General features: G+C 48.8%; 1 protein-coding gene across 1 annotated transcript; it reads left to right on the top strand.

The window, feature by feature from the left end:
- Positions 1 to 12,993: 12,993 nt before the first annotated feature.
- CDRT4 (CMT1A duplicated region transcript 4) lies at positions 12,994 to 45,901 on the top strand. The gene is given in 5 exon segments (XM_070389537.1): positions 12,994 to 13,232; positions 26,984 to 27,065; positions 33,492 to 33,566; positions 35,541 to 35,846; positions 35,849 to 45,901. Coding segments are annotated over 4 exon segments (594 nt in total). The 5' UTR covers positions 12,994 to 13,232; positions 26,984 to 26,995; the 3' UTR covers positions 35,992 to 45,901.
- Positions 45,902 to 71,661: the final 25,760 nt, after the last annotated feature.

Here is a 71,661-nt window from a genome sequence, read left to right as displayed (position 1 = left end):
TCACTGCTATTGCTGTTGTCATCCCGCCAGAGCTCGCTGCACTGACACTTGCCCGATGCGGCGTGCCGTGTCTTGCTTACCCCACAATCCTGCTGTCACTCTCACTGGACAGCTGAGCAGACTGCCACCTGGCAGGTTGAGTGTTGGCCCAGAGTCCTGAGCTGCTGAGCTGAGCTGCTGGGTACTATTCCTGGCTTTGGGAACTTTCCTAAGACTGACGTCATGGTCTCCTACTTGGAAAATTCAGGGTGGGTTAGTTGACCTTCAGTGACTTTTTTTTTTTTGCTCTCACACACATTCCCTTATGTCCTAATTTCTGAAAGTCCCTTTCCTTGGGCTATACTCTAAGAAATGCATGAAGCAGACTCTTCTTTCTGAGCTTCCTTCCTTCCCCAGTGTTCCCCAGGGCTTCCTCCATCCACGGAGGGGCAAGGAACCAGTGCCTTTGTGGAATTTAGTTACTCCTGCTTCCATCAGAGATCATGAAGGAGGGACTTCCCTGGTGGTCCAGTGGGAAAGATTCCGTTTGCCTTGCAATGCAGGGGACTTGGGTTCAATCCCTGGTCGGAGAGCTAAGATCCCACATGCCTTGGGGCAACTCAGTATCTGCACGCCACAGATACTGAGCCCGTTAGCTCTGCAACTAAGGCCCCAGCCAAGTAAATAAAATAAAAAGAACCCATGAAGGAAAACAGCTTCAAGTATTTCTTTTCCATTCAGTGATGGAACGACAGCTACCAGCCAGCAGGTAGCGAGTTTGCCAGAGGCGTAAGGGTCTTAGTATCAGCCCACTGCTAAAAGTCCCCAGATTGTCCCATCCTGCCCCGCACCCCCAGTTAGGTAAATGAGGAAAGTAGGTTTTGCAGAGGTGGGGCGTGGGGGTGGGGGGCTTGACTGTGAGCATCAGGACTTTGCAGACCTGGACCAAAATTCAGTTCTCTGCTTCCTCATCGGGAAATCCCATACACAGATGAATACCCTGAAGCCGCTCCCCACTTTTGGAATGTTCAGATTCCTGTCAAGGAGCACTCCAGGGGCCTAGAACATTCGAGAGGAAACAAACGCAAGATGAACAGAGGGACAAAGACCTCCGAGCACCAGGTTCACAGTGCCAGGGTGAGGGTGGCTGGAAACTTCCCAGGGGTGGTGGCTGCCCAGATCAAGGGATACCAACAGGAAATGCTGCCTCCCGGGGCCCCTAGGCTGGGAGGAAGCCCAGGCTACACAAGCTTGGCGGTCCCCCTGCTTCCAGAGACACTCTGCCCAAGGTGACTCAGGCTTCCTGAGAAGCCACTTATCACTGCCAGCAAGGACATCTGTGCCTTCCTCGCCCACGATATCACCAAGTGGCATCAACTCTTCCTCAGCCAGGTCAACATCAAGGAAAGGAGGCAAAGCCGGGGTTTGCCAGGAGTGCCCCCAGGACGAGGCATGGTGACTGTCTCCCCAGGATTTCTCTTTCTGCTTCCCTGTCCTCTTCCTTCTGCTCGGAGGCTGCTGGAAGTCCGGGAAGAGCTGACTCACTTGCCCATGAGCTCCTGGCCGCAGGAGGGACAGAGCCATCGCTATAGCAACCATTAGCCTCCAGACTGAATCAGGACAGGAGGCCTGGATGGACAAAGGGTGCTGAAGGGATGATATGACCACACATGTTGAAAATTAGTCTCCTGGATGGGTTCTCTGGACGTGGTTTGCCCAGAGGGAGGCAGTGTAGGGTGGGTGCAAGTCATAGCCCAGCTCTCCAACCCGACCACCTGTGTCCCACCAGGTAAAGGATGACTGCACCCCTCTTCAAAGTCCATCCTGGAAGGGGCTAGAGAGAAGGGGGTGAAAATCCCATCTGAGTTTTCTTATTGATGGTGGTGGAGACCACGGAGCATGAGACAGTTGTGTACCGTCATCAGGGTTCCCACAGCATCCTCCTGAGAGACCATGAGATGCTTCTGGATGGCAGAAGCCCTGCTTGCCTCACCTAGGGTGGTGCCTCTAAGGCTTGTTCCTTGGAACTCATCCTTGGAGGCCAGCCACCACATCCCCTCCCCCCACCAAAGAGGCACATGGTCACAAGTTCCACCACACACAGAAGTGAATGGAAGCCTCTTGGCAAAACAAACGAAAGGCGACACAACCTGTTTAACTGTTTATAAGCAAAGGAGCCTCCCTTTATTGTTTCAGAAAACATTTACTTTATTTTATTATTATTCTTATTATCTTTTTACTTGATAATATTGTATTGGTTTTGCATTTACTTTAAAAAAATAATTCTTGGCTGTTTTGTTTTATTCAAACTTTGTATAACTGTGGTCTTTGTTCAGTCACTAGGTCCTGTTTGACTCTTTGCGACCCCATGGATTGCAGCGCTCCAGGCTTTCCTGTCCTTCACTATGTCCTAGAGTTTGCTCAAACTCATGTCCATTGAGTCGCTGATGCCATCCAACCATCTCATCCTCCGTCACTCCTCCTGCCTTCAGTCGTTTCCAGCATCAGGGTCTTTTCCAATGAGTCGGTTCTTCACATCAGGTGGCCAAAGTATTGGAGCTTCAGCAACAGGTTGATTTCCTTTAGGACTGACTGGTTTGATCTCTTTGCAGTCCAAGGGACTCTCAAGAGTCTTCTCCAGCACCATCGTTCAAAGGCATCAATTCTTCCATGTTCAGACTTCTTAGTTTCTTTAAAAAAAAAAAATTTAGCTGGATTGAATCTTATTTGCAACACTTGGGATCTTTGTTATGTCATGCAGGATCTTGCGTTGAGGCTTACGGACTCTCTGGTTGTGGTGGACAGGCTTAGTTGCTCCGAGGCATGTGGGTGGGATCTTAGTTCCCTGACTAGGGATTAAACCCACGTCCACTGTATTGCAAGGTGGATTCTTAACCACTGGACCACCAGGAAAGTCCCAGAAAACATCTACTTTTATCTTGGGAAAACCAGAGCCATGCAGACACATCCCAGCCTCAAGTGGCCTTTTAGAAAAACCAGGATCTCCTGAGGAGCTGGAGATTTCATCCTATGAACCGTGGAAGGCAGTGGCAGGATTCTTTTCCCCCTTATATAACATTTCCCCTGACTGCATAAGTAATGCATATTCATTGTAGAAAACTTCGAGAGCCTCTTCAAGTTCTGCCTGCTTCCATCTTGACTCTCTGCAGTCTTTCCCTTTTTGCATCCATCACTGCTTCAAAACACAGATCTGAGCGTATGCGTCCCTCTTTGACGCCCTCCTGTCGCTCTTAGGAGGGAGACAAAGCTTCTTCATGTGGCTTCTCTCCAACGTCTGCTCTTCCCTGCTTTTCCAGTTCATTTACCCCCACACCCTCGTGTGTGTTTCAGGCAGACTGAGGGCCCCTCGTTTTCACTACTAACTTTGGACATTTTGTTCCTTATCCTGGAATGACTGCTTCTCCTTTCTTGTCATCATGGATCTTCCACTCCGTCCTTTGCATTTCAGTAGAGTTATCACTTCTTCAGAGCCATCTTCTCTGACACCTTTGATTGGTTCACATCTCCACATTTATGCCCCATGCAACTTGAGATTGTATGTTTTCTTGTGATGGGTTGGTGTGAATCTATAGGCTGTACAAACTGTAAGTCAGGGTAGGTCGTAAGCTCCGTGGGGGTAGACTGGGTCTGTTTTTGCTCATCATGCTGGAACACAGTGCTCAGAAAAAGCTGTTGATGAGCAAATACATAAATGAGTAAAATGCCACGGACAGTTTGAAAGGTGGTGGATTCTACTAAAGCTGTCGCCAGTGGCACCATTTGCCCTTGGCTTAAAGCAAACAAAGAGACTGTGTCCTTCTCTCAGGGAGCAGGACCTGGTTCAGTGGTTCAGAATTTCAGCAGGAGCTGCGTGTGGGGGGGCCGTTATTTTAGAGTTCTGCTTTTTCTGAAAGCTCACCGACCCAGCTGCCAGTTCTCACTCCCTCCGTGATCTCATTAGGGAGGGAGTGTTTTGGATTTAAACACATTTGGCTGTTGAAGAACCCTGATTGCAAAACAGGGTGACTTCACGCTCTTCTTTTTTCCCCTCAGAAGCACAGTTCTCTTCACATGGGGGAGGCCTGGCAAGGGTTCCCCGAAAGAACAGAAAAATAGTGTTTCAGAAGCATCCTGTTTTAATGCTGTAAAAGGACCATTGTAACACGGCTTTTCATTGTGTGTGTGTGTTTGTGTTCACTTTGATCATGTTTCCATGTGTCTGTCACAGAACGCCATAGCACCAGGCATTGGGTTCTCCAGTTTGGGTGAAGTTAAGCATTTTCATCTCTGACCTGCCTGTTTGTGGACAGAAGTCCCCTCCCACTTAGCTTGTGGGAACCTTATAACCCCGTCTCTGTGGGCCTTCAGACATAGCCAGCATTCACTTGGCAGAGTCACTTGTCCTCATTTCCCTTCGTTTATTCATTCAGCAAACACTCAGAGCCCACAGGATGGATGACTGGCTCCGAATTTGCCACAGTGATTTCCTTGGCCTTTGATGACTTACTCTCCCTCTTACGAGAGTGTAAGCTCCAGGAGGGCCAGGATCTTTGTCCACTTTGCTCACTGACACACCTTAAGGACATAGAATAACACCTTGCACTCAAGAAAGACTGTTGAGTGAATGGATGCATGTTACTATGTGCTCCAGGGACCTCTCTGGTGTCCAGTGGTGAAGAATCCACCTTTGCGATGCAGGGGCCCTGGGTTCGATCCCAGGTTGCAGAACTAAGATCCCACATGCTGCAGGGCAACTAAACCCACATGCCAGAGCTAGAGAGAAGCCAGCACACTGCAATGAAGAGTCCAAGTGCTGCAACTAAGACCTGGTGTGGCCAAAAATAAACTAAAAAATATGCTCTAGACACCTTCCTGTGTTTTACCTGTCTAGCACTCAGCATCTATGCGCCCCCACCCCCACCCCGCCACTGCCACTTGGGATGAGAACCCTAGTTTTCCATGAGGAAAAATCCTCTCACTTTCAGACTCTAGGGTGTGGAAAGAGACTAATCTTTTTGTTGTTGTTGTTGGCTGAACCACATGTCATGTGGGGTCTTAGTTCCCTAACCAGGGATTGAACCTGTGCCTCTTGTGGGTTCTTAAGCTCAGGTATTTAATAACTGGGCCACAAGAAAAGTCCCAAGGGAGAAGGCTAATCTTACCCCTAAGACTCAAGCTGCTAAGATTGGATCCCAGGTCTACTGTTGGATTTCCTAGGAGGAGAAGCTTTCCCCGCAGAGGATGTGAAATGGGAAGGCTGTCGCTGTTGGGGCCACCATGTAGCCACCGCTTGCCTGGGAGTGGAGCCCAGACTGAGGCTGGCAGAGCTTAGAGAAACTGAGAATCACTGAGTTCTGATGACATTGCTTTTTCTGCTTCCGCTAGTGTCCATCTGTATTAGTTTTCTAGAGTTGTCATAACAAAGTGCCTCAAACTGGTTGGCTTAAAGATCCAGGCACTTTGCATTTGGGCCCACCCTAATGACCTAATTCTAGCTTGACTACCTCTGTAAAGACCGTATTTGCAAATGATGTCACATACACTGGTACTAGGGCTTAGAACTTCAACATTTTCAAGGGGGGTGGGGAGGGACACGATTCAGCCCTTAGCTCATCTCTTGCAGCTGAGAGCTTTACACACTTAATGTTTCATGAAGCAAATCAAGTTCCATAAGGCAAATCAATAATATCAAGTTTGTCTTCCTGTGAAAAGCTACCACCCTCTGGTGTTGGTCCAGCTCACGCAAGTTTGCAATAAAGTAGCCCATGATCAGCATTTATTTCCTGAACATCTCCTGCATGGACTTTGATGTGGGTACAAGGTCCATTGGAGGTCAGGAGAGCCACAGGCCACTTCCAGGTTCCTGGACTTATAAAAAGCAGAAATGAGAAAGCAAGTTTCTAGATTCATTCTGAGAATTTTCATGTTTATGTGGAAAAAGTAAAGATTTTATGCTTTGCATGGTATGTCATCCAGGGGAATTGTGAATTAAAACACACATTAGAATGGCCAAAATCCAGAACACAGACCACAGGGGCTGGGGAAGATGTGGAGCCAAGGGAACTCTCGTTGGTTGCTGGTGGGGATGCAAAGTGGTCCAGCCTCTTTGGAAGATATTTGGTAGTTTCTTACAGAATGGAACGCTTTTGCTGTGACATCGTTGTTCAGTTGCTAAGTTGTGTCTGAGTCTTTGCAACCCCATGGACTACAGCACACCAGGCTTCCCTGTCCATCACCAACTCCCAGAGTTTGCTCAGGCTCATGTCCATTGAGTCAGTGATGCCATCAACCATCTCATCCTCCAGCCATTGTGCTCCTTGGTATTTATCCCAATGAACTTAGATCTTCATTCACATAAAAAGCTGCACACGGTCATTTACAGCACCTTTATTCATAATTGCCAAAACCTGGAAGCAACCAAGATGTCCTTCAGTAGATGGATGGGAAAACTGTGGTCCATCCAGACAATGGAATACTATTCAGTGCTAACAAGAAATAATCCATCAAGTCGTGAAAGGATACAGAGGAATGTTAAGTGCCTATTACTAAGTGAAAGAAGCCAACATGAAAAGGCTTCATACTGTATGATTCCAACTATAGGACACTCTGGAAAAGGCAAAATTATGGATACAAGGAAAAGATCAGAGGTTTCCAAGGGCTTGGGAAGTGAGGTGAATATATAGAGTATTTTTAGGGCAGTGAAAACATTCTGTATGATACTGTAATGATGGACACGGGTCCTCTATACATTTGTCCAAACCCATGGAATGTGCAGTGTCAAGAACGAACCTTAAGGTAAACTATGGACTTTGGGGATTCTGATGTTTCAGTGTAGATTCATCCTGGGTGAAGCATGTCTCACCCATGGTGTCAGTGATCACCATGGGTGATGCTGATTATACGGAAGCTGTGCATATGTGGGGGCTGGGGGTGTATGGGAACTCTGTACCGCCAGTGTGTTTAAACAGGAAATCATGCTAGAAAATACAGTCCTTATACAGAGGGCCTCCCAGGTGGCGCTAGTGGTAAAGAACCTGCCCGTGCAAGAGACTTAAGAGATGTGGGTTTGATCCCGGGGTGGGGAAGATCCCCTGGGGGAGGGGGCATGGCAACTCAACTCCAGCATTCTTGCCTGGAGAATTCCATGGACAGAAGAGCCTGGTGGGCTACAGGCCACAGGGTCGCAAAGGGGTGAATATGACTGAAGGGACAACACAAACACACGCATACATACAGGGTGAAGTGGGTCAGAAAGAGAAAAAAAGCACTGTACATTAATGCATGTATGTGGAATCTAGAAAAATGGTATAGATGATCGTATTTGCAAAACAGAAATAAAGACACAGATGTGGGGAACCAACATATGAATATCAAGGGGGAAAGTAGGGGTGGGATAAATTGGGAGATTGGGATTGATGCATATACACTACTGTGTATAAAATAGTGAGAACCTACTATAAAGCACAGGGAGCTCTACTCAGTGCTCTCTGGTGACCTAAACTGAATGGTATCCAAAACAGAGGGGATATACGTACACGTATAGCTGATTCACTTTGCTTTATAGCTTTAAGCAATAAAAAGCATTGCTTTTTAGTTTTAGCAACTCCAATGAAATAAAAATGAAAAAATGTATTTAAAAAGGACCCACCTCCCAGAGTAATGGAAATAAAAGCAAAAATAAACAAATAGGACCTAATTAAACTTAAAGGCTTTTGCACAATGAAGGAAACTATAAGCAAGGTGAAAAGACAGCCTTCAGAATGGGAGAAAATAATAGAAAACAAAGCAACTGACAAAGAATTAATCTCAAAAATATAGAAGCAGCTCATGCAGCTCATGGAACAGGAAATGGCAACCCACTCCAGTGTTCTTGCCTGGAGAATCCCAGGGACAGAGGAGACTGGTGGGCTGCCATCTATGGGGTCACACAGAGTCGAATATGACTGAAGTGACTTAGCAGCAGCTGCAACATGCAGCTCAATACCAGAAAAATAAACAACCCAAGCAAAAAATGGGCCAAAGAATTGAACAGACATTTCTCCAAAGAAGACATACAGATGGCTAACAAACACAAGAAAAGATGCTCAACATCACTCATTATCAGAGAAATGCAAATCAAAACTACAATAAGGTACCATCTCATGCTGGTCAGAATGGCTGTCATCAAAAACTCTGCAAACAATAAATACTGAAGAGGGTGTGGATAAAAGGAAACCCTCTTACACTGTTGGTGGGAATGCAAACTAGTACAGCCACTGTGGAGAACAGTGTATTTCCTTAAAAAACTGGAAATAGAACTGCCATACAACCCAGCAATCCCACTGCTGGGCATACACACCAAGGAAACCAGAATTGAAAGAGACACGTGTACCCCAATGTTCATCACAGCACTGTTTACAATATCTAGGATATGGAAGCAACCTAGATATCCATCGACAGACAAATGAATAAGAAAACTGTGGTACATATACACAATGGAATATTACTCAGCTGTTAAAAGGAATGCATTTGAGTTCTAATGAGGTGGATGAAACTGGAGCCTATTATACAGAGTGAAGTAAGTCAGAAAGAAAAACACCAGTACAGTATATTAATGCATATATATGGAATTTAGAAAGATGGTAACAACGACCCTATATGCAAGATAGCAAAAGAGACAAGGTTGTATAAAGAACAGACTTTGGGACTCTGTAAGAGAAGGTGAGGGTGGGATGATTTAAGAGAATAGCATTGGAACATGTATATTACCATATGTGAAATAGATTGCCAGTCCAAGTTTGATGCATGAAACAGGGCACTCAAAGCTGGTGCACTGAGACTACCCAGAGGGATGGGATGGGGAGGGAGGTGGGAGGGAGGGTCAGGATGGGGAACACATGTACACCCATGGCTGATTCATGTAAATACATGGCAAAAACCACCACAATATTGTAAAGTAATTCAGTTCAGTTCAGTTCAGTCACTCAGTCGTGTCCGACTCTTTGCGACCCCATGAACCGCAGCACGCCAGGCCTCCCTGTCCATCACCAACTCCGGGAGTTCACCCAAACCCATGTCCATTGAGTCAGTGATGCCATCTACCATCTCATCCTCTGTTGTCCCCTTCTCCTCCTGCCCTCAATCTTTCCCAGCATCAGGGTCTTTTCCAATGAGTCATCTCTTCGCATCAGGTGGCCAAAGTATTGGAGTTTCAGCTTCAACATCAGTCCTTCCAATGAACACCCAGGACTGATCTCCTTTAGGATGGACTGGTTGGATCTCCTTGCAGTCCAAGGGACTCTCAAGAGTCTTCTCCAACACCACAGTTCAAAAGCATCAATTCTTCTGCACAAAGCTTTCTTTATAGTCCAACTCTCAAATCCATACATGACCACTGGAAAAGTAATTAGCCTCCAATTAAAATACATACATTAATCTTAAAAAGGTAATGCTTTTCAATATACTTAAATCCCAGTACAACACAATTGCAGTATGCTAAATTAATTATAGGATTTCCAAAAAATGAGCTCAGTCATTTAGTCATGTCCGACTCTTTGTGACCCTGTGAATATAGCCCGCTAGGTTTCTCTGTCCGTGGGATTTTCCAGGCAAGAATACTGTAGTGGGTTGTCATTTCCTTCTCCAGGGTTCTAAGAAATAGTAGTTCAGTAATGTACAGCAGGAGGTGTGCCAGGTACATCGCCAGCCTTTTATGGCTCAGATGCAGCCGCCAACTAAAACACAGCTGCTACCCTCAAGAAGCCAGACCATTTCTACCTTATAGCAAAGTGAGTCAGCCATATGTACACATATGCCTCTTCTTTTTTGGATTTCTTTCCCATTTAGGTCACCACAGAGCATTGAGAAGAGTTTCCTATGCAACATTATAAAGCAACTATACTCCAATTAAAGTTAATTAGAAAGATAAAGGCAAAATTAATATCTCTGATAAATATTATTGTGTAGTAAACACTGATGATATTTACAATATTGTTTTCATGTCTTTATATTTTTTTGTTTATGTGCAATTTATTTTTATTTACACACTTCTGTAACTATTAGGAGGGAATTGCTCAAATCTAATATACCAATGAATATGTGTGTGTGTTAGTCGCTCAGTTGTATCTGACTCTTTGCGACCCCATGGACTGTAGCTCTCCAGGGTCCTCTGTCCATGGAATTCTCCAGGCAAGAATACTGGAATGGGTTGCTATTTCCTTCTGCAAGACCAATGAATACATAATGGCCAAAAAAAAAAAAAAAAAAGAGGAAGAAGCCATTGACCCACTGGGGTTAACATGCATGTGAAGAAGTGATGCTGTTACCATGAGACACGTATGCATGGCACATCGGGAACCTCCAAGGGGGAATTAGGGACTCTGCCTGGTGGGATGAGAGGCCTCGTGGAGGTGAAGTGAGCCTTGAAGAATGAGCGGTTTTGCACGTACAGAAGAGGGCTTTTTGGGTGCAGGGCCCAGCAGGAACACACCTGATGGAGCTGGGAATAGGGAGCATTCTGGAGCCTCACTGGCTCAGCTCAAAAGGAAGCAAGCCCCCCGCAAATTTCCACTTGGTTTTTCCAGGGTAAGATTTTGCTTTCATGCCCCCAACCCATCATGAGGTTTTTGAGTCTCTCCTGCTCGACTGTGGGGGGCTGTTGGATGGTGGGTGTCTGTAGTTGATGGGTCACTCAGGGTCCACAGCTGACGTCAGGTTGGCCAGAGTCCCTTGCTGTCAGGGCTGCAGGACTCCCGCTGTGGACTCGGCTCCCTCCCCATCTCTCCTCTGTCCCCTCCACCTGCACCCGCTGTAGCTCCAGAGTTTCACCTGGGAGCAGCGGGAGCTCCTATTAATAGACACCCAAAGACTGCCCACAAAGTGGGACACCTGGGTTTGATCCCTGGGTTGGGAAGATCTCCTGGTGAAGGGAATGGCCACCCACTCCAATATTCTTGCCTGGAGAATTTCATGAACAGAAGCTACAGTCCATGGGGTCGCAAAGAGTCGGATACGACTGAGTGACTACATACAGTAAGAGGTGGAATTAGGTATGTGGATCTCTTGTGAAATAAATTATGTAGTGTTTCAAAGAGAAAAGAAATTCCTGCAGGCTTGCCTGGTCTGGAGCACTGTACACAGCACTTTCTGTCTTTATGGATTTATCTATTCTGGATGTTTCAGATAAATGGAATCAGCATATACTGTCTTTTAGGACCATCACATAGCCTTTATCCATGTATGTTCTGGAGTTGATTCTTATAGACTGTGTGTCAATGGACAACTCACTTACCATCTCTGTGCCTCATTGTGTTCACTTGTAAAATGGGGATTGAAGTAGTGAAACCTGCCTGTTAGCACGTGGAGAAGATTTTGAACGGTGGATCGGGGAGGGCCTGGTGAGTTGAGGACAGTCCCTGGCACGGGGGGCATGTACCCGGAGCCGGCGCTTGACCCCTGGGTGTCCTAACTCATTGTGCTCCTGGTGGAGGGAGGGTGGGGCTGAGCACGTGCTGCAGGGCAATCACGGGGGAGCCCGGGATGAGGCTGGCCCTCCCCCATGGGGGGACGCTGGAAGCCTTGGGGCACTGGGAGGCCCATGGCTCGCCCTGCACGTTCCTTTAGGGGTCCCTCTTGAGGTGATGGCAGTGGGTGGGTGACTGCAGAGGCACAGCATGCTGACTCTCGGGGAATTTTCTGCCCACAGAGGAGGGAAAAATGCACCTCTCTAAGAGGGGACAATCAGAGGCCAGGCAGGCCCAGTGGGAGGAAGAGAACTCAGGCTGTAGGTTTTCTCTGTGGGGCTTGCAGCCTCGCCACAAACAACACAGACACAGCGTGACTAGCATCATGGCCCCCTGTGTGCTGGCAGGCGGTGGGGCTGAGGTCACTCCCAGAAGGCTCCTTAGCTGCTTGGTCCAAGGGCCTGGTCCCTGTTACCCGCAGCGCTAGGCCTGTGAGGGGCTCCAAGAGCCACCTTAAGCTGCAGAAGGCTTTACGGGCTGATTCTTTGGAGGTTCTTGTGAATCTGTGCTCACCTGCCCACCCTCCATGCTGCAAACCAGCCGCCACCCCAGGCCTTTGCACACAAGTGTCCACAGTCTCCCTAGACTCCCAAGGAGAAGATGGAATGTTCTCAGAGCCCCCAAATATCACACAAGTGTCCACAGTCTTGTCTTTCTACACCCGCCAGGAGAGAGGGCAGATTCTCAGAGCCCTCAAATGTCCAGAAATACGGACAGGTGAGTTCCAGATCTACTGAATCAGAAACTCTGGGGTGGGGTCTGGCAATCTGGGTCTCAATAGACCTTCCAGGTGACCACTGAATAGGGGTTTATTTGCCTCTCTGGGGCAGAGAACCCCCCTGCTACCTGGGCTAAGGCCCAGGACCCAGTGGGTGTTTATGACCGGGCCAGGGGTCGGGGGATCCCATACCAGGGTTTGAGGACAGCACCCTGCAGCAGGCTGAGCTCCAGGGAGATGAAGAGAAGAGGGCAGGAGCCTCTTCTGCTCCTCTTCTGTTCAGGGTGGTGACCATAACACCTGCTGACATCACAATGCCCATTTACTCTGGCCGCAGGCTCCTGGACCACCTGGGGCAGTGGAGAGAGGATGGCTGGCGGCCATGAGTAGAGGACCAACGGGGAAGTAGAGTCAAGGACACGGGGACATTTGGGGGCGAAAATAAGCCCCGGGAGGGAGAGTCACCAGGCTCCTGAAGGTAGCATGGAGAAGCACAGAAACCTCTCAGGTAACTTGGGGGTAGGTCCTGTCTTGCCTTGGAGCACCAGGTGTTCCAGAGAGCAGTCAGGGATGAATGTGGAGAAAGGCCAGCCTGTCACAGTAGCAGGAGCCCTTTTGCTGGACGTCGGAGCCTCGGTCTTCCTCCTTCCATGCCGTCCACCCCTGGACTCTAACTCTACTGAGGTCTGGATTAACTTTGCAGGAACTTAGGCCTGTCTTTTAAAATGGTCAGGTGACTCCACAAGGCAGCCAGGGCAACAAGTCTAAGAAACCAAAACAAACACACGAAATACACCCGTTTCCTCCCTAGGGGTGGGGGACGGGGCTCCTATCACGTTCCCTCCCCACCCACCAGGAGCTCAGCACCCAGGACATGCTACACCGGGATTGGGGGAGGCCTTGACGGTTAAGGACCTATAGGAACCCGGAGGGGAGAAGGTCGTGACAGCCACACAGACAGCAGGTTTTAGAAAAAGTGATGATGAATATTCCAGTTGCTTATTGAAGAATAATAAAGAACAGGAGGAAAAAGGGTGAGTACGTAAACACAGCAGTCCATAAGCTTTCTGATCAGCGTGGACACAGTGTGGATGGGGGAGGGGAAGAGGGAGGTGGGGCTGGGCTCAAACCCAGGCCCCCAGAGGCTACCGTCTGTGCCAGCAGCTTCGGTTTTGCGTGTGCTCGAGGTGTGAGGAGCTGCTGTGGGAGAAGCAGGAAGGGAGGGGCAAGGATGAGGGGGCCAGAGTCCCAGGTTCAGTTCAGACTGCCCCGTGTCCGGGAGAGGGTCACTGGCCAGCCTAGGGTCAGGGAGCTGGTCCTGTCCACTTCACCTGCTGCGTTCCAAGGTCACAGTCTTCCTTCAGGCCTCCAACCAGCACTTCCCTCCTTCCTTTTCAGCTGAGTTAGTTCGGGGTGTTTTCTGAGTGCTCCCAGCTGGGACCTGTGCAGGGTACAGGGACGCTTCCTCCCTAGTAATGAATGGTCAGGCCCACATGGCCTGGGTTGGAATGCAGGACAGCCATTCCGGTGTCTTCTCTTTGCCCTCCTGGTGCTGCCATGAGGGGTCTGGAGCCCTGGGATCCCTCCTCCTCCCCTAGTCAGAGCAGGGGGCCCTTGGTTGTTGTATTGGAATGGGTTAGTGTGTGTGTGTCTTTGTGTCTGTGTGGGCATGTGTGTATATGTGCTTCTGTGTGTGTTGGGGGCTTCCCAGGTGGCTCAGTGGTAAAAAATCCACCTGCCAATACAGGAGACTCAGGAGATGTGAGTTTGATCTCTGGGTTGGGGAAATTCCCTGGAAGAGGAAATGGCAACCCGCTCCAGTATTCTTGCCTGGAGAATTCCATGGACAGAGGAGCCTGGTGGACTATAGTCCATGGGGTCACAAGAATCAGACATGACTGAGCGTGCACATGTATTTATGTCTGTGTGTGCATTTCTGTTGTCTCTATGTACTTGTGTGTGTCTGGTGGACTCCAGTCGCCCATGGACACGGTTGAGCATGCACACGTGCATGGGTGTATGTATTCGTGTCTGTGTGTGCATCTGTTGCCTCTACGTATTTGTGTGTGTCGGTGTATGTCTGGGTGTGCATGTCTGTATTTCTGTGTGTGTGCCTGTGTGTACATGTTCGTGTGCATTTGTGTATATCTGTGTTCCTATGTGCATATGTGTTTCTGTGTGCATCGGTGTATATGTGTGTGTGTGCACACATGGGCCCAACCCCTGCACTTTCAAGCCCCTCCATGGCCGTGCCCCCTGTCCTTCCCCGTCAGCCTGTCAGTGGGGCCGTGGGGCTTGGTGGATGGGCGCCAGGCAGCTGGGCCTGGGGGAGTGAGGAAGGAATAGCAGCTGGTACAGGCCACTCCCTGGGGAGTTTTGGCAGAAGAAGGAGGAAAATAGAAGTCAGAGAAGCTTGGGGTCAAGGGAAGAATTTTCTAGAGGAGGGGAGACTTGGGAACGTTTGAAGCAGAGAGGGAGGGACATTTGGAAAATGCTGGTGATGGGGGCGAGGAGTGAGGCCAATGGGCGGGGTGGGCGGAAGGGGCCGAGCGTGGACAGTGGACGTCAGCACTGCTGCGGTCTGTCTCGGGCCAGTTGCCATGCGCCCAGATTGCTCACACCCCCAGCATCCATGCTGTCGATGTCCCCAGTGGGCGCTGACCAGCAAAGGGCGCAGAGAGAGGATGCCAAACACCATGCCCAGGCCGGGAGCTGGTCTCTGCCTTTAACAGGCTCAGCATCTCCTGGGACAAAGACGTATCAGTCTCCCGCGCCTGAGGGCTTGCCTGGCCCATGGGTCTTCACTTCTCTGCCACCCTTACCCTCACCCCTGCCCCACCCCCACCCCACCCTCTCTTCACTAGAGAAAAATGAGGCCAAGTGAGGTTGGTAATTTGCCCAAAGTCACACAGCTGGCAAAAAACAGAACTAGGACAGGAACCCAGTGCCCTCTGACCCGTGTTCGCACTCTGGGCGAGTGTAGAGCACTGGGTTCCCAGCCCCTCTGGCAACCCTGACTCTGTTGCTTGCTTGACCTCCTGTCATTTTGCCCACTCCTGGCGTGGCCCTTCACTGTCCAGACCTCAGCCAGTCCATGTGCCAGTTCTGACTTTCCCACCAACTACTGGCCCCTGTTTTTTCTCCAGGACCTCAGGACCTTCTTCTCCCAGTTCCCGTTTTCCTCAGGCCACCAGGTCTCTGGTGATGGGACAGACAGGTGTGCGGGAAGTCAGGCTCTGAGGAGGGGGCTGATAACAGGGCATTTCCAGCCGGATGGGTCAGTGTCAGGTCTGATGGCACCTGGTAAACTGCGTGGTGGGCAGTCTGCTGCAGAGAGAAGATGGGAAGTTGCTTCCTCAGCTCATGGAGGCTGGTGCTGCAGGGAAAATGCCCAGAAATCAACAGAAAGGAAGGAAAAGTTTGCCAAGTTGCTGTGAGGAATGCTCACGAGAAGACTCTTGAGAGTCCCTGGGACTGCAAGGAGATCAAACAAGTTCATCCTAAAGGAAATCAACTCTGAATAGTCTTTGGAAGGACTGATGCTGAAGCTGAAGCTCCAATATTTTGGCCACCTGATGTGAAAATCCAACTCATTGGAAAAGACCCTGATGCTGGGAAAGACTGAGGGCAAGAGGAGAAGGGGGCAATAGAGGATGAGATGGTTGGATGGCATCACTGACTCAATGATGAATTTGAGCAAGCTCTGGGAGGTTCTGAAGGACAGGGAGGCCTGATGCACTGCAGTCCACAGGGTCACAGTCAGACTTGACTGAGCGACTGAACAACAACAAGCGAGTGTCTGGTCTAGGTTAGGCATCAGGAATGTGCAGCAGGTCAGGCCAGCAGCCTGGGAAATACTTGGCCCGTTTTGGTTTTCATTTTTCATTGTTTATTTCTAACAAATGTTTATTTCACCGTTGTAATTCTTCAAGTTTTTAGGAACATGCCAGAGAATGACTTTGTTCTGGTTTTTAGACTCTTGACTTTTGGTCGCAGAGAGACAGAAGCCAATTAGCTAATCACAGTCATGGGCTGTCAGCCAGGGCTTCTTGGAGGGGCCACCTGCAGGATGTCTCCAGCCTGTATTGTTCTCCAGCCACCCTGGAACCATCATTTCACTCTTGCTCATCGAGACCCTGACCCTCCCTGACTCTGTAGCCCACTGGTTTTTCCACCACATCTGATCCTTTTTTTCTTCTTCCCAACTTCTTCAAACCAAGTCTCCTCTCTGACGCTAAAGAGAATCCCCTCTCCATATCTAGATGCACCCCCAGCTGGTGGCCCTACAGTGGTGCTGACAGTGGGGGATGTAAGGGTCCCCCTGACTCGGCTCCACAGTCTCTCATCTCTCTTTTCACTTCCCACACTCTTGCCTCCCTTTTCTGGCCCCTGCCATCCTTACATCCTTAAAACATTTTACATTAGTATGTGGTCTGCTGAGTTGCTTCAGTCATGGACCCTTTGTGACCCCATAGACTGTAACCTGCCAGGCTCCTCTGTCCATGGGATTCTCCAGACAAAAATACTGGAGTGGGTTGCCATGCCTTTCTCCACGGGATCTTCCCAGCCGAGAGATTGAACCTACATCTCTTGAGGCTCCTGCATTTACAGGTGGGTTCTTTACCGCTAGTGCCACCTGGGAAGCCCCTTTACATTAATACACTTTACAATCAGCTTGTGAGTTTCTATAGACACTTTCAACTTGGTTGAGGTGACGTTGAATCTACAGCCCAAAGTAGGAGAACTGATATTTTTACAGTGAACATGGCATTTCTTTCCATTTATTCAGACTTCTAAACTAACACCCCAAAAAGATGTCCTTTTCATTATAGGGGCCTGGAAAGCAAAAGTAGGAAGTTAAGAAACACCTGGAGTAACAGGCAAATTTGGCCTTGGAGTGCAGAATGAAGCAGGGCAAAGGCTAATAGAGTTTTGCCAAGAGAACGCACTGGTTATAGCAAACACCCTCTTCCAACAACACAAGAGAAGACTCTACACATGGACATCACCAGATGGTCAATACAGAAATCAGATTGATTATATTCTTTGCAGCCAAAAATGGAGAAGCTCTATACAGTCAGCAAAAATAAAACCGAAGCTGTCTATGGCTCAGATCATGAACTCCTTATTGCCAAATTCAGACTTAAATTTAAGAAAGTATGGAAAACCACTAGACCATTCAGGTATAACCTAAATCAAATCCCTTATGATTACACAGTGAAGTGAGAAATAGATTTAAGGGATTAGATCTGATAGAGTGCTCGAAGAACTATGGACAGAGGTTTGTGACATTGTACAGGAGACAGGAATCAAGACCATCCCCAAGAAAAAGAAACGCAAAAAAGCAAAATGCCTCTCTGAGGAGGCCTTACAAGTAGCTGTGAAAAGAAGAGAAGCGAAAAGCAAAAGAGAAAAGGAAAGATACACCCATTTGAAGCAGAGTTCCAAAGAATAGGAAGGAGAGATAAGAAAGCCTTCTTCAATGATCAGTGCAAAGAAATAGAGAAAAACAATAGAATGGGAAAGACTAGAGATCTCTTCAGGAAAATTAGAGATACCAAGGGAACATTTCATGCAAAGATGGGCTCAATAAAGGACAGAAATGGTATGGAGCTCATGGAAGCAGGAGATATTAAGAAGAGGTGGCAAGAATACACAGAAGAACTATACAAAAAAGATCTTCATGACCCACATAATCACGATGGTGTGATCACCCACCTAGAGCCAGACATCCTGGAATCTGAAGTCAAGTGGGCCTTAGGAAGCATCGCTACAAACAAAGCTAGTGGAAGTGATGGAATTCCAGTTGAGCTATTTCAAATCCTAAAAGATGATGCTGTGAAAGTGCTGTACTAAATATGTCAGCAAATTTGGAAAACTCAGCAGTGGCTATAGGACTGGAATAGGTCAGTTTTCATTCCTATCCCAAAGAAAGGCAATGCCAAAGAATGCTCAAACTACTTCACAGTTGCACTCATCTCACATGCTAGCAAAGTAATGCTCAAAATTCTCCAAGCCAGGCTTTAATAGTACTTGAACCGTGAACTTCCAGATATTCAAGCTGGTTTTAAAAAAGGCAGAGGAACCAGACTTCAAATTGCCAACATCTGCTGGATCATTGAAAAAGCAAGAGAATTCCAGAAAAACATCTATTTCTGCTGTATTGACTATGCCAAAGCCTTTGACTGTGTGGATCACAATAAACCGTGGAAAATTCTGAAAGAGATAGGAATACCAGACCACCTGACCTGGCTCTTCAGAAATCTGTTTGCAGGTCAGGAAGCAACAGTTAGAATTGGACATGGAACAACAGACTGGTTCCAAATAGGAAAAGGAGAACATCAAGGCTGTATATTGTCACCCTGGTTATTTAACTTATATGCAGAGTACATCATGCGAAATGCTGGGCTGGATGAAGCAAAAGCTAGAATCAAAATTGCCAGGAGAAATATCAATAACCTCATATATGCAGATGACACCACCCTTATGGCAGAAAGTAAAGAAGAACTAAAGAGCCTCTTGATAAAAGTGAAAAGGAGAATGAAAAAGTTGGCTTAAAGCTCAACATTCAGAAAACTAAGATCATGGCATCTTGTCCCATCACTTCTGGCAAATAGATGGGGAAACAGTGGAAACAGTGGCTAACTTTATGTTTTGGGGCTCCAAAATCACTGCAGATGGTGATTGCAGCCATGAAATTAACAGACGCTTACTCCTTGGAAGGAAAGTTATAACCAGCCTAGATAGCATATTGAAAAGCAGAGACATTACTTTGCCAACAAAGGTCCATCTAGTCAAGGCTATGGTTTTTCCATTGGTCATGTATGGATGTGAGAGTTGGACTATGAAGAAAGCTGAGCGCTGAAGAATTGATGCTTTTGAACTGCGGTGTTGGAGAAGACTCTTGAGAGCCCCTTGGACTGCAAGGAGATCCAACCAGTCCATTCTAAAGGAGATCAGTCCTGGGTGTTCATTGGAAGGACCGATGCTAATGCTGAAACTCCAGTACTTTGGCCACCTGATGTGAAGAACTGACTTCATTTGAAAAGACCCTGATGGTGGGAAAGATTGAAGTCAGGAGGAGAAGGGGACCACAGAAGATGAGATTGTTGGATGACATCACTGACTCGGTGGACATGAGTTTGGGTAAACTTTGGGAGCTGGTGATGGACGGGGAGGCCTGGCGTGCTGTGGTCCATGGGGTCGCAAAGAGTCAGATGCGATTGAACTGAACTGAAACATGTTTTTTTAATAATGTATAATTTTCTGCAGAGAGGACTTGCACATATTTTGTTGGATTTATTTACTGACTTTGGCATTTTTGAAGTAATTGTAAACAGTAACTTTTTCAGACGTTTGTTTCTGGCTGGTATTTAGTAGTATGTTGTCTTTGCCTCCAACAAGTTTGCTAAACTCGGTAATTCTAATAGTTTATTTGTAGATTCACTTGGGTATCTACAGATATAGTCAGAGTCTTCCCTCTGTGTCCTTGGGGGATTGTTCCAGGACCCTTTGAGGGTATCAAAGTCCACGGATGCTCAAATCCCTTACAGTTGGTCCCATATATGCGGGTTCAGCACCTATAGCTCCGAGGGGCAACTGTCCGCTAGTTACAAGCAGGTTTTAGAATCAAATTGACTTGCTTTTGAATTCTAACCTCAGCATTTGCCAACTGCAGGGCTTTGAGACAGTTGCTTGGTGTTTCTGAGGCTCATTACTCCCTTTACAGAATGGGGACACCATGTCATAGGTGGACAGTGGTAAGGAATGAATGGCATGAAGTGGGTCCCTCTGGTGGCACTGCTGGCCCTCCCGGGTCTCCATTTACATTATTCCCATCCCTGTCCCCACAGCCGCCTCCCCCATGAACTCTGTAGCTCTCCCAGTTCTGGCTTTCACCCCATCATTTTATGGAATCAGCCTCATACACGCTCCTAGTGTCAATGTCAACGGATTCATTTGGTCCTTGAGTTTCTTGACGCCTCTGTGGCCTTCACATGTCCATGTCCATGACATCTTTTTTCTGACACCAAATGTATAGCTTCTGACACCAGCTGATTCTCCCCTCCTCCACCACCAGCTGGGTGCTTACACGTGAATTCAATTCAGCTTCTGTCTCCCTGGAGAGCGTCAGATAGAGGGCTCAGTCTCACAAGACTGCCCCCATTTCAATTCAAGTCCCAAGGGCCTCCTCTACTTCTCACTGGCTATAAATTTGGGGGATCCCATCACCCCTTCCTCAGATTTGCTCATTTGCTAGAATAACTCACAGAACTCAGGAAATGCTTTACTGTTACTTTACAGGAAATGTTCACCAGGTTATTGTAGAGGATACAGTTCAGGACAGCCAAATGGAACAGATGGAGTTTGGTGACGTGCAGTTGGTCAGTTGCTCAGTTGTGTCTGACTCTTTGTGACCCCATGGACTGCAGCACGCCAGGCTTCCCTGTCCTTTACCATCTCCCACAGTTTGCTCAAACTCATGTCCATTGAGTTGGTGATGCCATCCAATCATCTCATTCTCTGTCATACCTTTCCTCATCCTGCCTTCAATCTTTCCCAGCATCAGGGTCTTTTCCAACGAGTGTGCTCTTTGCATCAGGTGGTCAAAGTATTAGAGCTTCAGCTTCAGCATCAGTCCTTGCAATGAATATTCAGCATCATTTGCCAAAGGGACAAATGAGATTTTACTTCCTCGGCCAGTACTTTTCTTTACAAATCAGCTCAGTCAGAGAGTCTGGCTGTATCCTCTCCTCATCGCCCCTTGAAGCACTAGGTGAGGAGGGAGCCCTGGCAATAGCAGGGCCTCCAAGCAGAGCTGTGATGCGCCCAGGGCTGGCAGCTGCTGCAAGAGCCAAGAAATCTCGCCGTTTTCTTGCCCGCCCCTTGGCTTCAAAGTAAAGTTTTAGAAACCACCCGTCAAGGGTGACCACACTGAGGTGGAAAAAGTGTTTCTGAAGCTGGAGTCAAAAATTTCCACTGACACCAGACTTTGGCACAGCAGTTCTTAGTCCAGGCGACATTCACACACCATTTCTGTGACTTCTTGGAAGCCAACATGAACCTCTCAGGCTTTCTCTGCTATCCGGTGGGGAGATGGCAGAGGACAGCTCTCCTGTGAACCAGCATCGCCTGGCAGGCTTGTTGAACTCAGGTTCCAGCCCCATGCCAGAGTTTCCAATGCAGCAGGCCTGGGTGGACCAGAGGAAAAGCATTGCCAACAAGCAGCCAGGTGATGCTGAGGCTGGTCCCCGGACCACCTTGGTGACCTCTGGTCTGGGTCATATGCTCACTGAGCAGGGAAGTCCCAGTGGGAGTCATCAATGTGTGCGTGCTCAGTCATGTCCAGCCCTTGGAGACCCTGTGGACTGTATGCCATGCTCCTCTGTCCGTGGGATTTCCCAGGAAAGAATACTGGTTGCCATGCCCTCCTCCAAGGGATCTTCCTGACCCAGGGATCGAACCTGAGTCTCTTACGTCTCCTGAATTGGCAGGCAGTTTCTTTACCACTAGTGCCACATGGGAAGCCCAGTGGAAGGCATCAATAAGTCCACTTAAATACGCCCTCTGTGCATCCTTTGGGGCTGAGGACAGGGTGAGAGCCATGGTGAGGGTCAGGGCCCACAGGGTGGCCGTGCACCTCTGTTGCTGCCCCTAAACTGCTTGGCAGCCCTGCTGGAGGTCCTGGGGCAAAGCAGCCATCCTCGGGCTCTGTCTGCACCGTCTCCTTGAAGCCTTCTTGACTTGCAGAGTTCCTCCTGAACTGTGACTGTCAGAAACTGTCAACAGTTCCGGTCAGGCCTACCTGTTGGCAGGGGCACTTCAGGCAGAGGGACGCCGTGACCCAAAGACACCTTCCTGGGACCCCCACATAGCCCCAGGAAAAGCCAGCCCCTCGTCTCCCCACCCCAGGGCTGGAGAACATGGGGTGGGGCCGGGCCCATGGCTCCTTCAAAGCCAGGTAGATGCTGGCGGTCACAGCGAGCCCGGCCCTCGCGGCTCCTGGTTGCAGGCGCTGCGTCCCCGCTGCATATACAGAGCCTCCTTTCTTCCTCCAGGAGAAGCCACTATTTCATAGGCGGTGCAGTCGAAGGAAGTGGAAAGTCCCAGACAGAGCCTATGAGCCCCTCTGGGTCCCTTTGCCTCTTCTGGCCCCTCCCAAGGACAGGGAGGCGTGGCCTCTGCAGGTGGGCAGGGTCCTGCCCAGAATCAGGGTTTCTGGAGCCAAGGCCAGGATCGAGGGAGGGAAGGGGGAAGCCCCAGGCCTGGGCTCTGGGCTGGACCGCAGCCTCAGCCGGCCCTCCCGCCGTGGCCCAGGAGGGCCGTGCTGAGAAGCTGCTGATCTCCACCCCGCTGGCTCCACATTCCTGGATGCTGAGGGAGGGATCCCAGTGTTTATTCCGAACAATGTTTTCCTCTGTCTGTACTGACTGGGCGGTAAATTCTTCCAGATTTCTGGCTCCACGTCGTAACTCCAACGGGAGAGAAACAGGTTTACGGCAGTTGGCAAGGGTGGGAACGCAGGGTCGGTTCCTGTACCTCGTGCGTCTAGAATTTCCATGGGTGGATGGAAAGACTGCTGGCTGTTTGGTGGCGGTGGTGGTGGGGCTCACCCCAGCTCTGCACCCTGCCTTTCACATTTCCCACCCTAGAGGGCAAAGTGAGCTTTCTCTTCTGGAACACGGCAGAAAGGGGGCCGAGTGCTGAAGGTCAGGGCTTGCTGTGCTTTCTTGGTTGCGATAAACTCAGAAGTTGGGCTCACATGGAACTCATTTGGTGGGGTGCTGGGAAGCTGGCGTGCATCCTGGGTCCTGGGCTGCTGTGTGGGGAGGAGGTCAGAGCTGGAGAGAGAGAGAGGAAAAAAAACAACAACCCTATTTTCACAGAGAAATCTAGTGACAGGAGGGCTAGACTGTTGGGCCAGAAAAACCCCAACATAGCTGGTTGGGTCTCAGAACCATGCTGGTCGGTGCCTGTGATGATCTGTGATTGTTGCTGTCCTTTAATAGGATGTCCTTTAGCAGGATGATCACACAACGGGGCCACGGAGACCCTCTTCTCTTTATTAACGATATAGAGACCTTTCGGAAACCAGTGGGATCAATTCAAAGATAAAGGCACCCTTCCCTTGAACACAATAACCTGGTTCCTGGATTTTTCTCAGTGATGATTTGCTCTCTGTGGGGTCCTGGGTGAAGCCTCAGCCCTGGGGGCAGGTGCCCTTCAGCCTTTTGGATAGGAACAGCCTAGATCCACTTCAGGCAGGGGGCAGATGGGGGCCTTGAAACCCCCAGTTTTCTTATCCTGTGCTCTCAGACCCTGAAAACCTACTTTTGAATCCCTTGCATGGTTTGTGTATGTGTGTGTGTGTGCGAGTGCACACATGCACTCATGTATACACAGCAGGAGAGAAAGGTGGCTGGCCGGCCACCCAGATCCAGAGCCCACACAGCCCTTATGTTGTAGAGGGGGTGTATGCGTAAAATAATTGCGTGATAGAACTTGACTTTATAATCTGGCCGCTTTCACAAAGCCATTTTGATGCCAAAGTCATTTTTACTTGGTCTTAAACCACTAAAGCTTCAGCTTTCTGAACCTCTCAAGGAACATGTGAAGAAAGCACCCTGGCATCATCTCTGAGCCCCACCTCCACCCCTTTCCACCCCTCCCTGTCCCCTTTCTGCCTTGACCCCTCCAGCCACAGCAGTGTGTCCACAGCATCAAGATGGCGTTGTCCAACTGGCTTTGTTAGATGATGGCCTCATTTCTGTGGTGTTTGATAGCCATGAATTCTTTACATACACATGCTCCCTTGTAGCAGGAGTTGCATTGTTCCCCAGAGATGGGAGCAGAGTGGAAGGAGGAACCATGTAGGGGAATTACCCCCACGGCTGGCGGAGTCCACGTCTCTGTTCAGTATCAGGAGTAGGATCCTTCCTTGGGAAGTCTGATATGGGATGGGCCTTGTATCAGTTACCTCTTGCTGTGTAACAAGTACCCCCAAATTTAGTTTCTTAAAACACACATGTACCTCCCAGTCTCCGTGGGTTGAGAATCTGAGTGGGACTTAACTGTGCCTCTGTCTCCAGGCCTCTCTGTGGGGGACAGTTGTGGTTTTGGCTGGGGCTGTGGTCCTACCCAAGAGGCTAACTGGGGAGGGTCCCTGCCAGAGCTCACTCGCATGGTTACTGGCAAGATCAAGTTCCTCACAGGTTGTGAAACTAAGGGCCTCCGTTCCTTGCTGGCTAGAAATATCCCTGGCCATTAGCTTCCCCCTAGGGTGGCTTATAATAGGGTTTCCCTCTGATGTACAGAGACAAAGAGAGACAGACAGAGACAGAGAGTGAGTTCAAGAAGGAAGCCAAGGTTTCTGTGTAACCTAATCGCCATGTAATGTCCCATCACTTTGATCACATTCTATCTGTTAGAAAGGAGACATTAGATACTGGTGGGGGGGTGGGTTTCAGAGGATGTGAGTTCTGGTGGGCAGAGGATCTTTGGGGGCCTTCTGCCAAGGCTTCTGGGCCCAGTTCTGTTCAGTCTGTTCAGCCTGTGGGCCCTGGAACCCTGGTGGTTCTGATAAGCCCGTGGCTGTGAGGGGAGAGATAAACGAGTTCTGCGGTCACCAGAGAGTAAGACACAGTGTTCTGAAGACCACCTGGGGCTGGTGATTCTGAGCTCCTGAACTGGTTACACTTGCCCTCCACTCTCTCCTCTCGTCCCACCTCCACCCTCTGCTCTCTCTGGAATTCATCTAGTTCTTGTCTTGGGTGCCCATGTTACGTCATCATCTTGCTACCCACACGCGCCCCAGTCACACATCAGAGAGGTATGTTCATGCCATTAGTTCAGGCTTCCTGATCTTCTCTACAAAAGCAGACAGTTTAGAACTTACTGATCATGACATCCTTCTCCCTGAATCAACTGGATTGGAGTAACATCCATGGGACAGGGTGTGTCTCATGGAGAAACTGAAATTTGGAAGGACCGAGTAACCTACTCAAGACTGGACTAAAGATGCAGAGCTGGGTCTCAGAACTCTCCTCCAGCCCACGTTCCCTTTAAGCTGCTCACATACCCAAGTCTCCAGATTGTTTCCAGCAGGAATCTGGCGAGACTTTTTGGCCCGGTTTGCTCATGAAGTCATCGCAGGCTGGAGCTGCAGTGGCCTGAGAGGAGAAACGGGGTCAGCTGGGACCAGGGGTGTTGAAGCTGAGGGTTTCCCAGAGGCATGCCTGGGGACATCAGGGAGTTGCATGGGGCTTGTGTGTGCACGTGTGCATGTGCACATGTGTGTGTGTAGATAATAGAACCCCCCTTCACCTTGGGGATCAGGGCCATGCGCATATCTGTACATTTGGACTCGAGTGGCTACAGATTGACTGAGATGCCTCAGACCTGCTGGGCTCAGGTCACCTCCAGAGGGTGTCGTTTCTACAAGCAGGTGATATAAGCAGGGCTTCTGGGAACTGAGAGTGGCATTGATGTGCGGGATGGGTGGGACTTGGGGACAGAAGTGTGCCCCCACTCCTGTAGCCCATCATTTCATCTCCCCCTGCTCCAGCCTCTTCCTGGATGTCACAGTCCTGCATGACAGTCACCCAAGGAGGGTGAGGGTGGTCCAACCTGGGCTCCCACCTGCTTCACATAATGTACCTCACGACAGAGCCGTCAAGGCCAGAGAAATCCTGTTACTGCCCCTAGTTTACAGACGAGGTCATTGAGCCTCAGGAAGTTTAAGGATCCCACTGCAGGTCACACAGCTGGGCAGCAGCTGGCCTGTCCTGCCCTCATGCTCTTAATTGTACATGCTGTGTTGTGCTTAGTCACTCAGTCAGGTCTGACTCTTTGTGACCCCATGAACTGTAGTCTGACAGACTCCTGTCCATGGGGATTCTCCAGGAAAGAGTACTAGAGTGTGTTGCCATGCCCTCCTCCAGGGGATCTTGCCAACCCAGGGATCAAACCCAGGTCTCCCACATTGTGGGCAGATTCTTTACCGTCTGAACCACCAGGGAAGCCCACGAATACTGGAGTGGGTAGCCTATCCCTTCTTCAGGGAATCTTCCCGACCCAGGGGTCGAACCAGAGTCTCCTGCATTGCAGGCAGATTCTTTACCAACTGAGGTACCAGGGAAGCCCCTTGATTGTATACTTTACTCCATACAACTGCTTCATATGTATCTTTGTCCCGTTAGGTACATTCTCGTATGTTGCCTCTTGGAGTTGTTGAAATACAAACACAGTTAGGTCACAGAAACACTGTGGGAGCACTGAGGAGAGAGCTGGCTCTCATGCAGGGCTGCACGAGGCTGGGTCTCGAAGGTTGGGCCTCTGTCAGGAGAGGATGTCCCCCCAGCACATATCGTGGAGGGCCCGTTCCCGGAGAGTAAAACTGCTCCGTGCACCCCTCTACTGTGCTAAGGAGAGACACATTAAAACCCTTGTTGAATTGGATTTCTGACTCAACAAAAACTCCTTTTGTCAGAGCCTCAGAACTTCCTGGCACATGACCGCACATATTTCCTATATGCTAATGTGTCGCTGTGGACTGTTTGTATATCGGTGCCTAGAAAAATTCATTTAAAATGAGTAACTCAGTTTTTCTCTCCAATTGCAAAGACCCCTTTCTTGATCTTTGGGTACTCAATCTTTGCTATTTTCTCTTTTAACTGCAGGCAACAGTTTTCCTGCATATTCAGCTGTCCGTTTCCCCTAGAGCATCCATGGTAGTTACATGATAGTGTATTTTACCAGTTTACCTTCCTCATTCTGTATTTTTCAGAAACCTCTTGAAATGAGCCACACCAGAGACTTTCAGAAGCTCGCACGCTGGAGAAACAGAAACCAGAGACGGTCAGAGCGAGGTGAGCAAACCTGGGGAGAGAGACCCCAATACCAAGTCATGCACAATGGGACAAAGGGCCCTGGTAGACCAGGCACAGATAAGACACTTGAGAGAAGAGGTTAGAGCAGGTATAAGGCCGCTGGGGGTGCTGATCGGCCTCCCAAAAGAAGAGTCAAAACAGTCCTGGAAGGAGAGATGAAGGGGTGTCTGAATTTATCATCGTTCGGAGGGAAGAAAAGGCCACTCCATCCTCTAAGAGCAGATGGGAGGCCGCCCGGGGCCGCATCTAGTAGCAGTGGCATCCCTGTGTATGGTGGGCGTGCAGGGGACGGAGTGCGTGCTGGACCAGACGAAAGGAAACGCGGCTTCCGAGGAAAAGCGGGGTTGGAATTCAGTCTGTTTGGGCCCTGTGGTTTTCTGTGTGAGACAGGGTTTCAGTGAAGCCTGAATCCTGGACTTGCTGGCTTCAAGCCAGTGTCTTGGGCTCATTTCTGGGCAGGGCTGCCCAGGTGCCACTGGTAGTGTATCCTCCTCCCCTCACTCTGCTGCTTTGCAGGAGATGCAAGAGATGCAAGTTCGATTCCTGGGTCAGGAAGATCCCCTGGAGAAGGGCATGGCAACCCACTCCAGTATTCTTGCCTGGAGAATCCCGTGGACAGGGAGCCTGGTGGACTACGGTCTATGGGGTTGCAAAAAGTCGAACATGACTGAAGCGATCTGGCACACATGCATGTATATGTGTATGTATATGTATATGCTGAGTTGTTCAGTCGTATATGACTCTTTGAGACCCTAGGGACTGTAACTCATCAGGCTCCTCTGTCCATGGAATTTCCCAGGCAAGAATACTGGGGTGGGCTTCCAGTTCCTTCTCCAAGGGATCTTCCTGACCCAGGGATCGAACCCCTCTCTCCTGCATTGGCAGGCAGATTCTTTACCACTGTGCAACCAGGGAAGCCCATAGGTTATGTGTATGTTGGGATAACTGACCTCTGAAGAAGATGGCCACATTAGCTCTTTGCTTCCAGGCAGAGTCTCAAATGCAATCACCATTTTTCTTTAAAAAAAAAAAAAAAAAAACAAGATAGGGATTTTAATATGATTAAGTGAAGTTGCTCAGTTGTGTCCTGCTCCTCGTGACCCCATGGACTGTAGTCTACCAGCTCCTCCATCCATGGGATTTTCCAGACAAGAGTACTGGAGTGGGTTGCCGTTTCCTTCTCCAGGAGATCTTCCCAACCCAGGAATCGAACCAGGGCCTCCTGCATTGCAGGCAGATTCTTTACCAACTGAGCTATGAGGGAAGCCTCCTCATATTTTATCCTTTTAATATGATTAAAGTGAAGTTAAAAAAAATCAGGTAAAACATGGCCTTATAAAAATCTTCCAATTAAGAATAATATACAGGTAAATAGGCAAAAAAATCAAATTAATATTGTATAAGGATACATAAAATTTTGCTCATCATTATTATCTAAAATATTAACTTTTGAAAAAGAAAGCATTATTTCTAGGATTTGCTTGTTATTTATTATTTTTTTCTTAAAGATATTTTAAATGTAAGTAATATATGCCAGGTTGAAAATTCACAGTGTTCATTAAGGATGAAATGAAATTTGACTTCTTTCTGGTCTCCTGGTCCCTGACTTGAAGGGTAATCAATGTTAGCTGTTAGCAAGTCACCATCTTTAAAGCAAACCCTGGGTTCCTGGTGCTTTGAGCACTGTAGAATCGGGTGGTGGGGCCCACTGATTGCAGCCACCCTGGAGATGCCAGTCTGTCCTCCCATTGTTCCAGTGGAGCAGAGCTTCCTCTCTCTGATTGATTACACTATGTGAAGCCACATGTTTTCATGGTCCCTTTACTCCTGAGCCAGCTGTCAGGCAGAGAGAAGGTCCCTGGGCACAACTGCTTCACGCCTTTCATGTCTGATTTCCTGAGTATGAAGGCAGGGCTGGTTCCTGCTGCCTGTCTTTTCATCTTTCCTAGCCGTCTTGCCTGTCTGTGTACCCGGCTACTGAAAACATCCACGGAAGGAAAAGGTTGAACAGTGTTCCTCTGATTGTGCCTGTTTGGCTCATTTTGGAAATTTTATTTAAAAATTTGAAACTTGATCTCTAGACAGTATGGCCACGGGTGCTGTTTGCTGAATGAGTCTTCATATTACATTTAAATTGGGAATTTTTCTATTTATCATGGAACAGTCCTCAGATAAATATGAAATTTAGATTCGTAGTTTTACCCAAGGCTCAGTTCTGCTTCCTGCAGCGCATCTGTCAAGTGTTTATTCTGCCAATTCAGCATCATGGTTCATAGGCAGAAACCCTGCAGCCTGTGTGAGCTGCACCCAGAGAGGAAGGTGGGCCCGAGTAGAGACGCACTTCACTCGGGACTTGAACTCCTCAGGACTCACTGCCCCTCCCCCGCCAGTCCATCAGGACTCAGCACAACCATCTTCTCTTCTTGAACCTGTTTCATGCTTTCCCATCCTGACCTGGGTTGAGTTGGGAAGCTTGTGGTCTGGCTCCTCAATGGGCCGTGTGCTCCTTGAACCGAAGCTCCAGGCCTGGTGCGTGGTGACAGTGGACCCCCCCACCTGCAGAGTGGCTGAGGGGCCTGCTTCTGGTCTCTGTAGGAACTTCTCTTCTTTTATTTTTGATGACTCGGATGACATGGGCCGGTTGTGTTTGATGTGTTATGGGCATGGGAGACAAACGTGCTTTGTGGACCCTTGGCGCTGTGAAGGGTAGACCCCTTCCCCCCCACCCCCCGAAAGCAAGAGATGAACATGGAGAATCCACTGTGAGTTCTCGGGGAGGGTGGGACCCACACCTCTTAGAAGTGCTGTGTTTGGGGCTCAGTATGGATTTGGTGAACACCTGCACCTGTGCATGAACTGATACGTGTGGCAGTGGGCACTTCAACTCTGCTTCCACTTCTGGTGTCCCTCAAAGTCCACGTGTAATCACTAGAGAACATGGATGTGCAGAAGCGTCTTCAAGAAGCAGCGTGCCCCCCTTCTCCCTCCTGCCACTGTGATGAGTCAGTGATGCCAGGCCTGTGTCAGAAGATGGGCACTTCGATGAGACTCCTGCCTCCCACCCCAGGGTGGTGCCCACCCCCCTCATCCCCTGCCCTGGAAAGAGGTGTGATCTCGATCAGGACCAGCTGACAGCTACCATAGCTGCCCATCGTGTACAAGTAGGCTTTTTAGCAGAGCTCAGTGATGGGCTTGTTTCTCCTCTCTTGGAGTAGGCGTGTGTTTGAGGTTGAGAAGGTGGCCAGCAAGTTGTCTCATAGGGAGTGGGGAGCGGAGGCCAGTTTGCCCCTCCCCACCTCTGTCCCCTCTGTCTTAGCTCTGGAATTCTCAGGGCTTCCCAGTATCATATCAGGATCTCCTGGGTGCCCTCTGGAGCCTGTCAGCTCCATAGTGTTGGGTGGGGGGATGGGGCAGCGTGAAGAGGTGGAGGGAGTCTTGGTAAGTGGGCGGTGGGCTCATGGTAAGTCTGTCGGGGGGCCCAGTGCTTCCCTAGGTCTGAAGTGCGGGGTGTCAGAGAGTGTTCTCAGCCTATAAGACGAGGGTCCGCTCAGGATGAAGGTCAGCATGGGAACACCACGCAGCACCAGGCTGGTTCAGGTCTTAGAGATAAGACTCCCAGGACACTTCTGCCCTAAGTGGAAGCTTCCTCTTCAGCCCAAAATAAATGCAGAGTAACCAGAAGGCAGACAAGGAAACGGGCAGGCCAGGGAGGAGACCGGAGGTTGAGAAGGGTAAGTGCAGAGGTGGAAAGAAACTCTGCACCAGCTTCCTGCTGGAGAAAATATGGTTCTCCATCCGTTGGGGGTGGGGGACCGAGGGAGGTCAGACAAACTCCTCGGATGGCTCAGGGAGAAGAGGGAGATGAGATGCAAGCAAGACAAGATGCCTGCAGTCTGAAGCAGAGAAGGGGGCAGGCCAGGCAGAAGGAAGGAAGCGGGTCTACTTTCCAGGGAGCACTGAGCCCTCCATTTGGCTTGGCCTTTCCCAGGTGGTGCTAGTGGTAAAGAACCCACCTGCCAATGCAGGAGACATAGAGATGTGGGTTCGATCCCTGGGTCAGGAAGATCCCCTGGAGGAGGGCATGGCAACCACTCCAGTATTCTTGCCTGGAGAAACCCTGTTCTTGCCTGGGAAATCCCATGGACACAGGAGCCTGGCAGGCTACAGTCCTTGGGGTCGCAAAGAGTCGGACATGACTGAGTGACTAACACTTTCACTTTTTTCACTGTTTCTTCTGCATTCTGTGGGGCACAGCTTGGGAAACACTGGATTAAGACACTGTCCTGCCCATCAGGGGTGTGCATACAGCACTATTTTCACAGTGTCTGTGGGGCAAACAATCTGAGTGTTCGGGGTGGATTTGTACCCACTGATTCATCAGTCTTGCCTGGAACCCACAAAATCCTTTTGCAGGATGGTTTCCTGAGATAAGAATGCGGCTGGTGGCCATGGACAGAGTGTGAACCAGTTCTGCATGAAAGCACCATCCTTAGCCCCCACTTTGAGACACTGGTTCTTTAATCTTCCTGATTCCAGTATTAGCAGGTGGTGGTGGGAATGCTCTACAGCCCTTCATTTAAAAAAAAAATTATTTTTTAAAGATTTTTATTTTGATGTGGAATTTTTAAAAAGTCTTTATTGAATTTGCTGCAATATTGCTTCTGTTTTATTTATTTATTTATTTGGCTGTGAGGCATGTTATAATAAAGCTCTGACCTTGGAAATGATTTACTTTATAACTACAGTAGGATTGATGGTGGCCCTGTCGAGAGCTCCCTTCCCTGCCTTCCCCAGTGGCTCCTCAATGGGGAGGGAAAAGGGGCAGACAGTCTTGGAATTGCTCACCTGAGGGGCGTTTCCTACCTGCACAAGCCAAGCCTCGTGTATGTTGCAGCTGAAAGAAAGATTTTAGAATCATCATTCAGCCTCTAACAGGGCCACTAAGAGTAGGTCCTCACACTGGCAGCGGCACCTGGGCATGACTTGTTGCTGCTGCTGCTGCTAAGTTGCTTCAGTCGTGTCCGACTCTGTGTGACCCCAGAGATGGCAGCCCACCAGGCTCCCCCATCCCTGGGATTCTCCAGGCAAGAATACTGGAGTGGGTTGCCATTTCCTTCTCCAATGGGCATGACTTAGACATGCACATTCTCAGGCCCCCAGAGCAGGCGGCGGACCCTGCATCCCTGGTGCGGGACCCTGCTGCTGTGTTTTCCCAGCCCCACCCCCCAGGGTTCCCATGGAGTGGCACTGCCCTGGACCCATGGTTCTCAAAGCAGGGTCTCCTGGACACAGCTCCAGACTTACCCTCAAGCTTGTTCAGAGCCACTCAAATTCTTAGTCCCTGGGTGTTGACAGGAGGCAGTGGGCATGCTCCCTGGGCCCTCCCAATGCTCAAGGAATGAATCTATAAAGTCATCCATTCTCCGATGTGCATTTCTGGGGCTTGGAAGTAGAAAGGAGCTGAAAAGGTCACTGCTGCTGCTGCTGCTAAGTCACTTCAGTAGTGTCTGGCTCTGTGCGACCCCATAGACGGCAGCCTACCAGGCTCCCCCGTCCCTGGGATTTTCCAGGCAAGAACACTGGAGTGGGTTGCCATTTCCTTCTCCAACGCATGAAAGTGAAAAGTGAAAGTAAAGTCGCTCAGTTGTGTCTGACTCTTAGTGACCCCATGGACTGCAGCCTTCCAGGCTCCTCTGTCCATGGGATTTTCCAGGCAGGAGTACTGGAGTGGGGTGCCATTGCCTTCTCTGGAAAAGGTCGCTAAGTGGTTAATAATAAAATCTCACCAATCTTCCTTGCTGAAGATTTGAGTTGTGGCTCTGGACCTGGGCCCAGGGATGTTTTAACAACCCTCCAGGCGGATGGACCCTCAGGCTCAAGAGTTCGTAGACTACAGTTACCATCGGATTCCCACATGTACATGGTCATGTTGGGCAGGAAGGCAGCCTTATTGCAGCCTCTGCCTGCGGGCCTGAGGTTGACTCCAGGCAGCTGCCCATCTCTGCTGCCCCTTCCCCTGATAGCAGGCCAAGGGTGCTGCTGGGGAGAGGTATTCCGCCCAACGGCAGTAATGTGCTCACTTGGGCTCTGGTGGAGAAGAAGACGTGGTTTTGAAGTGGGAGCGTTTCTTTCTTCACTTTTTCCCTAGTCCAGCCTTGATGCAGCCCCCAAGCCAGCCCCGCACTGGGTCCTCAAAAGCCGGCGGCAGTCAGAAGGTGGAGGCCTGGAGCTGGCCTGCCCTCCCAGCATGCCCTGGGTTCAGCCCCTCTCTCCGGCTCCCGGAGGCTCCTCCTTGTCTCTGAGACGACAGAGGCCCTTGAGTTCAGGCTCCCAGGGAGGCTGCTCGTTGCTTTCTTCCAGGACTCTCTGTTGGGAGTCCAGGCTTACAGATGTTTTTCTCCTAAGGTATCCAGGCCTTTGCTGTGAAGAATTTGGTAAACATGGAGAGGCTCGATGCAAGAAAGATGAAGATGGAAGAAGGTAAAGCTCAGGTCTTTGCAGCGGGCGGGGTTGGCCGAGGTTAGGGGGTGGTGGGGGCAGGGGAGGCACTGAGGTGGCCGCTCTGTCACACTGGTGCGAGGATCTGGTGGCTTGGAGAGACAGAAGGGGCAGGTCTCTGGGTAGTTTAATCTCTGTCCTGTACAGTGGTTGCCCTAACCCGCAGGACCCTGGAGTTTTGCGTCTGCTTTGGGCAGGCAAGGACGGGTGGTCACGTCTGTGCCTGGAAGCTTGGATGCTCTTCTTCTAGAGTGAGGTGATGTCACGCATCCTGTCTCCCCCCAGGCACAGTGACACCCTTGTCGGGACCTGGAACCTTCCACGATGCTCTTCCTCATGGCCCTGTCTCCGAGGAGCTCTCGTTTCCCCACAAGGGAGCCTGAGAATCACTTTAGTATCTGCCTCTTCTTTTGAGTTATAGTGCTTTTCACTGAATTCAGGCTGGAGATGGCAAGATGAACCTTTTAAGTCCCCTGCCTCTCCAATTCATATCAAAATGGCCAAAGGACTATAAAATTAGGGCAAGTAGGCAACACCTGAGGAAACGGGGGAGGAGAAGCTGCGGGAGGGAAATTTGGAGGCCCTTCTTCTGGACCAAGTGAAGCTGCAAAGGAAAGAAAGAAGATCTGACCTGGAAGGACTTGGTATTCACAGAGGGATGGGCTGCTTGGCAAACTAATGGGTGGATTTTCCAGTAAAGCTCACCCCAACCCAGACACCCAACACTTCTGGCCAGCAGCCAAAGTGAAAAGCTTATGTATGTGTGAGCCTGTGAGACTTGAGTTCAAACCCACCATGTGCTAGCTGTGCAGGATGGACAGCCGTGGGCTTGTCCTCTCTTAAAGGGAGATGACACCCATTATCAGGTGTAACAAGGATTAAATGAAAAAGGCAGTGAGACTCAGCCAAGATGTTCATAGTTGCTGTTCACTGATTACTCTATGCCAGGTACTGTGCTAAATAAAATCTTTACATATATTGCTTCCTTTAATCCACAAGAAAGCTCTTTGGGGTTGGTCTTTTTCTAATCACTGCTTTACACACAAAGCCGATGAAGTTAAGGAGGGTCAGAGACTTGCTCGAGATTCACAGATAAGAAGACAGGGTGGAGAATGAATTTGAACTCAGATAGTCCAAGTGCACGGAGAAGGCAATGGCACCCCACTCCAGTACTCTTGCCTGGAAAATCCCATGGACAGAGGAGCCTGGTGGGCTGCAGCCCATGGGGTCGATAAGAGTCGGACACGACTGAGTGACTTCACTTTCACTTTTCACTTTCCTGCATTGGAGAAAGAAATGGCAACCCACTCCAGTGTTCTTGCCTGGAGAATCCCAGGGACCGGGGAGCCTGGTAGGCTGCCCTCTATGGGGTCACAGAGTCGGACATGACTGAAGCGACTTAGCAGCAGTAGCAGCAGCAGTCCAAGTGCAAAGCCCATGCTTTCAACCCTGAGCTACACTGTTACAAGTCCTTGACTTATATTACTTTATTTCATCCTTCCTATAGCCTTATGGTAACCATTTTTACTGGTGAAATGACCAGTAAAAAAAAAAAAAAACACCTGAAAACCAGCAGGTTTATAGGTTAAACAATTTGATGTATGCAAAGATTTGAAACCAAGCCTATTGGACTCCAAGGTCCCACTCTTGTTTTCCTTAACTAATATACTCCGTGGAGTGTGATTCTGTATCCCAACTTTACAGATTTTCCAGTAAAGTTCCCCCCACCTCAGACACCCAAAACTTCTGACCAGCAGCTAGAGTGAGAAGTTTATGGATGTGTGAGCCCATTAGACTTGAGTTCAAGCCCACCATTTTATTCCCACTGAATACAGGGGGTGGAAGCGCTATCATGCCTGATGGGGAGAAATCCAAACTCTGATTCCTCTGACCCCTAAAGAATGGAACCACTGCCGCGAGTGCCTCTAAATTGCCCGTGTTTCTCTTTGCCAGTAGAACTCACTGAGAACATCGGGCTCCCAGTGAATCTGCTTGAGAAACACGACTCGTGGCCAGCCTATGTCACGTACACCTCCCCAATGGTGAAGAGACTCATCGAGAAGAGCAAGGCCAGAGAGCTGGAGTGCTTGCAAACGGTGGAGGAGAGTCGGCGGGTGGGCAAGCAGAGCAAGCCAGCCAGCCTCATCCAGCTGAAGAGGAGGAAGTCCTCCAAGTCCTCGGGCACCACCACCTTCAAGGACCTGAGGTCCGAAACCATGCTGTCTGTGTGGGGCCCCCTCACCATGTCGGCCATGGGGCCCTCGGGGTCCCAGAGCCCCTCCACCTGCACTCGGACTCCAGGGCAAGTCCCACCGCCAGCTACAACAAGATCATCTTTGCCCGGGCACCCACCATGAGGACGCTCCCTTACACGGCCGGGCGGCCGTCGGAAATGTTTTGCCTCTAGCCAGAGTCCCCGCAGCCGACCCCCGAGCTTGTATGGCAATTAAGTGCCGTTTGCCACACATTATGTGGCGGCCCTTGCATTGGAACTCGCCCCTGCTGGTGCAGAGTTTGGCTGAGATCAACCCCACGGGATGGGGGCCATGGGTGGGCGGGTACGCTCCCTCTGGCAGTGCAATTAAGTGGGCCTGGGAATGCCAGGCTCCAGTTCCTGGTGTAGATGCTTAGGACCCAGCTGGGGATGAATCAGTTCTGGTCCAGGCAGCAGACAGAAACCACACCAGAGATTCTTTCTATTAATAGAAAGAATCCCTAAGCAGGCCACTGAAAAGGCAAGAAGAGGGTTCAGAGGGCGTGGATGGAGAGGCACCTGCAGGAAGCAGCCTGGGGCATGCACCCAGGGAAGAAGCAAATATATTAAGTTAGACGCTTGGTGACGGGCAGGTGGGCTGATCTCTGATTCCTGAGGTGGGCTAACAAATGCTTCTCAGCAGACACTGGTGTCCTGAGCTCGGAGGACAGCCCTGTGGGGTGGCACCCCCACCTCTTGGCTCATGGATGCCCCAAGCTTGGTTCCAAGAGTGTTGGGGAAACCCAAGAGGGACTCAGATTTTTCTGGAAGGAGTTGACACCGCCCAAGTGAATGAGTATTGCTGAGGAGAGGAAGCCAGCAGGAACCAAATCTGGAGCAAGTCTCTTCTTCCTCCTCCAGCCTTGACGCTCCCTCTGGTCTCCTGATAGGCGGAGCCTAACTGGGAGGGAAATAGAAATGTGGTTTGCAGCAACTCAAACCCTGCGTCTTGAAGCAGAGTGTGAAAGGATGGACTTAGAGCCAGGGAGTTAAGCTTGAGTCCCTTTCCAGTGGGTTCCAAGAGATCCCACCTTGCCATCCCACTTGGTTCCTGAACCTGTACTGGGAGGTTTCTTCCTTGGAAGTGCTTACAAAGCCGCCATGGGGGTCCAAGTGTCCGCTGCTGAAAGATGGGGGATTCTGTCCCCTGGACTTCTCTGAGGCTTGTGGAGCAGAGCTGGCGGGGAGACAGCTCCAGCTGGCCCCCAGCTGTGCTTTGTCAGACAGCTGGAATTGGTCCACCCATGCTTGGGCTATTCCCAGCTGGCCCCAGAGCAAACGATGCTGTCCTCAGTCTGGAGGCAGACACACTACGTGTTTAGTCACAGAGGGACCCCATGTGACAGGCAGACCACCCGGTCTCAGCTGTGGGGCTCCTCCACTGAGCGTGGCTTCACTGATCGCATCTCTCTTCTTTGCCTCACCCAGCTTGTGTTAGTGAAATGGTTAATACTCACCCAGCTTCTCACAGAGACACAGAAGATGCAATGAGTTAGTTGTTGGAAAAGGTGGAAGCTGCCCTGCGAATGTGCCCTCTCCACCCAGGAGCCCTGCAGAAACACTTAGCTGCACTCTGGCTGCCGTAAGCTGTGTAGAGAGCTGCACAAGTTAGGAGCTCCAGATCCATTCCTGGGTCCGCAGCTCTTGGCCAGAATGAATTCTTAACAAAAATAATGTGATTTACAGTGAATCCGAATGACTGTCTTTTGGGTCCATGGAACATTTACAGACATGGAGGCAAGTGATGAATTCCCAACGAAAAGTTTTCTTTTCTCTATCCCTTTATGGGAGTTCATAGCTAGAGTATACTTGGGCAGTGATGGATTATAGATTTTCATTGTGTCAGTATTTGCAGGGGTTTAGGCTGATTTCTTTCCATTCCTTTGAAGGCAGAGTTGTTACATAATGTTTTGTTTTGTTTTTGGTGGCTGTTGCTTTTTAAATTTCTAGGTGTTTCACAGTTTTTACAAATATATACTCTAAATTAATGGTTGTTTTATAGATAACATTGCTTAGATTAATTTAATTCTCAGTCTGTTATAACATACAAGCAGGAGCTAAGCACCTTACGCTGTGATGAGAATGGCTTGTGTCTGTGGCTGCAGTACAGATGTGTTGCCTTCTGGGGCTGTTTTAAGAAAGAAAAACTATTAATTGCTTTGAAAGGGAGGAGTCTGTTCAAGGCCAAACTGGGTTCGTGGGTTCAGCCACTTCAAGGACTTGACCATGTTGGCTTGAGGACCGAGGGGGCTACCTGGAAGGGGTTCTCCTGGGGAGGCAGCTGATGGACAGAGTAGCTGGACCAGTGATGAAGCCTCCATCACTGAAGGAAGGAGGGTGACCCTGAGGTATCAAAGCGGCGGTTGCTTAAATTTGTCTCCAGGCCCAGATGCCTGACTGCATGGAGGTGGGGGCCCTGGAGCTGAACTTGTGCTAAACTCGTGGAGGACTCTTGCTAAAATCCTGGGAGGCCCTGAAGTAACAACAAAAAGTTGGGGAGAGACTTCTTGATGTCACAAGGCACCCACGTGCAGGTCCCCCCGCCCTGGGTGTGGACATGAAACTGTGGGTCTGCAGAGCCCAGTGGATGCTTGGCAGGACTGGACAGCTTTGTTCACGAAGCTGGGAGACTTCCCCGTGCTCCCAGGGCCCGCAAGCAGCCTTCCAGCCGCCTGGAGTCGGCCCAGTGGGCGGGGCTTGGAGTGGAATGTGGATTCTTCGGAGTGCAACCTCCAGTGCAACCTCAGCCGCCTTCTGAGTAGAGGGCCTGGGAGCTCAGGTTCCCTTGGATGTGCTGGACTCAGCGCTGGGAGTCCACAGCCCGTAGCCGCCGCCTCTTTATCTCCACAGCATCTGGAAAGTTCTGTTTGGCAGGGGAGCTGTTTTGTCTCCCCACTCTGGTTGGTGTGTGAAACACCAGAGTGTATCTTTTGTTAGCCCTTCTGTGCTGCTCAGTAACTAAGGACCCCTCTGCCTCTGACACGTTGAGTAGCTGTTTTTGAGCAAATTCTCTGGCTCCCGTGCACGATATGGTTTTTGTCTGTTTGCAGATTCCACAGTCGGTGTTTAAACAGTTGACGTTTACCTTCAGCTGAGCCTGTGGTCCTTGCCATTCAGGGGTTCGGAGGGGTGGGGGTGGGGAAGGTGGGCTGTAAGGACAGACGATCTGGCAGTTCCTGGAGCTGGTGTGTGCCAGCCAGATGTTTGGGGGTGGCCCAGGGATCCTCCAATTGGAAAGGGAGGCCAGGGTGGGGCCTAAGGCCAGGGGCTTGGTGGAGCCATGGACTTAACTGACAGTGCGTGTGATTACAAATCCTTCTGGTCCATTAGGGGGCCTGAGGGCCTTGTGTGGGAGGCATAAATGCCTCACAGTCCCCCTAGTCTTTTTTTTCAGGACAGAGATAAAATAATGGGTTCCCTGAGGTAGGGGTTTGGACCCCTGGGCTTTGGTGGGGGCCCTGGGAGGGAGAGGGGACACAGCCTAGGAATCCCAACCAAGGGCCAGCCCCACGTCCCTGGAGACGGAAAGCCAGCAGCGGGAACCCCAGCCCTGCAGCCTCACTCCGCATGTCCACAGAAGTGTTAGAAAAGATTGTAAAGTGCTTTGTGGGATGTGGGTGCGCCCATTGTGCCTGTCCTGCCCCTGCGGCTCTCTCCAGCTCTGAGTCAGTCACTCCTAGAAGCTTCTTGGAATCCCCACCCTTCTGGAGTGACGGGCGTGTGTGCAAAACCCACACCTTATCAGTGATGAGACTGAATGAGAGCTGGAGGGGCAGTAAACAAGGGCCTGGGATTTACCAGGATCCAGTGCTTGAGAGTAATGTTACTGATTCTTAAGTATAATGGCATTTTCTTGATACAGGTATGTATAAGTGTACTCCTAACCTTGAAAAGGGATGGTTAATAGATATTCTTATGAGTAGGAGAATCTAAGAGTGTTCATATAACTCATAGGTGCTTAAACTTGTCTTGGCAAAGAGTTTTTCCTTCTTCAGATTAAAACAGTAGTTGAGTTAATGAACTGGTGTTATCTGTTGAACACAGGTGGCCCTTCTTAGTCTCTTACAAAGAGGAAATAAACTCAAAGCGACTCTAAAAAGATAGAATGTAAGGGAGATAAAATTTAGATATGAGGAGCTTCCTGTTACTTTTGCTTACTTTAGGTTGCCAGTGAGAAGTAAAAAAATTGGTAGAACTTAATAGTATTTAGTCTTAGGTTACCAACCCAGTGAGAAGTAAAAAAATTGGTAGAACTTAATAGTATTTAGTCTGTAGGCTGCCCTGCTCCTGTGTGTGTGCTCAGTGCTCAGTGTTGTCTGACTATGCGACCCCGTGGTCTGCAGCCTGCCAGACTGCTCTGTCCATGGAGGTTTCCAGGCAAGAATACTGGAGTGGGTTGCCATTTTCTACTTTCCAGGCAGGAGGCCCAACAAAACAGACAAAATCCTTGCCCACAGAGATCTTATGTTCTGATAACAGACTCTTCCTTAGTTTACAACTGTGCTCCTTTCATGGATGACTTGAATTATGAGTGGGATTTGGCATGTGTGACGTTTTCTATACTTTGCTTAGAAGCTGTGATTCGAGCTTTACTATTTTTAACAAGAGAGAAGGAAGAGGAGGTTTTCTATAACTGGACAAAAACTGAAATATGAAAAGAGGAAGTAGGAAGGGGGAAATAGTGTTGTACCTAAGATTAAAATGTGAGCCAAAGATAAAAAAAAAAAGAGATTCCTACATTAGGCATGTGGGAAGCTGGGGAAAACACCATTTACTGTCCAGTCTCAGATAGAGGAGTTCTTGGACAGGAGAATGGGCGAAAAGATGGAATAGTGGGAGAAGGGTAGACAGGGCTTTTAACAAGTCTGGTTTAAGTAACTTGGGATGTTCCTATAAAATATATGTTATTTGTGTTTGGAAAAGACCCTTTTCCTTTTCTTTTGTGAACATAGTTGAAAGATTAGTGGTTGGCCAGTAGTGTCTGAAATACTGTCCCTGATTTGTGACTGCTGATCCGTCTCTGGTTAGTTGACAGTTCTGTTGAGGTTAGCTGATGGAGTCAATCCATCTCTTAGTTTATTGTCCTCAAATTGCCCTGTATATCGAACTGCATCCCTTAATTCCATAGCTGTTTATGTATTACTTGAAGTTGTGCCTTTGTTTTCCTGCCTTGTAAGTTTCTGCATGATGTCCTGTTGTACTTAAGAGACAAAGCAGGTGCTTAGTTTTCTACTTTCTGTTTACAGCTTTTTTTTAGTGACCATCCAGTTTGGTAAAGAAGTCTCTTCTTGAGTTTACACAATACATTGCACACTTTTAAAGATAAGCATGAGAGATCTTTGATGTTTGTTTTTGTTTTAATGCATAATTGTTTTTTGCTTTCATTTATGAGTCATTCCGTCAGAGTCTCATGTGATCTTGCCTGCTGTAGTGAATTGAGATAGATTTTTTAATGATTTTTTTATTTTAAAGCAAATCAACTTCTGTTTATTTCAGTGCTCCAATATGAAAATGAACACTAGTTCCATTCATGACCTAAGAGACTCCCTTTATAACACCCGAATAAGCCTTCAGAGTACTGGTTTCACTTTTAATGTATTTTTGTAACTGTATTTATCACTTTTATCAAAACTCTGACGTGCAGAACTTGAACTTTTGAATATATTAAATTTAAGACTGTAATTCAGACAAGGTTCATTAAGCTGTTCAACATCTGGACATCTTTGAGTGCCTATATTTTGGACTGAAAAATGAAGCAAAAATAACCTTACTTGATTTCTAAAATTATCTTTTATAAAGTGTTGGTGACTCTAGGTCCTAAATGTAAGGAAATTGAGTTTAGCTTCTTTCTAGTCAACTGTTTTGGAGTGTTTTGAATCAGAATGTGAAAGTGAAATAGTAACTTTTAGCTTAAGACATAATAGATTCAGTTATACTTTCATTTTGTTTTTGTTTTATAAAATCTGACTCTAGTTTGTAAGGGAAGTAGAGGCTTCTAAGGATTAGTGATAATTTAGGATGTTATTACTCTTAACATCTTGAGTCTTTTTCTCAGTGATAGGTTTGTATTTTAGTTCAGTTTATTTGCTGTTGGGCTTTTGATTTATGTTGCTCTTTCTGCCTCTGTCTCTGCTTACTTGCTTTTTTTTTTTTAAGTACAGGGTGGCCACCAAATCTGGAAACAACAACAATAAAAAACCATACACGACAAATGGTTTATTGATGTTATAGAATATGTTAACATAATACCTATGTTTTCAGACTTTATGACCATCCTATAGAGTGGAATTCATGTAAGTAGGTCTTCTGTTTTTGTTTGGATATATATTAATTACATGGCTATTATGGAGTCAGGTATAAGGTATTAAATATAAAGGAGTAGAGATGCATAGTTAATGATAGACAGAGCTGGCTAGAATAACATTGATCCTGGGATTTAAGGGGACTGAAAACTATCTAACAAGGTAAAAATAAGTGTGATGGTTAGTTGGTTTGCAATATTTGGCTAACAAAGTTTGGGAGATGTTGGATAAGCAGTAGCTTCAGGACTATATTTGAGAGATGGTGTTGCGAAGAGTCGGACACGACTGAGCGACTTCACTTTCACTTTTCACTTTCATGCATTGGAGAAGGAAATGGCAACCCACTCCAGTGTTCTTGCCTGGAGAATCCCAGGGACAGTGGAGCCTGGTGGGCTGCCGTCTATGGGGTTGCACAGAGTCGGACACGACTGAAGCGATTTAGCAGCAGCAGCAGCAGCAGTGTCGCTGAGCCTTGACTGAAGCTCAGACAATCAGGAAATCTTCCCTCTTCTTTGCTCACTACCCCCTTCCCCAGCCCCAACTCTCACCAGGGACCCAAAGCCTCAGCCACCTGCTTTCCTTCTAAGTTGCTTCAGTTGTGTCTGACTCTTTGCGACCCCACGGACTATGGCCCACCAGGCTCCTCTGTCCAGTGGATTCTCCAGGCAAGAATACTGGAGTGGGTTGCTATGCCCTCCTCCGGGGGCTCTTCCTGACCCAGAGAGTGGACCTGTGTCTTTTACGTCTCCTGCATTGGCAGGCGTGTTCTTTACCACTAGTGCCATCTGCTTAGGTACTTGGAACTCACACTGTGCTGCCCTAAACCAGCGAGGCATGGCTGGGCATATGCAGGGGGCTTCCTCTGGGGCATTGGGATGGGCATGGGGGGCAGGCAGGGGATGCGGGAACACCCCAGTTTTAGGTGGAGCCCACCACTGCCCCCACATTCTGTGCCTTGGTCCCCACCTTCATCCAGTTTCCGCATGGGACAGGCAGGAAAAACAGTGATATGGAGATGACCTTGGACTTGGTGCCGAGAGCCCCGTCTCTTCTCCTAGGCTCTCTGTTCCAGGGCAAAGAATTTCCACCCCACCCAAGGCCTTTCTAGGAAGCTCCTAGTTCTGAGGGCCCAGCAAGTTTCCAGGTAACACACTTCCCCTTCAGGTCCAGTTTCCAGCCACCCAGTAACCTCCATCATTTTTTGGTAGATAAGGCAGGCAGGAAGCTTCTGCATTTCAGACAAGTCAGAATGGTTTCTGTGGGTCCACCAGTCAGGAGGGGTGTTGCAGAGAGGCGAACTGGTCCCAGGGGAAGTGACCACTGGAAGGACGATTGCCCTGTGGGCCCTGAGTGCACCAGGCCCTCTGTGCCCACTTCTGTGTGTTCCAGCTCGTCCAGGTCCATTCACTGCCTGGGGGCTTCTGTCTGCTGTCCTGGCTAGAAGGGAGCCATTCTGGGACTGGACCCAAGCCCTCAGGTCTAATTCCTGGCTACCTTCCCTGTACCTGGGTCCCCTTCCCCCCTCTTCCTTCTCTTCCTCCTTGTTTTCATCACTGGCAGTCCTGCTGGTGTATCCTCAGAAGGGCCAGGTGAGCTTGGCCTGTGGCTTTGACCCTCAGGGTCAGTGCCAGGCATCCTTTTGGAAGGCATCCACTCCTCCTTGAGAGTGGCTTTACCAGAAGCCCGTCCTTCATGGCCCATTCCCCAAGGCCAGCTCACCTGCTGCCGGACCAGCCAAGTTGGGAAGGAGGCTCTGAAAGTGTCGTGAGAGCTGGACAAGGTCAGCCATGCTCGTGGTCATCTTCCTAGAACATGGCCCATGGCCTGACACATGATTTGAGCTCAATTACAAATAATTTTCAACAGCAGTTCCCAACACCTGAAACAGAATGAATTGTGATGTGGTGGTATCTTTTGTAATGTGCAGAGGCTGGAGAAACCACTTGGCCAGGGTTGTGTAGAAGGTTTGAGGCAAGGGGCAGGCAGCTTCGCTGGAAAGCTCCTTTTGGTCCTGATGGTGTGATTTGAATAAAGACCCAGGCAGTACCCTGGATGTGCCCTTCCCTGAAGGACATGGAGGAGCAGTGGGCACAGTTTCTCAAAATTCAACATCTAGTTACTTTGTCCTCTTAAAATGACCAGCCCATGCCCGTCTGATGGAACTCCAAGTTAATGTATTTTCTCCATCCTTTATCAGAAGGGATGTAAATTCACAGACCTAATGCCATCTCCCTTTCTGACATCAGCAGCCATCCAATGGGCACCTGACAAATATGTGCTGGGTGCTGGCTTGTGCCAGGGACCCTATGGGAGCCCAGCGTGAGCACGGCAGACACTTGGTCTTCCGTCTGGCGGTGCAGACCCTGGTCCGTCGCCCTTGCATGTTACAGAGAAGCTTGGGGTTCTGTGGAGTGCTCTTGCTTGAAGCACCTGGTGTGTTCCCCCAGGCTCATGAGAAAGGGATTAGGGAAGAGGCAGGATTAGTATCAGGACAGCTGCTTATAAAAGGGGGTGAGGTCATGTTGAATTTTTGACCAAACTGAAGTTTGGCGGCCTGGTGAGTTTTTTGAGCTTTGCCAAGCTGCCTTCAGTTTACGCTTACCCGGCTGCCGTGTTTGTTTCTGTAGCACCATGGAGCTGTCCCCGGGGCGTGGCCTCTCTCTCCCGGCCCGGCCCCTCGCAGCAGAACAGAGGCAGCACCCACATCTGCAGGCTGCTCTCCCTAGGACTCTTACCTCTCGCCTTCCTGGCTGGAGGGCTGGGGCTGGGCGAGGCAGCTTCAGATATGGGGGGCCACATCCAGTGTCTGTACTTTCCCCACCGGGTGGTGCCAAGCCCTTAGCATCTGGGCCCCCAGGCACATGAGCCTCACCTGAACTTCCCCAGGTCTCAGAGCAAAGAGACCAGGTCTGGCTTTCCATGGTTTCTACCTGCCTTTCTGGGTTTTGGGGGACCCCTCTGTAGACCAGAGTGAGGGGTGCCCTTCAACAAAGGGACGAGGCGTGGTCCCCGGCTCCACCTCGTCGTCCTCCTGGTCATACCTGCAGAGCCCTCCCTCTCCGCTTGCCTGTCTCCCTCCCTTTTCCTCCTTCCTTTCCATCTGATTTTCATTGTTGTTTATTTTTTTGTCATTGCAAAATGAAATGATGCTTGTTGTGACTCAATCTCCCTGCGGTAGAAGTGACTGAGATGGCCTGGGCTGCACAAATTTTGGGAGAAGCAGGTCCCTTTGTGCTCAGATCCTGGGTCTGAGCCTCCATCCTGAGGAGGTGAGATGTGCTCAGGTGCCCCCTGGGAAGCTCTGAGGACTGTGTGTCACCTGAGGTCACCCTGGCCATTCTCTCCAGATCCATTGCTCCAAGGTCCCAGGCCACTGCTGTCCCTCTTCTCCACTGGGTCCCCCTCTGGTTTCCCAGGGCATGGCTCCTCCAGGTTGACACACATCAGTAAATCTGCCCTGAAGGCCTGGGGGTGGCAGAAACTCAACAGAATAAATTACAATTCTACTGGAAGTGTGTATTTTGGGAGGCCCACAGCCTAATTCTGAGTGGTATTCCCTGGTGAGGACCAGCTCCACCTCCAACACGGATCTCAGGGCATCTCCGTTAACTCAGATTCCAGAACCAGTTCCCCCTGAATCCTTCATCTTCCCTTCCTGCATCAATAGCTTCCCTCTTGATCACAGAATTGCTGCTAGGATACCAGGTGCCCCATTTCTAAGAAGAGGTTTAGTAGTTCTGACCTGGAGAAGGCAGTCCCAATGTTCAACAGAACACACTGCAATTAATAGCTCAGAATGGTTAGCAGGGGGCTTTTGTCTAGTCCTCTTTAGGGTCCTGCTGGCAGAATTTGGGCAAACTTTGCCTTCTGATGTGCCAGAGTGGGGAGCTCCTGGCAGAACACACACTACCGCACCACCACCACCATTTCCACCTGCAAATCCATCACCACGACCGTGACCATCACCACCACCACCACCACCATCACCGTCATCATCTTCATCACCACCACCACCACCACCATCACTGTCATCGTCTTCATCACCACCACCATCTCCATCACCGTCATCGTCTCCATCACCACCACCACCACCATCTCCATCACCGTCATCGTCTCCATCACCACCACCACCGCCATCTCCATCACCGTCATCGTCTTCATCACCACCACCACCACCATCTCCACCACCGTCATCGTCTCCATCACCACCACCGCTTTCACCTTCACCACCTCCATCAGGCCACGTCACCTCTGAACAAACTTATTAAAGTGCAGCCCTTATTTATTGAACAATTATGAAACCAGCAAAGACACAGTCTCATTAAAGGGCCTATTGATAAGTTAGACGGAGGAAGACAAATACTGTACAGTGTGTGAGTGCTTAGTCACTCAGTCATGTCTGACTCTTTTGGGACCCCATGGACTACAGCCCACAGACTCCTTTCTCCATGGACTTCTCTAGGCAAAATACTGGAATGGGTTGCCATTCCCTTCTCCAGGAGATCTATCCAACCCAGAGATCGAACTCAGGTCTCCTGCATTGCAGGCAGATTCTTTACCATCTGAGCCATCAGGGAAGCCCTTAGGTAGAATCTAAGAATGCTCAACTCAGAAACAGGAGAGTGGAGTGGTGGTTCCCCGGGGGCTGGGTGTGGGGGAGGAGTAGATATTAGTCCAAGGGTAAAACTTCCAGTTATAAGATTGATGAGACCTAATGTACAGGATGCCGATTATAGCTAATAATACCATGTAAATGTTTGAAGGAGGACTGAAGAATGCATTCTGAGAAGCCCCAGTATGAGTGGGTGGGGTGGGGTGAGGGATTCAAGTAGAGGTTGGGAAGTAAGGGGGTAAGAGTGGGTCAACTCAGGACACAAAAATGAAAGACCGTTTCCCCCTAAGAATGACCAACAGCTACAGCAGGGTTTCAGGCAGGGAAATAGCGAGATCTATGAGAGGCTAAACTCTGTTTGGATTCCTGGCTCCCTGGCCTGGTACCATGAACATGAGCTCACCAACCACCTTAAACATCAAGAGGCGAGGAAAAGAGGGATATGAGGCCCGCCTCTGAGGAGTAAAGAGTATTATATATACATGAATTTTGTTCTCAAGTGAGGGCTATCCCCTCCAAGTCATCCATGTGATGCCGTGTCCTCAACCTGAGAAGTTGTGTCCTGTTCAAAAAGCTGGCTCTGCTTGGAGCCTTCTGAGCTCCACTTTCGTTGTCATTTTCTGATTCAGTTCACGGGCTGTAGCAAAACTCAGCTGCTCTAGGACCACAGAAAGAGGCGGGGCCTGTAAGAGTGGCTCCTTTAATCTCCCCCAGTCATTCTGAAGATAAGAAGACAAGGTTAGAGAGGCCCAGTGGTTTCTGGAGGATTTGAAAGCAGTTCATCCTGGTCTTCCTGATCCACTGCTGACGTCTGCCATGGATCAGGGAAGGGGGCCTCTCCAGATAGCCTTGAGTGCGAGGCTGGAATTTCTTTGTGGAGGGGGTGGGTGGACCACTATCTGCAATTCCTTTTCTTAAGAAAATCACCAAATATAGTTTTCCCCAGAGATTTTGTTGAAACTTATTTTCCCAGCAGAGCGCCCCAGGCAAGTCATGTTTGCGTGCAAACCCTCCTTCCAAGGTGGTTCTAGATTCTTGTGCTCCAGGAGAGTTTTTTGAAACATTTCCAAGCCCACCTGGTTCTCCTTTACTGATTTCATCTTCATGTGGAATGAGTTAAAGACCAGCATCCTTTACAAAAGACAGGGTGAAAATACCCATGGGGCAAACCACTGCCAGGACTTTTTAAAGGCAACATTCACGTCCCCTCCCCTGCCCGCACTCCAGGCACCAATAACTCTCCACCTGGAGCTGTCTCTCGATGCCCTGGAGGGGACAAGGAGTTCAGGTCCCGGGAAATGCCCTCAGTATGGCCAACAGGAGTGGGAGGACAAATAGCCCAGCTTCCTACCCCTCCCCCACTCCCCAGTTTGGGCGTGTAAGTGAGGGAGTCCCATGCTGGTGAAAGACTTGAGTATTTGAGTGGCCATCTGCTCAAGGATGCCCTGTACCTCAGCCTGTGTTCTTCCTCTGCCCACTTCTCCACTCCCCTGCCTGTGTCTCTGGGTTTACACCCCCCAGTAGGCTCCTTGTTCTCCAATCCTCATCTCAGAGTCTGCTTTTGGGGAACCCAAGCTAAAACATCATGCAGGCAACCCCTGGCTTATCCAGCTACCCAAGAATAAAGGAGGCCCTTTGCGGGGGAAGTTCTTTATTTTGTGTTTCACTCAGGGCACAAGGGCTCTTTGAAACGTGAAAAAAAAGCAAGGCGTGCATGTTTGCGGTCAAGAAACAAAAAAGACATCTACGGAATATGATGAGAAATCATTCTCCGCCCCCACCTCCCTGCCGGCCTCCTGCCATTCCTCTGCCTGGAGGTGACCACCATTAACGGGTGGATGTGCAACGGCAACCCACTCCAGTATTCATGCCTGGAAAATCCCATGGACCGAGGAGCCTGGTGGGCTACAATCCATGGGGGTCACAAAGAGTCGGACATGACTGAGTGACTTCTGTGTGTGTGTGTGTGTGTGTGTGTGCATTCCTTGGGGGATTTTTCTCTGTGCGCTCTTAAACCCTGAAGTCAGGTCACGTCACATCTCCTCTCAGTAAGAGACCAGAATCCTTTGTACAACCAGCAAGCTCTTCTGGCTTCCTTTCTGTGCCTCTTCTCCACGTTCTCCTTCCAACTGGCAGCTCCCGCCTGCCTGGACTGTCAGGCTTCCTTCTCTGCGCCCTCCTGGCTGAAACGCTCCCACCCCATCCTCACTCTCTCTCTCCCGCATCGTAGGAATCTTGGCTCAAATACCCTCTTCTTGGTAAAGCTCCAACCTGTCCCCTGCATCCCTCATATCTCTTCGTTTTTTTCTACATCACTTTCCACCTGGTGGCCAGCCCCCCCACCTACTTACTGCTTGTCATTCTCCCAGGAGGATACATTCTCAGGAGAGCAGAGGATCTGTGTTGTGTTTACCGCTGGGTCCCCGGCTCTTGGAACAGTTTCCGTATCAGGCAGCTGCTTGGCAAAGCTTTGCTGAATGAAGGCACATGTGCGTGCATGCGCACACTCCCCCCCCCCACATGTTGTATGATACGCATCGTCCTGCTTGGTGCTTTTCGCACTTAGCCATCTTGGAGGTGGTTTCTCTGGGCACATAGAATCACTGCATCCTTTTAAGCAGCCACAGAGTGTAATGTTGTTGTGTGTCCACCATGAATATAGCTCTTTAGCCGGCCTCCCCATAGTGGACATTTGGTGGTTCCTGGACGCAGAGCTGCTGTGTGTCTGCTCACACGAGGGGCACATCAGCAAGGTGAATTCCTGGAGTGCAGCTGCCCTGGTTCATTCTTATCTGGACAGAAACTATTACCAAATTGACCTCAGAAAAGGTCACACCTATTCACACTCCCCCTACAGTTGTGAGAAGCCCTGTTTCCCCCACTTCCTAATCGGCACATGTGTTAATAAATTTTTGGTCTTTACTAAAAGACTTCCCTAATGGCTCAGATAGTAAAGGGTCCACCTGCAATGCAGAGACCAGAGTTTGATCCCTGGGTTGGGAGGATCCCCTGGAGAAGGGAATGGCTAGTCCAATATTCTTGCCTGGAGAATCCTGTGGACAGAGGAGCGTGGAGGGCTACAGTCAATGGGATCGCAAAGAGGAGGACACAGCTGAGCGACTAATACTTTCATTTTTGACCTAATTAGTAAAAATTTTACAGATTTTAATGTGCCTTTTCTTTCTTTGCATTTGTTTATTCACCATTTCTAATGCTCTCTCTGTGTGAACCATTTGTAAAATATGTTTTACTGATTAAAAAAAATTAACTTGGCCTTTTACTTGTGGCTCTCAAGTCCTCTTTTTGTATTAAGCTCTTCAGTCCTTTGTTCATAACCCATCTTTCCAATATTTCCCAACCTTTCCTTTGTATTTTGATTCCATTTTAGTACTTTTGAAATGCATAAACTTTAAAATATTTATACAGTCAGCCTCATCAATATTTGTCTAATTCAGACAAAAAAAAATTTGTCTTAATTATAAAAGCTTTTTCCTCTCCTAATCAGATATGAAAAAATTAACTCATATCCTTTTCTAGTACTTTTACAGTTTTTCTGTTTTTTTTTTAATTAATTTTAGTATAAATTGTAATTAATTAATTTTAGTATAAAGGCAGGAAGGAGGATTTAGTTGAACTTTCCCTCTCGGTCAGCCAGTTTTCCCAACAACATTTATGGAACAATCCATCTTTCCCTCAATGATTGGAAACTTGCCTTTCTTATACCTTAAATTATTCTACATTTTCCAGTCTCTTTGGGGACTTTCTATTTCAGTTCATTGATCTGCCTGTTTGCCAGAGTCAGATTGCTTCCATTATGGCAGCTTTAACATCTCTTTTATTGTTTGATAAGAGTAAGCCCAGAGAATCTTTCTGAATTTTTTTTCCTGATGACCACTAAGCCTCTTGGTGAGAATGAAAGTGATTTTCAGGTAGTAAAATTGCCCTCTTTTCTCTTAGGTAATGAGACTGGTGACTAGAAGGCAGGCTCCTTGACCCTTGTAATTGACAGTCCTCTTGTTCCTGCTGAAAGGCTGAACTCCATAACAAGGTGACAGCAAGGTGCCTGTATTCCCTCACCTCCAGGCAGTGATAACCATGGTGTGCTGGGGCTGACTCACCTCCAGCAGGTGAGATGGAAACATCAGAACTTGAATTTGCCAACTCACGTAGTGGTCTGAAGGCCTGCCCTTTCCACTTGGGAAAGTGATACCAAAATAGAAGGAAAACGCAGTTCAGAAGGAAATTCCTCCTTCGTCACCCTTGGAAAAGGACTGGTGCAGATGATGCTGACAAATATTTAAGGACACTGAAAGCACAGAGCATGGGGCCGAGGCCTTGGGGCCGCCGCGGACCTAGAAGTGGTGCAGAGCAGCCGCCCCCACCCTGACAGCTCCTGTCTCTGGTCCCCAGCAGTGGGAGCTTGGTATGAAGTTAATGTTCGCAGTGGGTGAGGCGTGGGAAGCAAAACAGATACGAAGACATTTTTCCTTCTCGGCTTCTTTCTCTTAGACTATTCCTGGTTCCTCAGGAACAGGCTTTCATTGTGCGTGCCCACCCTGGGGAGCTTGGCCAGGGTGCCATAGCCCGCCCCAGGAGAGAGTGTGCCGGGCCCTGGGGGGCAGAGCTCGGCTCCAGAGTTGCAGCTACAAGACCGCTCAGACCCCCCCTCCCAGCATGCCCCTTCTCCACCAGCATCTGTCCTGCAGAATCACTCAAAACTCAGGAAGAGTCCAGAGCTTGACACTCAGAGATGAGCCCACTAGTGGGTCCTCATACCTAGCCGATGAGCATCACGTACAACTGGGCTCATCCGTTTCTTGAGGACCACGCTGGTGTGTGTCTTAGATGGAGAAGGGCGGATGAGGATAACAGGGAGGGAGAGTGAAGGAGCTGCATTGTTGTTCATTCGCTCAGTTGTGTCCGACTCTTTGCGACCCCATGGACTGCAGCACGCCAGGCTTCACCATCTCTTAGAGTTTGCTCAATCTCATGTCCGTCAAGTCGGTGATGCCATCCAACCATCTCGTCCTCTATTGTTCCCTTCTCCTCCTGCCTTCAATCTTTCCCAGCATCAGGGTCTTATCTAATGAGTCGGCTCTTTGTATCAGGTGTCCAAAGTATTGAAGCTTCAGCTTCAGCATCAGTCCTTCCAATAAATATTCAGGATTGATTTCCTTTAGGACTGACTGGTTGGACCTCCTTTCAGTCCAAAGGACTCTCAAGAGTCTTCTCCAACACCACACTTCAAAAGCATCAATTCTTCAGCACTCAGCATTCTTTATAATCCAATTCTCACATCTGTATATATCTACTGGAAAAACCATAGCTTTGACTATACGGACCTTTGTCAGCAAAGTGATGTCTCTGCTTTTTAATAAGCTTTGAGTACAGGTCAAGTGAGGGAAGGGCCCCTGCCTCTAGCCCAGTGCCCAGTAAAGCCCCACCCCCCTGTACTTCTGTGAGTGTTCAGCTCAATCAACAGGTGCTAGAGACTTTTGGTTTTTTGGTTTTAGAGTTACATTTGTACAAAACAATTTTTAAATTTTTTAAGAAGAAAGCATGAACATAATATGTAAAGAAGTAATTACAAAACATTTTAACATGAATAGTACAAGTTGTAGAAAAATTGTAAACCTGCCATCTAAAACTGATTACCCTTAAGAAAATTTCATGCTGTTCGACAGCTCCAGAGTGACTTATTGTAGGCCTTGGCTCACGCAGTGATGGAGGCCAAGAAGGCGCATGGTCTGCCCTCTGCAAGCTGAAGAATCAGGAAAGCCTGTGGTCTAACTGTTGTTATTTAATCACTCAGTCACGTCTGACTCTTTGTGGACTGCAGCACACCAGGCTTTCCTGTCCTTCACTGTCTCCTGTCAATGCTTCCACTTCTCCCCTCTTTATTTGCTATGAAGTGATGGGACTGGATGCCATGATCTTAGTTTTTTGAATGTTGCGATTGAAGCCAGCTTTTTCACTCTCCTCTTTCACCCTCGTTAAGAGGCTCTTTAGTTCCTCTTCACTTTCTGAGTGGTGTAACTGAATCCGAGTTAAAGATCTGGGAATTCGGGCACCGATGGTATAAGAGCTGGTCTGCATCCCAAAGTCCAAGAACCAGGAGCATCAGTGCTAGAGGGCAGGGGAAGAGGAGTGTTTCAGCTCCAGCAGAGAGAGAGAGAATTTGCCTTTCTCTGTCTTATTCTAGTCAGGCCCTCAGCATGTTGGATGAGGCCCACCTGCACAGGCGGGGGTGATCTTTACTCTATCCATGGATTCAAAGGCTAATCTCCTCCAGAGACACCCTCACCACTGACACTCAGAAATAACATTTTACCAGCTCTCTGGGCATCCCTTAGCCCAGCCCAGCTGACACTGTCACAGTTTATCCCCAAGGAGGTCTGTCACAAGGGGAACTGTGGCATCATCTTCCCCATGCCTGACAGACAGACATCGGCTGCACTCAGCTACTGAAAATAGTGAATAAAATGATGTATGGAGTAATAAGGACAGTTATGGTTGTGTTTGTTTACTGAGAGCTTCCCATGAGCCAGGCAGGGCTTAGTCACCTTGTATGACTTCAGACTTTACAAAACCAGAGAGGTAAGTACTCTTAATTGTTCCTATTGTCATAGATAAATCATAGTTTAAATGCTAGGATTCAGTGAACCTAAAGAAATGCCTAGTTCCTAGACAAATCTCGGTTAATGTGGCTGGAACAGCCACTCACAGGGGCTCATAAGAGCTAACTGTATGAATACTTCCAATGCCAAGAACAGCTGGCCCCTTGCCGACTCCGCGACATTATGTTGGCAGCTTGAAATGGACCAGGGTGGGAGTGTTCACACCACAGAAATCAGCAGATACTACAAATCAGGTTTTTGTTTTTTTTCCTAAAGAGCCCGCTTCAGCACCATGACTACTTACTAAGATTATACTCCTATGACCTAGAAATTATCTTAGAATTGACCCCTACTAAAATCAATATGGGCTTCTTTCCTGGCTCAGATGGTAAAGAATCTGCCTGTAATGCAGGAGACCTGGGTTTGAACCCTGAGTCAGGAAGATCCCCTGGAGAAAATCAATGCACTGAAAGAGGGGACTGGCCTAAATGGCTTAAAGTGGTGGGAACATCTTTATCATACTGATGATAAATTTCAATCAGGAAAGAATTTTACTCTTGTGGTCTTCAGCCTCAGGGGCAGGAGAACACCTTCGGGGGGTCTGTGCTCAGGGGCAAACGGTTTGGGGAGCCTCCAGGTACAGGTGTGATGTCAGAGACAGGTAAGTGGGTGTCATGGTGCCCTGCCACACGTTTTTCTGAACAGGTCCTTGAAAGCAAACATGCTGCCCGGGAGCCCACATCCCTGCAGGAACTTAGGAAAGCCACTTGGAATGTCTGTTCTTTTCCGTAAAGTAAGGGAATTTGATCTAGAAGGAGCTCCAGAAGCACCCAGCCCATCACTGCTCCATACAGACTCTCTGTTCACAGAAAATTCTGAAGACTGTGAATCATCGCCCAAGTGCAATCACCACGATTTTCATGATAACAGGTCTCCTTATTTTAGCACAAACCCAAGTGTGTGTTGTAAGGAATAAAGCTGACCGGAGGTTTGAATGCAAAGACTTAAGGGAAGAAAGAGACAGATGGTGTGCACATCTTATCAAGCAACCGAACTTTCGCCAAGCACCTGGGGTGATCGCAACCTGCTGCCCCGCCTCCTGCTGCTTTTTATGTCCTTTGTTATCATTTCCCCTCCCCATCCCCAGATTATGAGGTTCTTCAAGGGCAGGGCTCAAATTGTATTCATGTCTTCATTCAACAAACATTCTTAAAAGCCTATTACATGCTTCAAAGGGGATTAAAAGAAGATGACACGGAATTCTTCTGTTAGGAGCTCACTGGGAGGAGGAGTCAGAGAGAAACCGGAGGCAGGATGTGATGAGACCCTGGCTGGGCAGGTGGAGCTTGAAGGTGCCGAAGATGCTGAGAAAGGGTGAGGTTAGTAGCGGGTGGTGACAGACAGGGCTAGAAGAAGCTCTGAGGTGGAGGACTTAGGACTGAAACTGGCAGCCACGTGGCTGATGAGAGCTTACAAGAGAGACAGCCCCTGTGCTCACAGGGAACTTGATGCACTTGAGATAGTGAAAAGGGACCCCTGAGCCACAGCAGAAACAAAAGGCAGGAAGTTAAAACCCTCTAGGGACTTCCCTGGTGGTCCAGTGGTTAAGAACCTGCCTTCCAATGCAGGGGATGCAGGTTCAGTCTCCTGTAGGGAAACTGAGATCCCACATGCCGCATAGCAATGAAGACCCGATGCAGCCAAATAAAATAAATGGGGAAAAAAACAAAAACCAAACCCAAACAAACCCCACTCTCTTGCTTTTTAAAAAAACTCTCCAAAGCTAAGATTGAGCTTGACATATACATACCACTCCCTGGAGAAGGAAATGACAACCCACTCCAATATTCTTGCCTGGAGAATTCCATGGACAGAGGAGCCTGGTGGGCTACAGTCCATAGGGTGGCACAGAGTTGGACCCGACTGAGCGACTGAGCGTGCATAGATAATAGAACCTACTGTATATCACAGGGAACCCTATCCAACACTCTGTAATGACCTACGTGGGAAAAGAATCTAAAAAAGAGTGGATATATGTGTATGTATAACTGATTCACTTTGTTGTACACTTTAAATGAACACAACAGTGTAAATCAGCTATATCCCCATTAAAAGACAAAAGAACTCTTGAAAGCCAGGAAGGCAGCACATCCGAGTGGAGCCCAGGGCACTGTGAATGAACTGAGCTAGCCGCCAGGCTGGGTGGAGCCCTGAAGGCTTAGGTCACTGTAGGCCCCATGGCTGAGCAGGGGTACAGAGCAGGGGTACAGATAGGGGGGCATCAGGTACTGTGCCCCCGACCTCTGGCCAGACCGACTATCTTGAGAGGCACATTGCATGCTGGAGAAGGAGCTGTGAGCCTCCAGAGGGACTGTGGGCAGCTGGGCGCCCCACTTGGGATGTAACCCAAGGCTTGGCATCTCCAAGCTTGGGGCCCTGGGCGTACCCAAGCAAGCCAGACACCCAGGGAACAGCATAACTCAGCCTTGCACACCCCAGAATGGATGCTGGCTCTACAGAGTAGGTGCCTCTGAGTGGATGCCAGCTAGTCCAGCCTCTGACAGGTGGGAGTGAGCACCCCGTACTGAGGGCAATCAAAAATGCCAATCCATGGAGGGCATCCTGGAGGGGCTTCCTGCCTCAGACCAGTGTGTGGGTTCATGGAGATGGGGGTTGCTCCTAAGGCTGAAATTCTATCTCTCTGAGCAAGTGCATTTGCTGTGACTGGAAGATATTTATAGACCCCAAGTCCATAAAGACAGTCCTTTAATGAGCGTGCTGGCGAGGTTGCCCGGAGCTCCGAAAGCCTCTCTGGGTTTCCTGTCAGGCCCTGCCTCACCCTGGGGCCCTGGAGCAGAGACATCTCACACAGGACATTCCATCACCTGTACGTAGGGCCCCTCTCCCAACCTCACAATAAGAACCCTCCTCCCCACCTCAGTCCCCTCAGCATGGAGCTCGATGCTTCCCAGAGAGAAGGCCCCACTAAGGACTGGGGACAGAATGAGAGCAGGTCCAGTACAGGCTTCCCAAGTGGCTCAGTGGTGAAGGAATCTGATTGCCAAAGCAGGGCACACGGGTTTGATCCCTGGGTTGGGAAGATCCCCTGAAGGGGGAAATGGCAACCCACTCCAGTATTCTGCCTGGGAAATCCCATGGACGGTAGCCCGCCAAGTTCCTCTGTCCGTGGGCTCGCGAAGAGTCGGATGAGACTGAGTGACTGAGCCCACAGTGCAGGCAGCACCCATGTCTGTCCTGGAGCCGCTCTGCTCGCTGCACCCCATGCCCACCCGTGAGGACCTTAAGTCAGGATGACGGTCCAGGGCCTGCTTCTTGCACAACACACCTCTGAGGCCAGGCCCTGCAGCCACCTGGCGAGCTCAGCCCTTCCTTTCCCAGGAGGGGCTTCCACAGAGGCAGCCACATCTGTACAACATCTCGGTGCTCACGGCCTCTTTGGGGAGGAAGAGCCGGTTCTCTCGGCTGGCTTGACTTCGAAGCGTTAATTTGGGACACACAAGACCCGCCAAAGGCATTCTTGCCAGAGATCATCTCCATCCAAACAGTCCTCGTTTTTGACGTCTGAGCATCTTCCCTAGGGACAGATCTCCTCCAGAGTTAGTTTCCTGTTGGCCTGAAGAGCTCTTTCTCATTAGGAATGAATTGTAGACACACGTGTCGAATCCATGTGATTCAGAAAAGGCATCATAGGCAAGAGGAATATTTATATTTAAAAAATTAAAAAATATTTATTGATATATAGTTGATTGACAATGTTGTGTTAACTTCTGCACAGTGAAGTGACTCAGGTATGCACACATATATTCTTTTCCATGATGGCTTATCACAGGGTATTGAATGTAGTTCCCTGTATTTCACCATAGAAACTTTTTGTTGGATATTTGTATTTTGAGTAATTTTATATGCATGTCAAAATCAGCTAAATCAGTGGCATATATACATATTTATAAGTATATATATAATTAGTGTATTATGCTATATATATTACAGTGTAATACTATATAATACACATATACATTATTTATTATATGTGTGCTCAGTTGCTCAGTCGTGTCTGACTCTCTGTGTGACCCCATGGACTGTAACCCACCAGGCTCCTCTGGCCATGGAATTTTTCAGGCAAGAATACTGGAGCAGGTTGCCATTTCCTCCTCCAGGGTTATAGTATTATCCTATGTTATATATGTGGTAGTAGTCAGTGGCTCAGTCGTGTCTGACTCTCTGCAACCCAATGGACAGTAGCCCACCAGTCTCCTCTGTCCATGGGGTTTTTCAGGCAAGAGTACTGGAGTGTGTTGCCATTTCCTCCACCAGGGGATCTTTCCGACCCAGGGATGAAACCCCTGCCTCCTGTGGCTCCTGCACTGGCAGGCAGATTCTTTATGACTAGCACCAACTGAGAAGCTCCCATACAACATATAATATTATACTAATTATATACCATTATATATAATGTAGTATATTATAATTAATGTGTATTGATATTATATATAGAATATTTATTTTATATACTCTTTGTAATCATAGAGACTTTTCTTCCCATGAAATGATTTTGGGGTGAAATCAAGCAGGTGAAAGCTGGGTGGTCTGCTTGGAGGCAGGGAGAAGGCTGGGGCTGAGGGGGAGGGAGGGGCTCTGGAGCTGGTCAGGTTCACCCCCTTCCCTGCAGGAGGCTGAGCACATGCTGGGAGCTCAGTAGGCAAACCACCAGTTCTAAGAAGCCCTACAATTACGATCCTCTAACACATGATTTAAAACCTTTCCCAAATGTAAATTGCTATTGTCAGGAGCTACACTACCCCTCATCACCCCCTCCCACCCATATCCACACCAGGAATTTGGTTTAAAAAATTGTTATTTTAAACTTTATATTGCCTTTTTTTTTTTTTTTTACTATGAGAGAACAAATAGGCTATTTTTATTTTTTTAAAATTATTTTCTTTTGACCTTGGTGGGTCTTTGTTGCTGCACGTGCGCTTTCTTTGGTTGTGAGTGGCGGCTACCCTCTAGTTACGGTGTGCGGGCTTCTCACTGCGGTGGCTTCTCTTGTGGAGCTCGGGCTGTAGAGCATGAAGGCTCAGTAGTTGTGGCTCCTGGGCCAAGCAGCTCTGTGGCAAGAAGGATCTTCCCTGAACCTGTGTCCTCTGCATTGGCAGGCAGATTCTTAACCACTGGGCCACCAGAGAAGTCCAGGCCTACTTTATTTTGCTTTGTTTTGGCCACACTGTGCAGAATGTGGGCTCTTATTTCCCCAACCAGGGATTGAACCTGTGCCCCTTGCTTTGGAAGCTCAGAGTGTTAACCACTGGACCGCCAGGGAAGCCCCAGGAATTTGGGTTTTCATGCCAACTGTTTGCTCCTCCTGCAGAACAGAGGAGCCTGTTGGGCTACAGTCCATGGGGTCGCAGAGAGTTGGACGCGACTGAACACAGCACGACAACATTGATGTTTTTACAGAGGCAGCACTGGCCGAGGGCTGCCTTGTCAGCCCCCATCTCTCCGTGTCAATGCACTGTTGGCTGCTTTGGACATTGAGGGGGCATCTTAGCGGAGTCATTGTCTGGGTGGGGAGGAGGTGGGGGCAGGGAGGGCAGGAGAAGGAATTGGGTTGGGTAGGCTTCCTACAGTACCATGCACAGGTGACGGATTGAGTAAAACAACAAAGACAAGTTTTTCAAGGAAAACAGCTAACTTATTTGGGACTAATTACGATGCCTTTATTAGAGGGATTTTGAATCTTGGGAGCATTGTCTTTAACTGAACTCAAACCATATTCTCTGCTGACTGTTAATTTAGGCTTGTAGAGTCATTCTAACTTCAAGTTTAAAAGTCCTGCATGCATCCGCCAGCTGCCAAAACTCACTAATGAGGATCCCAGGGGCCTCTGGAGGGTGTTGGGGTGAAAGCGTCAGGCTTGATTTATGGATGCAGGGTAGTCAATAAATCTGGGCAAACTTGAGGAACCACCCACATTTGAGGGAACTTTTAAAAACCAAACTTTCTGGGATTTTTGCATCACCACACAAAAATTTCCTATGACTTAGACGACCAAGAGGGAAAACAATACTGTTTTTCATAAACAGTTGAATCTTTTGCTCGGGGAGCAGAATCATGCATATATGCCCACCTGCCTTTGCCAAGGTCAGGTGCAAGACCACCAAAACTGCTGCTGGCACTGTGTGTGACCACTGGCTGCGATGGAGGCAGACAGTCTTAACACCCCAGTGGCTGAAAAGGAGCAACAGTGAGACATCTGTCACCCTGGATAAACATTCCAGGCCATCCAGGGGCTCCTGGGCAGCCTGGGTGAATTTCAGAGGGAAGAAATATCCACCTTCTGGGACGCCCCCATTCCCAGAAATGGACCCTTGATACCTGTGCACATTCATGATTGGATAAGAAAGATATTCCCGGCCCGGCAGCTCCTTCCTCCTCCTCATTGACACTGAAGTCAGCCCTGGGTGACCACTTTCTTGGGGTGCAGGGACCCCCCGCCCTGCCCTGCCTGACTCAGCAGGTTGGATTACATGTGCCCTGTCCCAGGAAGCACATGGCTGCTTCAACTGCACAATTGGGCTCAAAAGGTCAAGCTCCTCCCTTAGTTTGTACAGGACAAACCTGGCACCTTTATGAGCTGGTATGAAAAACTACACCCCCAAATGCCAATCCCACCACCTCCCCCACCGCCACGTTAAAGTAGATCTAATTTGCCAGTTCAGGTTTCATCCCCTACCTTCCCAGCCCCATCCAACTCCAGGCATGCATATTTCCACCTGGATGTTCAGCTCCCTGCCCCTGACAGTATAAACATTTTTGATCACAGCCACCTATGTAATAACAGGTTGAGTTCCACCTTTAGGGGCACACGAGATCCGTCTGGGGATGGGACGTGCCTGAGGTGAGGCCTGGCACGAGCTGGGCCCCACCTGCCCCAACGCCCAGCCCATTTGCTGAGCGCACGCCCTGCTTCTGCTCCTCTCGAAGGCTGATCACCCCAAAGCTGGCCGCCTGGCTCCTGCTCACATGCCCAACAGCTTGTTGGTTCTGCCGCCTTGAATAGGGTGATTGGTGAAAGAAAGACATTGATCTTTAGGCTAAAAGGCCCTGATTTTTAACTTTTTAAACACTGTGGTAAAAGACATGTACATGAAGTTTACTATCTTAACCATTTTTTTTGGGGGGGGGGCGGGCAGTTCCCAGGTGGTGCTTCCCTGGTGGCTCAGACAGTAAAGAGACTGTCTGGAATGCTGAAGACCTGAGTTCGATCCCTGGGTTGGGAAGATCCCCTGGAGAAGGAAACGGCAATCCACGCTGGTATTCTTGCCTGGAAAATTCCATGGATGGAGGAGCCTGGCAGGCTACAGTCCATGGTCACAAAGAGTCGGACAAGACTGAGTGACTTTTACCAGGTGGCACTAGTGGTAAAGAATCTGCCTGCCAATGCAGGAGGACTTAAAGAGACACGAGTTTGATCCCTGGGTCAGGAAGATCCCCTGGAGCAGGGCATGGCAACACTTTCCAGTATTCTTGCCTGGACAATCCCATGGACAGAGGAGCCTGGTGGGCTACAGTCCATGGGGTTTCACAGAGTTGGACACGACTGAAATGACTTAGCAGGCACGCATGCACATTATACTTCACCTAATAGATGCAAAATATGCTCATTTCAGCATGGCAGCAACATAAATGTTTTCAATTTGATCTTTCACACCGTTTCTGCACACTAAGCTCTTGACACCTGTGTGTGTTTTGCACTTACAGCATCTTGGCTTGGATGAGCCATGTTGCTCAGTGGCCACGTGTATTGGTCAGTTCAGACCTAAATCAAACCTTACAGCTCACCTCTGCGAAAACCTATTGTCCAAGGAACTGGCTAATTCCACACCCCTTGGCACTCAGGTGGGCCACACCTTGGGCTGGCTGAGAGTGAGGGATATACCAGCCTCGATATCAGGGTTCTGTGACCTTGGGAACCAGTCCTTGGTCAGCAGCTGCCTCCCCAACCCTGTTCAGTGGCTCCCACATCAGAGCTTGTCTAGAGGGTCAGGGAAGAAGCACGTGCCCCGAGATGCACGTGGACCTCTTTGGACAAGCAGAGCCAGCAGCAGCTTTTAAAGGACCTGAAATGGACTCCAGGTGGTAGGAAGGGAGTGGAGCTCTGGAAGCTGGTCCAGTGGCCTGGATTGGAGGGACTGGGGATTCTGCATTAGTCCTCTGGGCTGACCTGCGGGCCTCTAGCATCAGGGCCAGACGGAGCATTCCTCCCAGGACTTGGCAGTGCCGCCCCCATGCAGCCACCTCTGGAGATGGCTGAAATGCCAGCAGCCCACGGGCCTCCTGTGTCAGCAAAAAGAGCCCTGGAGATGGGTGGCTGGATAAAAAGTCTTCTGTGTGCCATGGGCGGGGACAATGTCCACGACTGCCCACGCTTCCATAATGGGGACATTTCTTGCTCTGCTCTAGGCTCCCGACAGAAGTGCAGATTTCCTGCAGAATTTGTGGCTTACTGGGCTTCCATTCTACTGTTTCCTTGGAGAGGCTGCTATTCAGAGCCCGGCCCCCTACTCTCTGCCCGCATCCCCCACAAGTCCTGGCAGGTGCAGAGCGTGTTTTGAGCTGGTGGAAGGAGAGGTGTGTGCAGAGGAGTCCGTATATTTTGCATCGACCGGATGAAATATATTATGATTCATTTCAGTTTTTATTTATTTTTATTAAAAAATTTTTTGGCCATGTGGCCTGTGGGATCTTAATTCTCTGACTGAGGATTGAACCTGTGCCTTCTTCAGTGGAAGATCAGAGTCTTAACCACTGGACCACCAGGGAAATCCCCATTTCACTTTTTAAAATGTTTATTTTTATTTTTTAGAGGTGAGAGAGAGACAGTACACTAAGTCCTGTCCGACTCTTGCGACCCCATGGACCGTAGCCTGCCAGGCTCCTCTGTCTATGGGATTCTCCAGGCAAGAATACTGGAGCGGGTTGCCATTTCCTTCTCCTTTTTAGGGGTATAATTTTTTAAATTGAAGTACAGTTGATTACAATGTTGTGTTAATTTCTGCCATACAGAAAATTGATTCAGTTATACATGTATGTGTTCTTTTCCATTATGGTTTATCTTAAGATATTGAATATAGGTCCCTGTGCTATACCATAGGACCTTATTGTTTATCCATCCTATATGTAGTATGTAATAGTTTGCTTCTGCTAATGTGTTTGGATATAATCTTATTATACAGTCTCAACAACTCAGTACAGACTTCAATCATAGAAAAGAAAAAGCTTGTGTTCAGGTTGGTTTCATATCTTCAAAAATTTTTTAACTTGGCATAATTCGCTTTTGTGATCTAGATGCCCATTTCACTTTTTAAATGGGGCCGCTCGAAAGTTAAAAAGCACAACTGGGACTCATATCTTTCTTCTGTCGGGCAGCGTGTGCCTGGTGGATGCTGGGTGTTATGACATCATGATGTCTGAGTTCCAGTATCACCTATCAGTTCAGTTCAGTGACTCAGTCGTGTCTGACTCTTTGCGACCCCGTAGACTGCAGCATGTCAGGCCTCCCTGTCCGTCACCAACTCCTGGAATTTACTCAAACTCATGTATCACCTATGGGTCCTCCCCAAATAAAAGACTTCGAGCAAATCCTTTCTCTGGGCCTCCATTTCCTCTTTTGTGAAACAGGGGAGTTGAATTAGCTAACATCTGAGCCTCCTACAATTCTTTTCCACTTCTCTGCTACCCACTCCAGTATTGTTGCCTGGGAAATCTCATGGACAGAGGAACCTGGCAGGCTATAGTCCATGGGGTTGCAAAAGAGTCGGACATGACTGAGCGACGAACACTTTCTGCTACCCAAATAATGTGGGTGAACTGGGAAGCAGTGCTGGTTGGCCCAGTCTGTCTCGGTTCCTGCAGGTTAGGGGTGACACTCACCTCTCAGATCAAAGATTAAATAGCACAGTGTCGGTGAATGGATGTCAGGGGCATCTCGGGAGCTTTTATTTATTCATTAGCCAAAGCCCCCTGAATTCCCCGAGGACAGTTCTTTCTTTGGAAACCTGACCTCCCTGAGTCCCATCAAAAACCCACCCAGGAGAGGGGATGTATCTGAGAAACCCCACTGGCGGCCAGCCCGTGAACACCTGGACTGCTTCTCAGAAATGGATTTCAGGGCCGGGAGCACAGGCATTAACCACCTCTTCCAGAAACACTCCTCCAGCAGTCTTTTAAGAGCTGGAGGTGGGGGTGGCTGCCTCTGGGCTCTTGCTTATGCATGCAGACATTGAAATAAATATTTAAGATGAGCAGAGAGAAGGGCTAGAAGAAACCCATGTCTGTCTGTACGTGTTTCTCAGTCCTCTCTGCAGACCCCTAGTCCACTGGCCGGTCATCACTTCCTTCCCTGCTGGTCGCTTCTTTGCCTTACATACCTTGACCTGTTTCTCCTTCTCCGGAGCAGAATCTGGTCTGGTGTTGGGTGCTCCCTTGCTCTGGGCCCTCCCCCAGCCCAGGCTCCCCTCCCCTACACCCCCCAAATCCATCCAGCCCAGCCCTGTGTCCTGGCCCAGGATCCCCTCTGCTGGAAAGGCCTTTTCCTCCAGTTTCCAGCCCTGGAATCCCACCCATCTCTGTGTTCTTAGCTTTTATGGCCTGGAATTCCCCACAGTCATGACCCTTTACTGTGGGCTTAGTCTGTAACCAATTTGTTTTCCTTCATCCTGCAGACAACCACACCCAGTGGGACTGTCCCCCAGGGAGGGTAGGTGAGGGAGTTGGAACCCAGTCAGTTGGCTCTGGAATCCACACGAGTGGCCCCTGAGTGGACCACTTTCCTGTCTGCCATCTTCTCGGTCTGCTGGCTTTCTGAATAAAGTCGCTATTCCTTGCCTCAACGCCTCCTCTCCCGTTGTGCAGTAAGCACAGTGACCTTGGTCTTGGTAACACACACAGTGTTCCCTCGCCCCTGCCTCACTCTGTACACATCTTTGTCCTGCTCTCCTCTTGTCAGAAGAACACTGGTCAGATTGGATGAGGGCCCATCCCTGTGACCTTATTTTATCTCTACTCCCTCTTGGCTTCATCTCCAGATGCATCACATATGTAGGTGGCAGGAGGAGGACGTCCAGATGTGAATCTGGGGACATGACTCAGCCCACAGCTGCAGGATCGGGGTCAATTCTAGACTGCAGTGGTATAGGTGATACTTACCCTGATTCAGCCCTGAGTCCCTCTCGGTGCTAAATCCCGCTCAGCACTTGTGAGGAGACACTTGAGATTTTGAGCAAGTCTGGGCCTTGGACCACGACAGCCTGAGGGTCACTGTGCATGGCAGGAGCATGTGTGACGTCATTTGCTTTTACCTGGATGTTTCGTGTGTCATCAATCAGAGCATCACTGTCACCCACTCTGCTTCTAGTTAGAAGAGAGTCTCAGGAGGCCTGGGGGTCCTATGGGCTTTGCAGGAGGTCCTGGGGTTAGGGAGAGAGGTTCAGGTAGAGCAGACAGCTTGCATGTGGGTCTCAGAAGTGAGGGGGTGTGGTTGGACACCCTTGTGTGTGAGCACAGGGCAGTGAAGGTGAGAGAGTGACAGCTGACATCCCCAGGTGTGGCTGCCGCTTGGCTTTGGGACATTATGGACTTGGCCCAAGGGGCTGGGTCTCTTGGCTCCTCATTGTACAGAAAGTCCAATCAGAGGTTAAGATGCGGAGCTGGGCTGTGAAAGGGCAGAGGGCGGTGCTGATAAAGTGCTGATGAGCTCAGGGTAGACCCAGATCCTTCCTCAGGTCTGTTGAGTGGAGTATCTGGGGAGGTTCATCTAGGGTCCTGACTGACGCTTTTTTTTTTTTTGGTATAATAACAGCTAATATTTATTGAATGTTTATTAAGTGTGGGTAATTATTATAAAGCTTTTATTGGGATTATCTGAATTAATGCTCAAAACAAGTAGTTGTCAAACTAAGGCCTATGGGCCAAATCTAGTCCTTCATCTTTTTTTTTTTTTGGTTGGGGGGGTGAAGTTGTTTTACGATGCAGTGTTAGTCTCTGCTGTACAATGAAGTGAATCAGCCATATGTATACATATACCCCCTCCCTCTTAGACCTCCCCCCCATTCCCACATCCCACCTCTCTAGGTCATCACAGGGCACCAAGCTGAGCTCCCTGTGCTATACAGCAGGTTCCCACTAGCTATCTGTTTTACACACAGTGGTATAGAGAAGGTGATGGCACCCTACTCCAGTACTTTTGCCTGGAAAATCCCATGGACGAGGAGCCCGGTAAGCTGCAGTCCATGGGGTTGCGAAGAGTTGGACACGACTGAGAGACTCCCCTTTCACTTTTCACTTTCATGCATTGGAGAAGGAAATGGCAACCCACTCCAGTGTTCTTGCCTGGAGAATCCCAGGCACAGGGGAGCCTGGTGGGCTGCTGTCTATGGGGACAGAGACTGACACGACTGAAGTGACTTAGCAGCAGCAGCAGCAGTGTATATATGTCCATGCTACTGTCCCAATTCATCTCACCCTTCTCCCACTGCCCACGCGTCCATTTTCTACGTCTACATCTCTACTCCTGTCCTGTAAATAGGTACATCTGTACCATTTTTATAGATCCACGTATATGCTTTTCTACTTCCTTTAAGTAAGAAAGATACACCACATCTGGCTGAATAGTCCCTAGGGCTCCCTGTCTTGGTAAATGTCACCACACAGATGCCCAGTTGGAAATGGGACCACCGCCCAGACTCCTGAACTGCTTTCTCTGGAGCGAATGCATTCCCAGATCCCAGTGAGTTCACCTGCTGCAGGCCTCGTGGGCCCTGCAGGACCACGCACAAGGCTCCAGCCTCTTCCTGGGGACCTGTGGGGGCTGGGTTCCCTCCTGGCCTGAGATCCCTCCCCTGGGATTTTTCTTACCCTCATGATCATCTTTCCAGAATGTGAATCCTTCCCCTGCCTGGGAGTTTCCCAGGGCTCTCCACAGTTCTTCAAGGTTAGTCCAAACTGTTAGGTGACCTCCAAGCCTGTGTGAGCCCCGGGCCGTGTGGGTGGTGGTTTGAGTTGTGCCTTTGGCTTGGTCCGAATCTGCCCCCTTTGTTTCTCTAAACCTCACTCACCTCGCTCGACCCCTCATCTGGGATCACATATAGCTCTCTACACCCCTCAGCAAAGTATGGCCCTTTGGGACTTCTGGTGCAAGAAGGCAGATGGGACCCATATTCACAAAATTCTGTGAACATCACTGAGGAGGGCCTGGGGTAAAAAGGCTCACATCTGTAAGGGTAAAGAAGATGAGAGAAGAGTCAACTGCAGGGACATTTTGGAAGGTAAAAGATAGGGACACACAGCAAGTGATTTTGCAGATGTGGGAGGCTCACTGCTAATCCTGGGTGAGAAAAATGAAGCCCGGTTTCCAGCCCAGAAGTCCCCAAAGCCTGAAGAATGGCAGCCCCCATGTGCCTTTAAAAGTGGACATCAAAGTACATCATTCCTTGAAAAGCTGTTTAAGAAGAAGTGAGATATTCCTTCCCCAACTCCCCTTTCCTCCTTTGCTCTGTTTGGCAGGTAACCGCCTGGCCCACAGGCTAATACAAAACCAGAAGTTCTTCTCTCTGGAAATGCTTCAGCTGCAGGTGTCTGGACAGGAGGACACTAAACACAATGACACAAAACGCAAATGGATGTTTTGGAACTCTTCTTGCAGGCGTTGAGCTGGATCCTGCAGAAGCTGGTGGCTCTGAACTGATGGAGGTATTTAGCACAAAGGCCAGGGGAGGCCAGTTGTGGAGGAGATGGTCTTGGCTGGAGCCAAAGAGGGATGGTACGGGGCACACAAGAATGGGAAGTTGAAGCGGGCTCTCAGGGCAGTGATACTGTCAGACTGGGGACTCTGATTCAGTGAGAAAGATCCTTGCTGGCTTAGCAAGCAAGACACGGAATGATGGACATGGGATTTCAGAAAGACTTTTCTGAAGCTGAAGATCTAGGCTGGGGCCTGGGGAAGCAGGGAATCCAGGAAAATGCTAACTAAGGGGTAGGAGGGTATAGGTGAGGACAGGGGTGGGATGGGAGTGAGAAAAAACCCCACAAACCCAGAAGGCAAAGGCTTGTCTATTCCCGTGACCCTGCCCATCAGCTCGCCTAAGACCCTGCCGAGTTTCATAAATGCAAAGAGGTTTTTGGCAGGGAAGAACACTAGATTTGTAAAAGCAAAACCCCAGCTCTTTGAATTATTTGAAGGAATCCCAGCCAAAAAAGGAAATGAACTCGACTTTAGACAGAAAAAAAAAATTCTCTTAAGAGATTTTTCAATCCGTTAGCAACCTTTGTCCACTCCCAGAGCACTGGATGTACTGTCCACACAGGGGAACATCCAGAAGGCAGTGAAGTCCCACTTGCTGTCATGAGGCCTGAAGCCTCCATGAGGTCCTCTGGGACGCATCCTTTCCCGCCTTCCTTCCTTCTGGGCCCACCTCTCTCCTCTCTACTGCTGACCCCGTAAGGCAAGCAAGGCAAGCAATCGCTCAGTCATGTCCGACTCTTCACGATCCCATGGACTGTAGTCTACCAGGCTTCTCTGTCCATGGCATTTTCCAGGCAAGAGTACTGGAGTGGGTTGCCATTTCCTTCTCCAGGGGATCTTCCTGACCCAGCGATTGAACCCAGGTCTCCGTAAGGGGGGCACGATATACCTTGCAGGTAGTAAGTGCTCAATAAAGCCAGTTGGTATTTTTGATCATTACAGTTAAACCTCAGGGACCCTCCTGACATCGCTAATGGTTCAACCTCTGACCTGCAAGGGAAATAGGAGTTGGAGTTGCCGGACATCACATAGCCTATTCCACAAGCAAGTGGGTGGGCAGCACTTCCCCAGGTACCCAAGACATGAAAGCAGCCTAAATGCCCATCGACAGAGAAATGGATGAAGAAGATGTGGTACCTATATGCAATGGAATGTTAATATTACTCAGCCATTAAAAAGGATGAAATAATGCCACTCGCAGCAACAGGGATGTACCTAGAGACTGTCATATCGAATGGAGTAAGTCAGGCAGAGAAGGAGAAATATCATATGACATTCTTTATATGTGGAATCTAAAAAGAAATGATACAAATGAACTTACAAAAACAGAGACAGACTCACTGACTTAATGAATTTGTGGTTGCCAGGGGAAAGGATAGGGGAAGGGATAGTTAGGGAGTTTGGGATGGACATGTACACACTGCTATATTTAAAATGGATAACCAACAAGGACATACTGTATAGCACAGGGAACTCTGCTCAATGTTATGTGGCAGCCTGGATGGGAGGGGAGTCTGGGGGAGAATGGATACATGTTTATGTATGGCAGGGTCCCTTTGCTGTTCAGGTGTTGGTCCCACCTGAAACTATCACAATGTCATTAATTGGCTATTCAGTTCAGTTCAGTTCAGTCGTGTCTGACTCTTGCGACCCCGTGGACTGCAGCACGCCAAGCCTCCCTGTCCATCACTAACTCCCAGAGTTTACTCAAACTCATGTCCATTGAGTCAGTGATGCCATCCAACCATCTCATCCTCTCATCCCCTTCTCCTCCTGCCTTCAATCTTTTCCAGCATCAGGGTCTTTTCCAATGAGTCAGTTCTTTGCATTAGGTGCCCAAAGTATTGGAGTTTCAGCTTCGACATCAGTCCTTCCAATGAATATTCAGGACTGATTTCCTTTAGGATGGACTGGTGGGATCTCCTTGCCATCCAAGGGACACTCAAGAGTTTTCTCCAACATCACAGTTCAAAAGCATCAATTCTTCAGCACTCAGCTTTCTTTCGGAGAAGGAAATGGCAACCCACTCCAGTGTTCTTGCCTGGAGTATCCCAGGGATGGGGGAGCCTGGTGGGCTGCCATTTATGGGGTCGTACAGTGACACACGACTGAAGTGACTTAGCAGCAGCAGCAGCAGCTTTCTTTATAGTCCAACTCTCACATCCATACATGACCACTGCAAAAACCATAGCCTTGACTAGATGGACCTTTGTTGGCAAAGTAATGTCTCTGCTTTTTAATATGCTGTCTAGGTTGGATATAACTTTTCTTCCAAGGAGTAAGCATCTTTTAATTTCATGGCTGCAGTCATCATCTGCAGTGATTTTGGAGCCCCCCAGAATAAAGTCTGCCACTGTTTCCCCATCTATTTGCTGTGAAGTGATGGGGCCGGATGCCATGATCTTAGTTTTCTGAATGTTGAGCTTTAAGCCAACTTTTTCACTCTCCTCTTTCACTTTCATCAAGAGGCTCTTTAGTTTTTCTTCACTTTCTGCCATAATGATTGTGTTATCGGCATATCTGAGGTTATTGATATTTCTCCTATACTTCAAAACAAAATGAAAAGTTTTAAAAAAGAATGCTATTGACTAATTTTTTGGTCATCCCTCTTTATTAAAATTCCAAGATATGGCCAGTCTAGCGGGGAGCCCATGACATCTACAATAACATTGGAACCTTCTGTGTTTGAACCTGTTTTCAGTCTAGTTGTGGATCTGTCCCTTTTCCTCCCTTTTACTGACTTTGATATTGTGTAAAATACACACAATGTAAAATTTACCATTTTAACCATTTTGCATGTACGGTTCAGCAGTATTAAGTGCATTCACATCGCTGTGCAACCTATTTCATGCATTTTAAGCCTCATCTCATGCCCACATTCTTTATGAGCAGCCAACTCTCTCTGCCCTGATGGAGAACTCTCGTTTTAGCTGCAGTCTTGAACTTGGTAGAGCTTTAGAAATCAAGTTTCAACCTCCAACCCGAGGTAACCTTCTTTGTAGTCTTCTGATCTGGTCTCAAGACCTCTTCTCTGACCCACTCTGATGGAAATTCATCACTTAGGAAGCTCAACCATTTTCCTCCTTGGTCACCCCTGTGCCTGCGAGCCTGGCTGGCCCTTCTGTACTGTTGCCCACAGACCCCTGCTCTGCCGATTTAAGCACATTCCAGGAGTTTCTTCCCTGTTCTACAAGAGTTTGTCAAATATCTGAAAAGGCATGCAGTAGCAGAAACCCCACTGGCTCTGTGGCCAGATGGATCTGAGTTTCAATCTAAAAATCTATTGATGGGCTCCAGGGCAAATCAGTTCTTTTCTCTGAGCCTCAGTTTTTTCTTCTGTAAAATGGGGATCTTACCCTTAAGTTGTTGTGAGGCTAAGAAATGATGCACAGAAAACATCCAACATCATTCATGAGACACGAGAAACTCTGGACATCATTTTTGTTTAAAGATAGAAAAGACTTCCCTGCATTCACATCCCCAGGGCTCCCTTCTTTCCCTCAGGTGATGAAATGTCTATTTATCTACAACTAGAGAAGAGGGTGACAGAAGACGAGATGGTTAGATAGTATCACAGACTCAATGGACATGAATCTGAGCAAACTGGGAGATAGTGAAGGACAGCGAAAGAACCTGGCATGCTGCAGTCCATGGGGTCACAAAGAGTAGGACACAACTGAACAACAACAACAAAATCTGCAACTGGCCCCTTCCACTATCACTAGAGTTACATCCAACTGAGAGTCTATGGTTATCCATCTGCATTTCAAAAATAGTTCTGCACTTAAACTGGACTAAATGATTCAGAGAGTCAGTAAATCAGAGGCAATACTCACCCACCCATCGAATGTTCGTAACACTGTGTTTTTGCACAGAATTAGAGGGTCTGGGTATTGCTTACATAAACGACTATGATTATTTTGTAACAGCTTATGATTATGTAACAGCTTAGGAGCCTGAGATGGAATTCAGACGTGTCTGTGGAAGGGGGATGGGGTGGACCCTGGAGTCTGCATGTTCACCAGAGGGTGAAGGGCATGCTGGGAGGTCCCCCGGCAGGAGCAGCCAAGTACGATAAGGATCTGTCTAGTCATTTCGAGGGAGGGTGAGTCTGTGTGGGTGTCACTCAAAACCACCCCCAGAACACAACAGTATTTGAACACACTTCTGGGTTCAAGGAAAAGTGAGGATCTGAAAGCAAAAACAAAAAAAAAATATGGTATTAAAAATGCTGATGGAAGGAAGGAAATAAAAAAGTTCAGAGTGAAAGTAAATGAAACAGAGACTAAAAAAAAAAAAAAAAGAAAAGATCAAAGAAATTAAGAGCTGGTTCTTTGAAAAGATAAGCAAAATCAACAAACTTTTAACTAGACTAACCAAGAAAAGAAAGAGGACTCAAATGAAGCAGAAGTGAAAGAGGAGATGTTACAGCTGATACCACAGAAATCGTAAGAGACTACTATGAACAAT

The sequence above is a fragment of the Bos mutus genome, chromosome 19, assembly GCF_027580195.1.
Source record: "Bos mutus isolate GX-2022 chromosome 19, NWIPB_WYAK_1.1, whole genome shotgun sequence".
Classification (NCBI taxonomy): Eukaryota; Metazoa; Chordata; class Mammalia; order Artiodactyla; family Bovidae; genus Bos; species Bos mutus.
This window is presented reverse-complemented; position numbering and strand designations above follow the sequence as displayed.